This window comes from Arachis ipaensis, chromosome B10 (assembly GCF_000816755.2).
Source record: "Arachis ipaensis cultivar K30076 chromosome B10, Araip1.1, whole genome shotgun sequence".
NCBI lineage: Eukaryota > Viridiplantae > Streptophyta > Magnoliopsida > Fabales > Fabaceae > Arachis > Arachis ipaensis.
The window spans coordinates 98624293-98696381 of NC_029794.2; the positions used below are offsets into that span (position 1 = coordinate 98624293).

Sequence of the window (72089 nt, forward strand, 5' to 3'; positions counted from 1 at the left end):
TGATTTTCCAATTTGAGCAGTAAAATAGGATCTAAGCCAAACGGAGTCACGTAATCATTTACTTCTTTCAAAGCTATAGTAGAAGTCTTTAACTCATCATTTGCCCGACAACATTTCAATAAAGACTCAGATTTTATAGAAATTTCGACAGCACCTCCCCTAAAACTTGGACTTTGCCACCCGGTTCGGGTCCCAACTAAACCGTTTCTCATTCCTTTTTAACAGCCCAAAACCAAAAATCAATTCAAAAGCAAGCTAAATGCCTCAGTGGCATATCTCAAGGAAACCATTTCAAAATCAACTCAATATCAACCGATTTAACTCGTTCCCAAAGTTTAAAAGAACCAGTTCAGCAATAAATCATTTATCAAAACCAAATCAATTAAAGCAACCCAGGCTGAATTTCAAGAGTATTCTATCTTTCACATCATCAAAATAATTGACTCACTTCGAACCAATCCTCAACGGATTAAACTCATATTTCAAATCTTTAAAGAATCAACTTCCAAACATTACATTTCACAAAGCCGCACAACAATTCAGCCAAACAAACATTCATAAGCTTTCGAGACAATCAAATAATACATAAGGCCGATATAATCACCAAATACACATTTTCTCACATTAGTATCCATATGTAATAACTCCAATACATAAAGTATAGTTTTGGAAAGTGCCCCTACCTCAAAAGGCAATTCCATAACCCAAACGCGTCACAGGAACCACCTCTCTTAAACCGAGATCACCAACAACACAACCTTGGCTCCAAGCCACTCCCGCGGTAACCACAGCAACACTAATCGCGACACATAACAATAGAAACTCAGTCTCATAGCAATTGATACCGCAAAACCTTAGCGTGAGATTACAGAACAGTAACCAAAAGGGCTTTCATATCGAAAACGCTTACCAAAACTAAGAAAGAACGGCCAAATCAAGCAACGGTAGTCCCGGCGGTAGTTCTGGCAGCAATCAGAACTCAAACCTATGTTACCAAACCTCAGAGTCTTTAACCAAGCATTACAGAATACTGACTAAAAGGGCTTTCCGAAATAACACGCTTACCGCAACAAGGGAAGAACTACACCGAGTAGCGGCAGCCCCGATGATGGTTCTAGCAACACCCGCGCCACTCCCGGTGAGCGTAACGGTGAAAGAAGCGATACAGCCACTCCGAATGGCAAGCACAGCAACGAACAACACCAGCGGCGGTGAATGGCAGTAGCTCCAATGTGGGTCCGGCGGCGGCAACTCGCGATAACTCCAAACGATACCAGCTTCAGTGGCGGTTTCCAGCCGCCAGGTGCGGCGACGCGGCTCCAGGCGGCAGAGGCGATAGGAAGCACTGGGGTTCAGCGAGCAGTGGCGGTGGCTCCCGATCTTGCCTTCTGTTCGCGTTCCATCTCTCTCAGACCAGATCGGCGACTGACCACGTGGCAAGGGCGACGGCGGCGCAGTGAGGACGACGGCGGCGACGTGACGGCTCTGGTGGCTCCGCAACAGTTCGATAGCGACGCTAGCTCCTCCATCCTCACTTACATCGCGTCCCTCTCCCTCCCTTGGTGATTTGACGACGACGCCTGAAAGTGGCGGCGATGAGCGCGACGGGATGCAGCGTTACCGAAACGGTGGTGGCGCGCAGCTAGCGGTAAGGTGTGGCGGGTTCAGCGGGCTCGTGAGGGCAACGGCAACGGCGAGCTCCCTCCCCTCCTCCACGCCGGCAAACTCTTTCCTCCTTCTCCCTCTGTCTGTTTCCTTTCTCCCCTTTTGTTTCACTGTGTGCGTGTGTTTGTTACTGATGGGGGTTGGGGTGATGGCTGCTGGGTTTGGAGAATTGGGATTTCACTATTTTGAAAATTAGGGTTAAGGGTAATTTGGTAATTTCAAATGAAATTGGAGAAAATATAGTAATTGAAACCCAATTTAAATCCAACACTACTGTATATGGAAAATACTATTTGCTCATCAATCTTACAAATTATTTTCCATAAAATGCCCAAATCAAAATAATTAGAAATAATATAATTAAACCCTTTATTTTCCAAAGTAACAGTATTAATATTTCAAATATTAATTATTTAATCCGAATCATATAAAAATCCTTATTATTTCACAACTACCAACTATATGATTTAAATATAGAAAATAATCCAATAATTGTAAAATTGGATAATAACCATAACTTAGCTCGAATTCAATAAATCAAAACTTGCCTTAATCATCTTTAATAAAATGATTTCCGAAATTAAGGCTATAAATAACTATATGATTTGAGACTTGATCATAATAAGACTTTTCAAAAGTTCTGGGTCTTACATCCTACCCACCTTATAAAAATTTTCGTCCTCGAAAATTGATACAAAATGAAAGAAATTTCATAACAGTTCATCCTTGAACACATTTAAGGAAGAAGCAAACATATCTCAAAATATGAACATATATATGGTTTTCAAATACTTGGATGGTCGTATGCATAAGGATACAAAGGTAGGGGTGTGATTGCAAAGCAAACGTTACAAGATAGGCTCAATGCACAAGGTCATATGATCTCAAAGCTTTACAAAAACTTGAGGTACCAAATAGGATGCAAATCAAGATGGGCGTTCACAAAGCAATGATGACATGGTTCAAACATGTGATAGTAAGGCAAGGCATTGAAGGTTATAAAACATGATGTGATTAAAACGACGTGCTTATCATCCGCACACTAATCTCATATCAACCTCAAGGCTTCAACTTTCTAACCTCATCAGGCACTTTTCAACCTCATAGCCAATCATAAGCCTAAGACCCGCAAGCTCGTTTGCAAGGGACAAAACACCCACAACTCATCATAATGTTACACACCTACCGCTTCACCTTCCATATACACATATCACGTCTTAAAGAACTAACGCATCGCGTTACGTATACGTCTACAAGTCGCACGTGATATCAAAATAATTCTCGAGTCTACTCAGAAGGATACAAGATTTAGAAAGGAGAGTCAAATGTCAAGGATAGCAATAATAGATTTGAGAGAATATATCCAATCCCAGATAACCAAGGATACTCAAGCAATGAAGTTTGCTAGACACAATTCAATTAACAACCTCAAAGATAACCCTTGGATCCAAGAAATTCAATAGGACCAATAAGAAGAAGAATCAGTGCATTAGTTTGAAACAAGTCCAAGCTGAGTTGAAGAAGTATGAAGTTTATAGAGAAGAATCTCTCAAACCCAAGACAAAACTCACAGAACTTAAGAGCATGATTAAAAATACTTCCAAATACATTGTTCATAAAAGAATCGAAAACTTGCGGAAAATCACTTCGCAATTTAGAAGAAAAGCTCAATAGCAAACATTCCTCAAGAGGGCAACAAAAGCAATAACGTGGCTTTGCTCTAATTCAACTTCATGTTGAAGTAGATTATGCAGAGTTTTAAAAACAAAATGCACCCAGATTTGGCTAAGAGCAAAAATATTTTCATCAAATATTTTAGAAAGTTAGTTGGGTGCACAATCTTAACCAAAAGTAGTCACAAAAAACTTGGAAGAGAAATCAAATGCTTGTTTAAAAATTCTCAAAGTTCATATTCAAACAAGCGTGTATAAAAATTATAGCAAAGACGAAAGAGAAAATTAAACTCTTTTTAGAAAGAAAATTCCGAGGTAAAAATTTGCTTACAATCTGGTAAGAAAATAAGTGGTGCGTTACAAACAAACCGGTTTCCACTAAACAAGGAAGCTTTTCAAAACTTCATTTAAAATAGTGCATGACAACTTTAAATTAACTTCGTCAAAATTGAACAATGGTTTCAATCTAAATCAAGCAACAGAAAATAAATTCCGTTTAAAACTTCTTACAAGAGAATTCAAAACTTCTTTAAAAGGTTCAAAACAAGACTCCAAAAGTGTTCTTGAAATCACCATCTCAGAAGAACATTTAAGAAGTTTAAGATGTACTTAAAAAGGAGTCAAGCCATACAAGAAAAGATCTTAAATCAAGATAGCTCAAACAAGATCCACTAGGCATGAGACATCAAACAAGCTTTCAATTGATTCAAAAGAATACAAAAGTCATAGGAAAATACAACCCAATCATTAGTAATTTCCCAAGGATAAATCTTTGACTAAAAACTCTTGTAAAGACAATGAGAGAATAAACGATGCACTATTTTTGAAACGAATCAAACTGAATCATATAAGAATGAGATTCACCAGAGAAAGGAAAGTTGAGATTAATTGTAGTGTTCCCAAAAGGTAGATATATAATTAAAAACAGAATCACATATAACATTCATAGAGATGAAAAGCTTAAGAAGGAGCGAGTCCGTTCTTATGAAAAAAAAAGCTATGAGTCCAACATTTTCAAAAGAATAACAATGGCATAAACCATGTATTATGCTAAATCAAACTCAATTCAAAATGAATTAAGTAAAGTTTATCAAACGAAACTCAACCGGGATAAAAGCAAGAAATCCCCTTTCTTTTCAGAATTTTGAAAAATACCCCAAATACATGATCAATTGAAGATATGTGCATTGGAACTATAGTAAAATTACTAGAAAGTCAATTTACTTTTAAAGTAAGTGCAATTCCGTAAATCAGTAAAAGTACAGGCAAGGCATTAGAAATAAATAGTTGTCAAACTGTATAAGAAATCTCAAGTTTCGTATATAGATAGGTATACATCTATCCAACAGCAATTTTTATAAAAATTTCAAAATTGGCTGTAATCACTGTCAAATAAGAGAAAAATTGAATCAACAATCTCTCTAATAATGGACTCGGAATCAGGAGTTAAAAGGCACAGCGCATCAAGACAAGTTCAAAGCTATGTCAAAGAACACGTGAATCAAGAAGAACTCAAATAGAGGAAGATAGATGTAACAAGGACTGCAAACAAACATATGCAATTAAGATCAACAAGAATGCATATGAATAGAGGAATAGAGTTGCAAAATCAAACTACTTCTCAAGAGGATTAGCAAACAAGAACTTCATGTTAGGATATGGAAGAACAGGTCGACTCGAATAGAATTCAAGACACACAACTGAATAGCCTCGAGAAATAGTTTCCAACGTTCCCAAAACCCGCGATTTGCTTTGCTCAAAACTCGTATATCATCTATGATAACCCATCAGTGCTTTCATATACATATTTTACTAGTATTAAGCCGGCCAAACTTAATACCAAAAATCATGCAATGCAAGACTAACAGCGTTAATCAATAGATCGTCATGTGCATAAAGCTCTAATTCTCGTCATTCGACAAGACCTAAAACATGACAAACGCCAAGAGTATGCAACTGAAGCATAGTTGGTCCATTCCTTAGGCTCTACAGGAAGGACTGCTCTGATACCATAATGTAACAGCCCAGACCACCCGCTAGCACGATATTGTCCGCTTTGGCACACAAGGCCTCACGGTTTTGCTTTTGACGATAGGGATGCTAGCCGAAGCCCCCCACACTCACTCGTCAAAACGCGTCATGCTAGGGAGAGGTATCCACACCCTTATAAGGCATGCTTCGTTCCCCTCTCCAACCGATGTGGGCCTTACAGGCACACCCTGGTAGAGGCGAAAAGCGTACGATCATTTAAAATGGTACTTACGCTTTATTCAATTAAAAATATACATGATCCACTTAACTCTTCTTTTCTCTTAAATTATTTTGAGTATATAGGAAGATAGACATAATGGGAGAAAATAGATCTAGAAAGGACAAGTTGAAAATTTTCGGCACAATGCACCATGGTTGGAACAAGGAGAATTTCTGCAAAATTGTGGGTGTTTATGGGAGTGTCGTTGAAATAGAAGATAGTTTGAAAAAAGGGATTAATTATGATTCGGTCATAATCATGGTGGATACAACATGTATCCACAAATTCATAACTTACTCCTAATGGATATTAATAGAAAAAATTTAAAATTATTGTAAAAGAAACTTACATTGAAAAAGAGTGGTGGATTTCGAAGAAAAAAAGAGAGAAGACCGTAAATATTTTGGTGGCAGTATATGAAGAAAAAAATGAGACAGTAGGGAGGGGAGGAAATTCAAAGAAAGAAGAAGATGACGTAGAACAAAGAAACATGAATTCGAAAAATATTAATGACAACGGAGGCATAGTAAAAGACTTTCAATTATAGATGCATAAGGAGGCAGAGATGCGTGATAAATGAGGAGAGTTCCTAGGCTACACTTACAGAGTATAGAGAGGGGAATAATCAATGAGAATTAAACTTTACAAAAATATATTCTAGATAACAAGATATCTAAGAAAAAAATAGATAAACCCATTTGGACGAGACAACAACTAATAATTAATGTTCAGAAGGAAACCCAAAAAGAGGAGTGTGAATCATTTTTAGGGTTACTATATCCTTCTAGCTTTGAACATGTTATTAAGAACTAGCTAGATAAACTTAGTCTACGAAGAAGAGGGACAAGAGTAAAGGGCCTATGTCATTTGGAGGAAACAAAAAAGAGAAACCAAAATTAGGAATACAAGAAAGCAAAAGAAAATTAAAGAAGGTAAGTGATTTCATACGTTCACATCTTTAGTAGTTTTTCTTATATTATTTTCATATTTTCATATAATTAATTATAGTTTCTTCATGTAAACTAATCGTTTTAAGTATCATTTGCTACTAATATGTTTTCTGAGTATTTTTCAAGGGAATACAGGATAAAGAGAAGAAAACCAAGTAGCAAGAGAAGCATATTCAAAGCGCAAGCAATTGGAATAGCATGCAAGGTCAAGTAATAACACTCAAAACCATCCAACCATGCAAAGACATTAGCATTACACGTCATCCTTCAAGACAACAAGCATTGGCGTGTAACACCAATCATGGCGTGCAACGCGAAGGCAAACTTGGCGTGTAACGCCCAAGAAAGAAAAGAGAGGTGGCGTGCCACTCTACTTAGGACATGCAACGCCCTCAATACCTAGGATTAATGGCGTGTAATGCCAATGATGGGCGTATAACGCCCTGGAGGAAGATTGGGAGTAGCGTGCAACGTCACCTATAGTGTGTCACACCATCAACCCCTGGAGCAAGACAAGGCTTGGCGTGTAACGCCACTAAGTGGGTGTGCCACGCCTTGAAATTCATGAAGCCCCTAGAGAAAACAATGAAGCTAGCGTGTAACGCCATTAAGGGTGTGTGTGGTTGGGAAAATTTTTAGAGTATTCCCAGGAATGTTTAGATAGGAATATCTTATTCCCATGTTTGTTTCAAAGTTTAAAAATATATTCCAAGGTAACTTTTATTCCCTGGAATCAAAATACCACCAATTTCATTCCCATCTTCTCCCTGGTCATCTTTAATACCAATGAAAATGGAATGTGTATATCAGAAGAAAAAGACTAAATTATCCCTATCTAAATAACAAAATCCAACCCTCTTTCAGATCTCTCCCTTCTCATTTCACCAAAAACCAAAACCCTAGCAGAGCTTTTTTCCCAAATTCAAGGAAGCTCCACTGGCGTCGGTGTCGCCTCACCATCAATTTAGGTTTACACGACTACCGCGCACCTCATTCTAGATGTAGGATTCACTTCGATCTCTTTTTCGCATTTGCGTTCATGTTCCTCTGAATCATTCACTCTCTGTTTCATTCGTTTTCAGTGAAGAAGAACGAAGAAGAATGACGATGGCAATGGTGAATTGCCTTGCGAACTGAGAGCCAAACCAAATAGTGAAGGTGTGTTTTCATTTTCGATCGTTCTCTGAATTATTTTTGGATGGAGATTGGGTGTTCTGAAATTTAGGATTTACTGACTTTTCGAGTTTCTACTTCTTGCTTCATTAGGATTTGCTTTCTGATTTTGCATCTTTTTTGTTATTGTTTGTTGATTCTTCATTTTGCTTACTATAGTTGTATAAAATGTGGCTATGCTTTTGTTTACTATTGATTCTGCATTTTTCAAATTACATTCTGCCTTGATTACTATTTTCGTATTTTTATTTGTAACAATTATTGGTGAGTGTCATCATAAATGGTAACCACCATATTTTGTTTCCATTTGGTGATCACATTGCTTTGCAATCAAAGAAGCATTAACCCCTTAGAATTCTTATAAAATCATGTGATTATATGATCATGATGCAATCATAAACATTGATATATACATTGTTACTGTGACTAACTCAAGAAATTCCTATCAAGACCTGTTGTTAATTAAGCAAATTAACTCTTAAAATGAGTTTATGTCCAGTGCTGCCATGATAAAACTATCGACGAGGTGTTTATTCTCAGTGTTCTAGCCCCTCCTATCATTTGAGATTCATCATCCAATCTTTTAAATTTCGCAATATTATTCCTTTGTGTTTCACTTTTGTTTCAAATTAATAATGTACTACTAAGCTTGCATTACTATTGCTCTTCTTCTTTTTCCTGTTGTCTTCATGATTAGATTCATCTATCTTGTTTCCTTATATTAAATGATGAATTTTACATACTAGTAACAATGTAAAGTTGTTTTGGTGGCAATCTAATTTCAACTACTGGATTTGTGGGATCTAGTTTTCTAGTTTTAAAATGTATTTTGGTGTGCATGTTCTGGTGTACTTGTATGTTCTAGTGTTATTTGTTCCAGTTTCGTATGGTAGTGCAAGTTTGTTCAATTATTCGATCTGCATGTTTATAGATTCTGACATAGATCCCGCCACTGCTGGATTGCAGGTTACCTCAGATGGGAAACCCAAAATTCTTGATGCCATTGATTGGTACAAACAAAATCTTTTGTTATTATTATTATTGTTGTTTCTTAGCTTATAACTTTGAGTTTATATTAGTTTTTCAAAAAATTGTATGTTGCTTTTTTGTATCTTTAGTTCTAGAAGTAGAGATGTTGATACCTCAAAGGTGGTGAAGGCTGATGCTGATGGTTGTATTTATGGTGCATCAGTTAGTGGTTTGGAATATTAATATATACAAGTTATGATGGCCCAACATTCTTCATGTGACCCAGAACTTTTGAAAAATCTTATTATGATCAAGTCTCAAATCATATAGTTATTTATAGCCTTAATTTCGGAAATCATTTTATTAAAGATGATTAAGGCAAGTTTTGATTTATTGAATTTGAGCTAAGTTATGGTTATTATCCAATTTTACAATTATTGGATTATTTTCTATATTTAAATCATATAGTTGGTAGTTGTGAAATAATAAGGATTTTTATATGATTCGGATTAAATAATTAATATTTTAAATATTAATACTGTTACTTTGGAAAATAAAGGGTTTAATTATATTATTTCTAATTATTTTGATTTGAGCATTTTATGGAAAATAATTTGTAAGATTGATGAGCAAATAGTATTTTCTATATACAGTAGTGTTGGATTTAAATTGGGTTTCAATTACTATATTTTTCCCAATTTCATTTGAAATTACCAAATTACCCTTAACCCTAATTTTCAAAATAGTGAAATCCCAATTCCCCAAACCCAGCAGCCATCACCCCAACCCCCCATCAGTAACAAACACACGCACACAGTGAGATAAAAGGGGAGAAAGGAAACAGACAAAGGGAGAAGGAGGAAAGAGTTTGCCGGCGTGGAGGAGGGGAGGGAGCTCGCCGTCGCTGTTGCCCTCACGAGCCCGCCGAACCTGCCACGCCTTGCCGCCAGCTGTGCGCCACCGCCGTTTCGGTAACGCTGCATCCCGTCGCGCTCATCGCCGCCACTTTCAGGCGTTGTCGTCAAATCACCAAGGGAGGGAGAGGGACGCGATGTAAGTGAGGATGGAGGAGCTAGCGTCGCTGTCGAACTGTTGCGGAGCCACCAGAGCCGTCGCGTCGCCGCCGTTGTCCTCACTGCGCCGCCGTCGCCCTTGCCACGTGGTCAGTCGCCGATCTGGTCTGAGAGAGAGGGAACGCAAACAGAAGGCAAGATCGGGAGCCACCGCCACTGCTCGCTGAACCCCAGTGCTTCCTATCGCCTCTGCCGCCTGGAGCCGCGTCGCCGCACCTGGCGGCCGGACACCGCCACTGAAGCCGGTGTCGTTTGGAGTTATCGCGAGTTGCTGCCACCGGACCCACATCGTAGCTACTGCCATTCACCGCCGCTGGTGTTGTTCGTCGCTGTGCTTGCCATTCGGAGCGACTGCATCGCTTCTTTCACCGTTACGCTCACCGGGAGTGGTGCGGGTGTTGCTGGAACCACCGTCGGGGCTGCCGCTACTCGGTGTAGTTCTTCCCTTGTTGCGGTAAGCGTGTTATTTCGGAAAGTCCTTTTAGTCAGTATTCTATAATGCTTGGTTAAAGACTCTGAGGTTTGGTAACATAAGTTTGAGTTCTGATTGCTGCCAGAACCACCGCTGGGACTATCGTTGCTTGATTTGGCAGTTCTTTCTTAGTTTTGGTAAGCGTTTTCGATATGAAAGCCCTTTTGGTTACTGTTCTGTAATCTCATGCTAAGGTTTTGCGGTATCAATTGCTATGAGACTGAGTTTCTATTGTTATGTGTCGTGATTAGTGTTGCTGTGGTTACCGCGGGAGTGGCTTGGAGCCAAGGTTGCGTTGTTGGTGATCTCGGTTTAAGAGAGGAGGTTCCTGTGACGCGTTTGGGTTATGAAATTGCCTTTTGAGATAGGGGCGCTTTCCAAAACTATACTTTATGTATTGGAATTATTACATATGGATACTGATGTGAGAAAATGTGTATTTGGTGATTATATCGGCCTTATGTATTATTTGATTGTCTCGAAAGCTTATGAATGTTTGTTTGGCTGAATTGTTGTGCGGCTTTGTGAAATGTAATGTTTGGAAGTTGATTCTTTAAAGATTTGAAATATGAGTTTAATCCGTTAAGGATTGGTTCGAAGTGAGTCAATTATTTTGATGATGTGAAAGATAGAATACTCTTGAAATTCAGCCTGGGTTGCTTTAATTGATTTGGTTTTGATAAATGATTTATTGTTGAACTGATTCTTTTAAACTTTGGGAACGAGTTAAATCGGTTGATATTGAGTTGATTTTGAAATGGTTTCCTTGAGATATGCCACTGAGGCATTTAGCTTGCTTTTGAATTGATTTCTGGTTTTGGGCTGTTAAAAAGGAATGAGAAACGGTTTAGTTGGGACCCAAACCGGGTGGCAAAGTCCAAGTTTTAGGGGAGGTGCTGTCGAAATTTCTATAAAATCTGAGTCTTTATTGAAATGTTGTCGGGCAAATGATGAGTTAAATACTTCTACTATTTTATTTGAATTATCAAGAAAAGGATGATTCATGCTTTCGAAATGAGTTAGTAAAGAGGAAATTGTGATTTAGTCTTGCTTCTTAAGAAAGGCATTGTATCTCTTTCAGGAGAATATTTTGAAACTTGTGTTTTAAAGCTGTTTGAATGTGAAAAGGGTTTATGCCTTTGAATTTGACTTGGGGGTTTCAATTAAAGAAGTTTTAATGATTTTGAAAGGACCTGAGTGTCTATTGACAAGTTTCAATTTGAAATGTTTTGAGAAAGGTTTTAAGTACTCTTTGAATTCTGAATTCTTGCAAGACTAAAACAATTTTGAACAGTTGAAACGTTCTAGAATTTATCATGGGGGGTTGAAGTTGGTTTTTGCCTAAGTAAAGGAAACGGCTTTGAAAGAAGTAAATGATTACGTGACTCGGTTTGGCTTAGATCCTATTTTACTGCTCAAATCGGAAAGTCAAGGTTTTAATGATTTTAAATGAATTTGGCGAAATGAGTTATGTTATTCTCCCGTAAAGACTTGGGACTCTGCCAAGGAACTTTTGTTATAAAATCCCATTGTTGAATGGATGATTTTGAATGTTTCAAAATTAATCTTTAACTTGCCATGGTTATGGAAGTTTGGAAAGAGGATGCCGAGAGTGGCATTGTTTTCAAAGGGGAATTTACCTTGAGTAAAAGTGGCTTATGAGCCTGAGATGATTTGAGAAATGGGATCTTTAAAGCCAAGGCTGAAAAGAGTTGAAACTCGATTTCAAAGTGAAATGAATTGAGAAAAATGATTTATGGCTTAAGTGCCGATTTTATGAATTTAATGATGTTGAATGGTGGAAGTGCTGTTTTATTGTGAGCCGGAATGGCTGTGTATGATTTATGAATATTGGCTGGTTCTGGATTGAACCGTGAGCCGGAATGGCTGTTTATGATATTGATTCATGGCTGATTACCGAATGAGTTATGGGCCGTATGGCTGACTATGAATTATGAATTTAAGCCGGATGGCTGAGATGGATGTTGATCCATGGCTGGGACTGAATGAATATATGCTTGAGATACCTGGGTAGTAGCAAGGGTTGTGGTTCGTCCCACTTGCTCCAGGTCAGAGACTGTGACGCCTGGGTAGTAGTGGTAGTAGTGATGATTCCACTCGCTCCAGGTTGAGCTTTTAAACACCCGCCTGGGTAGTAGCCGCAGTAGTGGTTATTCCACTGGCTCTAGGTTGAGCGAGTAGTAGCAATGGGGTTGTATCTCAAACCTACTTACTCCGCGATGGGTGTTTCTGTCCATGGTTAGCTACTAGGACGTGTCGGGTTGGCTATATAACCGACAGATGATATCATCAGCCACTAGGGACAGGCATGCATCATATGCATCTATGTGACATTGTTTGGATGTGCATATTATACTTGGTTTGCCTATGTGATTAATTACTAATTGTTCTACTTGCAATAACTTTTTGTTTGTGCTTGCATCTTCCTATTTGTGTTTGCTACTGGGACTCTGTTGGACTGTGGTGATTAGTTGATGGCTGGATTGTTTGGGCCTAGGGCCGTGGTTGGAATGAGATGAACCGATGGTTGATTTCGGTTTTGTGTTTCTGCTTTGTTATAAAATATGAAAGGCTATTTTGTTTCAGCATAGATAAACCGTTTTGAAAGACTTTTGAGTTTTTTTGAGAATTGAATGGTTCCTCTTTCAGAAAAGATTTCCGACTTTACTTTTATTATAAACCGTTGTTTTTGAAAAGTGGCATGAGACGGTTATTAATCACTGGTACGGTTTATCTTCATGTATCCTATTACAGTAATTCCCAAAAACTCTCTACTGAGAATCCTTTCGAGGATGATGTTCTCACCCCCCTACATTTTTCCCCCTTTCAGGATATGGGCGCAAAAGTCACGAAGAGTTTATTTAGTTGTTGTTGAGATGCTCTGTCTTGTTTTAGTTATGGTTTATTGAACCCTCGCCATTATTTGATATATTCTGTAAGAGGGATAGGAATTGTATTGGTTAATGCTTGTAATAATATTTACATATATGTATGTATATATATGGATGTACTCTTTATGAGTTTCTGTAAGTTGTATGGTATGTATGGATGTACGTTGTATAGCAAAAGTATTTGTGGGAGCGGTTTTGCGATTTAAAGTTTTAAACAGGCTCATATTTTAGTATTAAATAGTATAAAAGTCGTCGTAATGTCCGAGCTATCAGAGTCGCGCAGTCGGAAGCATTAACTTTGGTAGTTAGGGTGTTACAAATGGTATCAGAGCCAGAACCCGGATCGATGTGCCAGCGAGGGCGCTGGACTCCCTTAGGGGGTGGATTGTAAGGCCCACATCAGTTGGAGAGGGGAACGAAGCATGCCTTATAAGGGTGTTGATACCTCTCCCTAGCATGACGCGTTTTGACGAGTGAGTGTGGGGGGCTTCGGCTAGCATCCCTTTCGTCAAAAGCAAAACCGTGAGACCTTGTGTGCCAAAACGGACAATATCGTGCTAGCGGGTGGTCTGGGCTGTTACAGTGCCAATCCTTGAACAGGTTTTATGTTGTTTCCTCCATAATCAACATAATGACTGCTTCACCAATTGTACTCCACTCTAGTTTCTCCCGCATTTTCTGGTCAACCTTCTCTATAATCTCTCCAAGCATCACTAAATACACTTAATATTTAATCATTTTAAGATAAATCATTAAAGTTGTTATTTTTAGTCATTTTTCTGCTAATATTAGTCATGTTTGAGAAGGAAAAAAATGATTATATATCATCCAAAAATAAGTCACATGTATGGATATTTGTTTTCCAATCCACACTTTAAAATCTTCCTTCTAAATATTCATTTCAATTTTTTTTTCAAAAACAACACCATTAACCCTCTACTTTTTAGCATAATAGTATAAAAATAGCGCTGCTCTTATGTTGTGCTAATTTATTTTTTAAGGAAAAATAGATTTTTTGTCTTTAAAATTTTAATTTATTTTAATTTTGTCTCTAAAATTTTAAATATGTTTCAATTATATCATTTTCTATTAACACCGTCAACGGAAATGATTTTATGACAATTAGATGATGACGTATTACTAACATGTGACAATTACGGTTGACATATTAGTGACACATTAGCGTAAAATTGTTACAGTATATATTGTGTCACTCAAGAGTAGAATTAAAATATGTTAAAATATTAGGAGTAGAATTGAAACCAAAAATGTTAAAGATAAAAACGAAATAAAATGTAAACATTGAGACTTTTGTTCCATAATTTTTGCTATTAAAAATCATATTGATAACATTTTTAAAATGTCACTTTTATTGAGACTCACTTTAATATAAGAATATTTTGTATTAAAAATAAAAATTATGATGAATATTTTAAAATATATTTAAATATTAAAAATAAAATTAAAATAAATTAAATATTTTAAAAATTTTAAGAATAAAAAGTATATTTTATTTTTATTTTGTGTGTGTTAATGAGTTTTTATTTTATTTTATTTTATTTTATTTTATTTTATTTGGTGAACAAAGGGGTCAAGGGACCAAACTACACTGAAACTATATTACAGGGATGAGCCACCCCAGAAACATCACCTAATAACAAAAATTCTATCCCAGCTGGAGGAGAGTTCCAGTATTGAGTGGAACAATTTTGCTCAAGACTAAAGTTAGCTAGCCAATCTGCACAAGCATTTGTTTCTCTGTAAGTGTGAACCATGTTAATTGTCCAATTCCTTTCCATAAGCTCTTGAATCCTACAGTATAGCATTGATCCATCATCTAGAAACTTCCTATTTTGAGTAACGCTGTTAATAACTGCTTGAGAGTCAATTTCTATTTTCACCTTCCTGAATCCCAGTGTCCAAGCCATCTCAAGCCCCAAATAAAGACCCCATAGCTCTGCCATATACGCTGAGCAAACTCCCAAATTTCTAGTAAAATCCATTACCCAACTTCCGTCACTATTCCTAATGAGGCCACCACATCCTGCTTTACCTGGGTTGTTCTTAGCTGCACCATCAGTGTTCACCTTAATCCACCCTTCAGGAGCTGGATACCATTTAATAATGGTTTCTCGACGAACTCTAGAATCATGCCTAGGAACCTGCTTGTTGATGGCTTTTCCAACCTCACAAGCATATTCTTGTATACTAATGTGTCCAGCAATAGGTCTCTTAAAGGGGTATTGAAAGATCTCTTGATTTCTCCAATTCCAAAACTTCCAGCATGCTATGAAAAATATGTTTATCCAGTTTTCTTGGTTGGAGAAGCCCAAATTATTACCAAGACTATTTTCCACCCAATCCATCAGTTCCATCCGAAAGAAAGTTACAATACCATTTTGTTTAATGAATTTCTTCCAGACGGGTTTAACAACATCACAGTCCCCTCAGAACATGCAAAGTGTCTTCTATTGTGTTTTCATAATGATGGAACATAGGCGAGCTACCATACCATTGGCTTCTTTTCTTGTTAGTGAGGATCCTGTCATGAGTAGCTTGCCAAATAAATAATTTCATTCGCTGCGGTCTTTTCCAGGCCCAAATGCATTTCCAAACTTCCCTTCTTTGAGATTGGATTCTATTGCTATAACAGTAAGCAGATTTAACAGAGAATCTTCCATCCATGGAGTGCTTCCAGGCTAATTTATCAGGTGGGTCAGAAGCTCTCGGAGGGGGATTAGCACAAATGCGTTGAATGCATTCATCCGGCAGGAGCTGTTTAAGATGTTCTATCTTCCATTCCCCTTCATTATTCACGAAATCGCATACATAGTTATCCTCATCTCCACTGGTAGCGCTTGGGAGTTTATGCTTTAAGAGATGATCCCCTATATTTAACCAGTCATCCTTCCAAAACTTGGTTGAACAACCATTGCCTACCCTATGCACCAAACTTTCTTGGATGATAGGCCACAATTGTGATAAACTTTTCCAAAGGGCACTACATCCTGATGTCGCTCTCACCGAAGGGGTTGAGTTAGAGATACCATACTTGCTATTGAGAGCTCTTACCCACAGCGCATTAGAATGATTGATCATCTCCCAACAAACTTTCAGGAGAAATGCCGTATTCATATGTTCAAGATTCTTGAATCCAAGTCCTCCTATCTCCTTGGGTAAACATAAAGTTCTCCAATTAATTAAGTGAGCTCTTCTGTGCTGCTCATTCGATCCCCATACAAAGGCTCTTTGTGCTTGTGCTATTTGATGACAAACCGCTTTTGGAATTCAACCATGTTGCATTTGGTAGTATGGCACCGGGGGTGATGGCTGATTGAGCTAGAACTACTCTTCCAGCCATTGAGAGACATTTCTGTTTCCAGCCCTTTAGCTTATTTTTTATTTTATCAAGGCTTTGCGCATGAGCTTGCCTTTTGTTTCTTCCTTCAAGGATATAGGCACCCAAGTACCTACCAATCTCTGCTGTCTCCATAAACCCAGAGCAGGCTGTGATGTCTCCATGAGTTGTAGTGTCTACATTCTTGGAGAAGTAAATATGGGTCTTCCGCGTGTTGACAATCTGATCTGAAGCCTCACAAAACCTTTGAAGACAGCCCATGATCTTCATCATTTGAGTTGATGATGCTTCTGCAAACAACATAAGGTCGTCCGCGAACATAAGATGGGATATGATAGGACCTCGTATTCGAAATAAGAAAGGTCTCCAGTCTCCCACCTCAACCATATCCTCAATAAGATGCGAAAGACGGTCCATACAGATAAAAAAAATATAGGGTGAAAGGAGGTCACCTTGTCGAATGCCACATGAAGGAATGAATTTGTCAGTTGCTTCTCCATTCCATAGAACTTGGAAACTGACCGAACAAACACACATCATGATGGCATCTATCAATTCTGGTGGGAGGGAGAAATCCCTTAAAGACTGCTCAATAAAATCCCAACTCAGATGGTCATAAGCTTTTTCTAAATCGATCTTAATGCCCATGTATCCCTTCCCTGATCTGATCCTTCTCGTTGAATGAATAATCTCATTAGCCACTATGATATTTTCCTATATTCGATGCCCTGGGATGAAACTGGTTTGGGCAGGAGAGATGCGCTCATTAAGAATAGGCTTAACTCTGTTTACAATAATCTTGGTAATAACTTTGTATGTGACATTGCGTAAAGTAATGGGGCAGAATTGGTTGATGAACTCTGGGTGTTCTATTTTCGGCACTAAAGCTAGAAGTGTGTTGTTAATAGTTCTAATCTCATCCGGCTTTGCCCAACATTTTGCAATAAACTCCTTTAGTTTATGCCCCACAATAGACCAATTATCCTTATAGAATCCCACAGGGAGCCCATCCTCCCCTGGAGCCTTAAGGGATCCCATAGCAAAAATAGAAGTCTCAACTTCTTCACTTGACACAAAGTTCCTTAACTGTTGAATCACTGCTCTATTCAACTTAGGATACCAAGTATTAGTATTGATATGGTAGTCCCGGTTAGTAATGTTTTGCTTAAAAAGACTCTTGTAATAGTTACAGATGTGGTCTCTTAGGTACCCCTGTTCCTCAATCCAATCCCCATTTTCTTGTCTGAGTTTGAGGATTTTATTACGCCACCTTTTGATAATTGTCTCAGTGTGGAAGTATTTTGTGTTTCGATCTCCCTCCACTATCCAGTTTTCTCTAGATTTCTGCAACCACAACACTTGTTCTTTATCCAGAATCTGTTCTAGTTCATTGCTCAAGTCAGCTTCAATATTATCTAAAAAGTCGTTCCTTCCATACCTTGGAGAATTTTGTAAGCCCCTTAGTCTGTTTAATAGAATTCTTTTTTGTCTGAAGATGATGCCGAAAACGAGTTGATTCCACTCCTTGATCTTCTCCATAAAGTTCTGAATATTTTTAGGGAGTGAGTAATCCATCTGCCAATTTTCCTTTAGAAAATCATGAAACTCCCTGTGTTGCATCCACATGTATTCGAATCTGAACGGTCTAGTCCCCTGATTCCTATTTTTGCCCTCACATCTTATTAACAGGGGATGGTGATCTGAGCAAACTCTGGGTAAAATCTTTACTACTGTGTCCTGAAAGCGCTGATTCCAATCAACATTACACAACGCCCTTCCAAGTGCTTGAAGATTCTACAACCATCTTCCCAGATAGGGCCTCTCCAGGTGAATCTGGTGCCACTGAATCCCAGGTCTATGAGATTACAAGCTTCCATCCATTCTTTGAACCTTCGAATTTGTACCATGTTAGGGGGGTGCCCCCTCTTTCTTTTCTGAAACATCCCCAATTTCATTAAAGTCTCCACAGAGAATCCAAGGGTGTTGCATAGAAGCAGCAACCTCTCCAAGAAATCTCTTCCCTTCCCTCCGAGTAGCTTCCTGCGGGCTTGCATAGACGATCATAAGCTCCCAGTGGCCAGCATTGTCTGAGATTTGAACATGAAGTGCTTGCTCATGTCGTCGAATCTCATTAATCTACAGACTAGCATCATTCCAAAGAAGCCAAATCCCCCCTGAATATCCTTGCGCGTCAACAATAATATGATAATTAAACACAACTCTTTTGATTGAGTTTAGAGCAGTGATTCCACTACAACGAGTTTCTTGAATAGCCACTAAATTAGGTTTATATTGAAGAACATATTCCTTTAGAGTTTTGGAGAAATTGGGGCCTGCTGCCCCTCTAGCATTACAGTAAAAAATAATCATAATCACAATATAAGGAGAAAATCCTGAGCCCCACAAAAAAACTCAAACGTATAAAAAAACAGGCCCAATTAGGCCATCTCCACATCTTTTCCTAACGGGGCAAATCTATTTTCCCAATTTATCACAGCTGCTATTCCTTCAGCCATAGCTTCATCCAAGTCTGACCCTGAGCAGTGCATACCTTTCGGATCTGGAGACTTTGGGTTAGGAGCTGGCCCCATAAGGGTCTCCATTACTATGGTGTCTCCCGAGCCCATCCTCTCTTCAACAAAAGGTAGGCTATTAAAGTCGGGACTTGAAGTGTTGGCTTCTGAAGCGTGAGCATCTTTCTTACCTTTTTCTAGTGAATTTGCATTTAATTTGTTAAGTTTTATCAAGAATTAATTTTCTTTTAGCCACTATGGATGCTACTTTGAGTCTTGTACAATTCTGTTTATTTTAGGTAGCATTTGGTTAGATTTGATGGAGTATCTGCAGAGAAAGAGAAGAAACCAAGGAGCTGACCAGCGAGGAGTGACGCGTACGCGTACCTGACGCGTGCGCGTGATTTGGAGTTTTCCATGGCGACGCGTGTGCGTACCTGATGCATACGCGTGAAAAGCGAAGTTGCTCAGCAACGCGTGCGCGTACCTGACGCGTACACGTGACACGCGAAGAAGACCATCGACGTGTACGCGTGACTGACGCGTAAGCGTGACATGCGCGACATGCAGAATTCGCAGAAAATGCTGGGGCGATTTCAGCCCAAGTTTCGACCTAGTTTTCAGCCCATAAAGCACAGATCAGAGGCTGCAGAGTGAAGGAATCAAGTGGTCCCCATCCATCAATTGAAGACTTGCTTATTACCATAATTAATTCTGATTTAAATTTAAATATTATTTTAAAATAGGAAAAGATATTATTTAGTTTTAAAAATTAGATTTTAAATTAATGAGGATTAGATATAAAAGGGGATTGGAATTATTCCACAAGGGGGAGGCCATTCCATTCCAAACTACCAAAATACATTTTATCAGAATCCTTATTTTCTCTCTGAACCATAAGCAACTAAACCTCCACTGTTAAGGTTAGGAGCTCTGTCTATTGTATGGATTGATTTTATTATTTTTTCTATTTTAATTCATGTCCTAATTTATATTTCAAGAATTATTTTCGTTCTTTATTTTATGAATTTGGGTGGAATGGAAGTATGACCCTCTTTCTAATTGAGTTCTTGTATAACTTGGAAAAGCTCTTTACGTGAACAACAACTTGAAAACAAATTCTCCTAAATTTTAATTATCTGGATTTAACGGGATACGTGACATATAATCCTTTTATATTTGGGTAATTAGAGTATCTGTGGCATATAAACTAGAATTGAACTTCATCCTCTAATTGGAATTAAGTGACCAAGGAATTGGCGGTTGATGAATTTTAGAGGAGACTAGAAAGGTCTAAGGAATTAGGGTCTAGTCATATATAGTTTTCCATGAATTGAATCTTACAAGATTAAAATAAATTAATAAGAAAAGTTAATCCGGAAAATAGATAACTCTGAAGCCTTAACTGTTTCTCCATATATTATTCCCAACTTATTTGCTTGCTTTTCTTTAATATTCTTGCTATTGTTTAATGTCTTTGAACTCTCAACCACTACTTTCTGTTTGCCTAACTAAGTAAATCAATTAACCATTGTTGCTTAGTGATAGATGATGGTTGCTCGATGGTTTAGAATTTCTCTAGTAGAAATAATAACTTCGTTGTAAGTGTAGCTCCAAACCAACAAACAATTCTCACATAAAAAATTTGAGTTGTCACAAGTAACAAACCCCTAATAAGAATTAACCGAAGTATTTGGACTCCGGGTCGTCTCCCTAGGAAACAATATAATGCTCAATTATTGGCTATGAAGGGTTAAGGGGGGTTTTGGTTTATAAGAGGCAAGAAAAGTAACTTAAGCAAGTAATTAAAGAAAGTAAGATAGAGGACTCTTGGCTAAGACTTAGGTAATTGGGATCACTATCCTTGTCAACAAACCAAATATTGATAATTGTGAGAGGCCAACCCATTAAGTCTACTCCCCAAAAGCTTTAAGTACGTAATATTTACTCCTAAGCTTGAAGTACGTCAAATAGGTTTGATCACATCCACCCTTAAGTTCCAACCTACCTACTAATTAACTTAGTAGTGGGTTAGCATCAATGGGTATCAAATTGATCACCAAGGGTTCTCAAATCACCAAATCCATTATATTCAATGACTCAAATTTACCCAATTCCCTTGGCTTAGACCAAGAGTTGAGAGAACTACTCAAAAACTAAAGAGAACATTTCGTCAAACACATAGAGTGCAATAAAAGTAAACGTCATAAATTGCAAGAATAATAAAATCTACCAACTACTAATTGCAAGAAAAGTAAGATCACAATTCAATTCATCAATAAAAGAAACATCAACATCAAATTGCATTAAATGTAAATCAAATCCAACATGTGTTCATCATCACAAAAAAGAGCAAAATGAGAAATTAACATTACAACTAAGAGAATCTAGATGTAGATATGAGATATTACTAAAGAAACAAGATGAGATCAAGCAATTAAACATGGATCTATGATAATCTAACATAATCCTAACCTAATTCTAGAGAGAAGAGGGAGCTTCTCTCTCTAGAAAACTAACTAAAGCCTCATGTTGGCTAAACTAATTGCTCCCCCTTTGCTTGGACTTCAATTCTGCATGAAATACACTCAGAAACGAGTTGGATTTGGGCCTGGGCAGCTCAGAAATTGCCCATAGCATTTTGCCTTTAAGTGGGCCACGTGAGAGTATCGGCGCGTGCGCGCCATGTGCGCATGCGCGTTGTTTGGCAAATTCTTCATCCGCGCGAATGCGGCATGTACGCGTGCGCGTCTCTAGGCGAGACCACTTTTGCGCGTGCGCGCCTTGTACACGTGCGCGTCGATTGATGCATTCCCAATCTTTGTTTTTTCATGCATTCTCTACTTTGCATGCTTTTCTCCTCACTTCTTCCATCCAATACTTGCCTTATGAACCTGAAATCACTCAACAAACATGTCAAGGCATCGAATGGAATTAAAGTGAATCAAAATCACCAATTTAAGGTCTAAAAGCATATTTTTACACTCAAGCACAATTCAAGGGAGAATTACAAAACCATGCTATTTCATTGAATAAATGTGGGAAAAGGTGGTAAAATCCCCTAAAATAAGCACAAGATAAATCACGAAATCGGGGTTTATCACTTAGTCCATCAATCCTAGTGGGATCGACCCTCACTCACCTGAGGTATTACTTGGTACGACCCGGTGCACTTGCCGGTTAGTTTGTGGGTTATAAATCCACGTACCAAGTTTTTGGCGCCGTTGCCGGGGATTGATAGTGATTAACAACTATTAGTTGTTTGATTGCTTAGATTACGCATTTTAGTTTTAATTTTATTTAAATTTTGCTTAGTATTTTCGAAAAATATTTTTTTATAGGATTATTATTTTTCCTTAATTTTTTGAAATTAAGTTTGGTGTCCTCTATTTATTTTTGTTTTAATTTTTCCTGTTTATTTTTTTATTTTATTATTTTTATTTGGTTAATTTTGAATTTCTCTTCTTACTTATATCTATAATTTTTGAAACTTGTTTATTTATTTTATTTAGTATTTTTATTTTATTATTTTACACAGTACACCTTACTAGGACTTCTCTGCACTCTAACGTAGAGAATCCCATCTTTTCTTGTCTTCTGTTTATTTATGCGCAGGAACAGGGACAAGAAACCTCTGTTAGACTTTGATCCAGAACCTGAAAGGACTTGTAGGTGACATTTACAACAAGCAAAACTTTGCAAGGCTGTAGAATCCACTATGGATCACAATAATGCTGTTAATGCCAATGTGGCAAATCCGAATGGGAATGAAGAACAAAGGAGAGTGCTTGGCTCTTACTCTGCTCCTAATGCATATTTTTATGAAAAAAACATTGTGGTGCCTCCTATAGCTGCGAACAACTTTGAGTTGAAGCCACAATTGGTCACCCTGGTGCAACAAAACTGCCAGTATCATGGTCTTCCCCATGAAGACCCAAATCAATTTATTTCTAACTTTCTGCAGATTTGTGATACTGTGAAGACAAATAGAGTGAACCCAGAGGTGTACAAATTCATGCTCTTCTCATTTGCTCTGAGAGATGGAGCAAAGCTATGGCTGGATTCCTAACCCAAGGAGAGTTTGGATACTTGGGACAAGGTTGTTACTGAGTTTCTTACTAAATTTTTCCCACCAAAGAAACTGACTAAGCTTAGGGTGGAGGTTCAGACCTTTAGGCAGAGGGATGGTGAAACTCTTTATGAACCTTGGGAGAGGTACAAGCTACTGACTAGGCAATGCCCTCCAGACATATTCTTTAAATGGACCCAACTAGACATCTTTTATGAAGGCTAGGGTGAAATATCCAAGATGTGCTTAGATAATTCTGCAGGTGGTTCATTGCACAAGAAGAAGACACCAGAGGAGACTATTGAGCTGATTGAATTGGTTGCTAGCAACCAATATTTATACTCATCTAACAGGAATCCTGTGAACTCTAAGACTCCTCAGAAGAAGGGTGTTATGGAAGTAGAAGCTCTTAATGCTCTTCTTGCCCAGAATAAGCTTATGTCTCAGCAAATAAGTCTACTTACTCAACAGATGGGTGGCATGCAAGTCTCAGCTATCAACATCCAAAACCCACCTCAAGAGTTCTCTTATGACATGACAGGTAATTTTGTGCAAAATGATAATTATGACTATGCTCAATACTCTTCTGAACAGGTCAATTACATGGGGAGTGGCCCTAGAAATTCCAACAATGATCCATATTCTAAGACATACAATCAGGGGTGGAGAAATCACCCAAATTTTGGGTGGAGGGACCAACCTCAGAGAGCCCAAAATTTCAACAATAACTCTTAGGGCGGCTTCCAACAAAACAATCATAATAACCGCCAATTTCAGTCTCAGCAGTAACAACCACCTCAGCAGGCAAACTCTAAATCCCAAGAAGATTCTAATTGGGAGATGATGAGAAGTTTTATGCAGGAAACCAGAGCCTCCATTAGAAATTTAGAGGTACAAATGGGCCAACTGAGTAAGCAAATACCTGAGAGGTCTACAAGTACATTTCCAGGTGATACAGTGGTGAACCCAAGAGAAGATTGCAAGGTTATTCAATTGAAAAATGGTAAAATAGCTGGCTCTGAGACAAGGGCCAATGAAGAGCAAGTTGAAAAGAAAGCTCCAGAGGCGAAGAAGGAAGAAGTGGAGGACGCCCCTCCAAAGCGTGCAGACAACCCGTTCTCTGACTCTCTTGACACGTATCCTACATTGCCAAAGGCTTCTGAATACAAGCCAAAAATGCCATATCCTCAGAGACTTCAGAAGGCTTCCAAAGAAAAGCAGTTCTCTAAATTTTTAGATGTCTTCAAGAAGCTACAAATCAACATTCCTTTTGCAGATGCTCTTGAGCAAATGCCCCTTTATGCTAAATTTATGAAAGAATTGTTGACTAACAAGAGGAATTGGAAGGAGCAAGAAACCGTGGTATTAACCAAGGAATGCAGTGCTATTATTCAACATAAACTTCCTAAGAAAATACAAGATCCAGGGAGTTTTGTGATTCCTTGCACCATTGAAGATGTCACCATTCAGAGAGCTTTATGTGATCTTGGAGCTAACATCAATCTCATGCCACTTTTAGTGATGAAAAAGCTTCAAATTGAGGAGGTAAAACCTACTCGTATTTCTCTTTAACTTGTTGATCTTTCTATTAAATTACCTGTGGGTGTTGATGATTTACTTGTGAAAGTATGACCCTTTATTTTTCCTGTTGATTTTGTTATATTAGACATGGAAGAGGATGTAAAATCCTCTATTATTCTTGGTAGACCCTTTTTAGCTACAGGTAGAGTTCTGATTGATGTGCAAAAGGGTGAATTAACCCTGAGGGCCAATGAAGAATAGGTGATCCTTAATGTTTTTGAAGCTCTCAAGCACCCTAATGATTCTAAAGGGTGTATGAGAATTTTGTTGAACCACTTGTTCAAGAAGTACTGGAAGCTGAGGTACTTGATGACATTCTAGATCCTATCTCTAAATATGAGTTAGTGGAAGTTGATGATTCACCACCCCAGAAGGCTATGGTTCACACGCCTAAGGCAGAGGAGGAAGCCCCCAAGCTTGAGCTAAAACCTTTACCTCATTCTCTGAAATATATGTTCTTGGGTGAAAATGATTCCTATCCAGTGATTATTAGCTCTTCCCTGAAGCCTGAAGAGGAGAGGCGCTTATTTCAGTGCTCAGGAGCCATAAAACAGCTCTTGGGTGGACCATTAGTGACTTAAAGGGGATTAGTCCAACCAAGTGTATGTATAAGATCCTCCTTGAGGATGATGCTAAACCAGTTGTGCAACCACAAAGGAGACTCAATCCAACAATGAAAGAGGTGGTCCAAAAAGAGGTAATAAAATTATGGGAAGCAGGTATTATTTACCCTATCTCTGACAGTCCTTGGGTAAGTCTTGTGCAGGTAGTTCCCAAGAAAGGAGGGATGACAGTGATCAAGAATGAAGAGAATGAGCTTATTCCTACAAGAACACTCACAGTATGGAGAATGTGTATAGACTACAGGAGGCTCAACACTGCTACAAGAAAGGATCATTTCCCCTGCCTTTCATTGATCATATGCTTGAGAGGTTAGCTGGTCATGCCTTTTACTGCTTTCTAGATGGACACTCTGGATATAATCAAATTGTAGTGGACCCTCAAGATCAAGAGAAGATAGCATTCACATGCCCCTTTGGAGTATTTGCCTATAGGAGAATGCCTTTTGGACTTTACAATGCTCCAGCAACCTTTCAGAGGTGTATGCTTTCAATTTTTTCTGATATGGTTGAAAAGTTCATTGAGGTATTTATGGATGACTTTTCTGTTTTTGGTAATTCTTTTGAATCTTGCCTTAAGCATTTATCTCTTGTCTCGAAACGGTGTCAAGTATCAAACCTTGTTTTAAATTGGGAGAAATATCATTTTATGATTACAGAAGGTATTGTTCTTGGACACCAAATTTCAAGTAAAGGGATTGAGGTTGACAAAGCAAAGGTGGAGGTAATTGAAAAATTACCACCACCAACTAATGTTAAGGCAGTTAGGAGTTTCTTGGATCATGCAGGATTTTATAGAAGATTTATAGAGGATTTTTCTAAAATTGCTAAACCATTAAGCAACCTATTGGTTGCTGATATTCCTTTTGTCTTTGATTCTGATTGCCTGCATGCTTTTGAAACTCTGAAAGCAAACCTTACCTCTGCTCCCATTATAGCTCCCCCTGACTGGGATTTACCATTTGAATTGATGTGTGATGCCAGTGACTTTGCTATAAGAGCTGTTTCAGGACAGAGGCATGGTAAGCTTGTACATGTCATTTACTATGCTAGTCGTGTGTTAAATGATGCCCAAAAGAATTACACAACTACAAAAAAGGAATTATTAGCTGTTGTGTATTCTGTTGATAAGTTTAGGTCCTATTTACTTGGTTCTAAGGTTATTATTTACACTGACCATGCTGCTTTGAAGTACCTTCTCACCAAACAGGATTCTAAACTAAAATTAATCAGATGGGTGTTGCTCCTTCAGGAGTTTGATATTGAGATAAAAGACAGGAAATGGTCAGAAAATTAAGTAGCTGACCATCTCTCCAGAATTGAGCCTAAAGCAGGAGTACAACCACCCACAACTGTGACTGAGACGTTTTTGGATGAGCAATTATTCCTCATTCAGCAGGCTCCATGGTTTGCAGACATTGCAAATTATAAGGCCATGAATTTTATTCTAAGGGAGTACAGTAGGCAACAAGTGAAGAAGCTATTGACTGATGCAAAGTACTACATTTGGGAGGAACCATACCTTTTTAAAAGGTGTTCAGATGGTATCATCTGGAGATGTGTCCCAAATGAAGAGAAACAGCAAATTCTTTGGCGTTGTCATGGTTCTGAGTATGGAGGCCACTTTGGTGGTGAAAGGACAGCTACAAAGGTCCTTCAGAGCGGGTTTTACTGGCCAACTCTCTTCAGAGACTCAAGAGCATTTGTGAAGCACTGTGACAGATGTGAAAAAGCCACAAATCTCCCTGCCAACCATGAAATGCCACAGCAGGGGATTCTTGAGATTGAGTTGTTTGATGTGTGGGGTATTGATTTCATGGGACCTTTTCCACCCTCACATTCAAACAACTACATTCTAGTGGCAGTTGACTATGTGTCCAAATGGGTGGAAGCTGTGGCTCTGCCCACCAATGATGCCAAGGTGGTGATGAGTTTTCTTCAGAGATATATCTTTAGCCGGTTTGGTGTCCCAAGGACACTCAGTAGTGATGGAGGAAGTCACTTCTGTAACAGACAGCTGGACTCTCTTCTGCAAAGATATGGAGTCCGTCAAAAAGTGGCAACCCCCTGTCACCCTCAGACAAGTGGACAGGTTGAAGTTTCCAACCGGAAACTTAAGAGGATTTTAGAGAAGACCGTCAGTGTTTCAAGGAAGGACTGGTCTAGGAAGCTTGATGATGCTCTCTGGGCATACCGGACAGCGTACAAGACTCCTATTGGCATGTCCCCTTATCAGTTGGTCTATGGCAAAAAGCCTGTCACTTGCCAGTTGAGCTAGAGCATAAAGCTTACTGGGCAATCCGATATCTGAATCTTGATTCAGAAGCTGCAGGTATCAAGCGAATGCTTCAGTTGAATGAGCTTGATGAATTCAGATATTCAGCTTATGAGAATGCAAAGCTCTATAAGGAGAGAACCAAGTTATTGCATGACAAGAAGATTGCCATCAGAGTCTTTGAGCTAGGACAGAGAGTGCTTCTGTATAATTCAAGGCTCAAACTCTTTCTCGGAAAGCTGAAATCCCGGTGGTCAGGACCGTTTGTGGTTACCAGAGCTTCACCATATGGTCATGTGGAAATACAGGAAGAGAATTCTGACAGGAGATTTACAGTGAATGGCCAGAGGTTGAAGCACTATCTTGGAGGCGAGATCGATCGCCAGAGGTCCACTCATCTGCTGAATTAGCAGAACTGACCATCAAGCTAGTGACGTTAAAAAAGCGCTTGTCGGGAGGCAACCCGATAATTTTGTATCCTTAGTTATTTTTTGTAGTAGTAGTTTTCTCACTTATTTGATTTTTATTGAGTTTTTACTGTTTTTCTGATCATGCAGCTATTTTATAACAGGAACAGAACACTTAAGGCGACAAAAAAAAGCACATGATGTGCAAGCATCGCTAACGCGTACGCGTCATATGTGTGTGCATGAAAAATAAAAGTGATAGAGAGTCAAGCAGAAGTGGGGCTGGAACCGTGTTGGGCACATAAGCCGCATCACGCGTACGCGTCTCTGACACGTACGCGTGACCCTGAAAAATGGCGTCAATGAGTGTTTGGGCCGAGAGTTGTGATGGCTTGGGGCTGGAAGTGTGCTAGAGGCACCAACTTGTTCACGCGTACGCGTCCCTGACGCGTACGCGTCCTTTCCCCAAATGGCTATCCACGTGTGCGCGTGCATGACGCGCACGCATCATCTGAAAATTTTGGTTCCCAGGCCACGCCAACAGAGTGTTGTGCATGCGCGCGGCCGCCTTCACGCGATTCGCACAAACCAAAGGCACGCGTCCGCATGCCAGACGCGTACACGTCACTTGAAAAATGCGCGATCCACGCGTACGCGTGTCGTACGCGTACGCGTCGCATGCGACACCCAAATTAAACCCCTCAGTGCCTGATTTCAATTTATCTACCCCCCAATCCTAATTCTCTCTTATTCTTTTATCCTTTTATTATTCTTTCATCATAATAGTTGTTTTTCTTTATTTTCAGTTCTTCTTTGCTTGAGGACAAGCAAACCTTCAAGTTTGGTATTGTTGTCGCTTCGCTTATGGCTTTTCTGCTTATTTTAATAGCACCAAGGGGAGATGAATGTTCTTCATGGAGGAATGAGATGGCCACTAGAATAACTAAGGTGGTTGAGTTCCTTTCACTCTATTTATCTTCAGTTCTTAATTTGTTGTTTTCTATTTTCTGTTGCTTTGATTTCCTGCATGGTCTTTAGTACTTTCAGTTCTTAAAATTAGTTCCATTCTGTTAATTGTCTCATGTATCGCTCACTGAACTTGAATCTAAAAAGAAAAAGAAAAAGAAGTGATACATTGCATGAGAAATTGAGTTTATATTGAAGAGTAGTCTTATTCACTGAAATGTGGTGGTGTTTTCTGTGACTCTGAATGCATGACATGAACAGTGCATATTTAAATTTGAATCAAAGAATGTTGATGTACAAGGAATAGGAATTTAGAGAATTATTATGGAGTCTCTGCAATAAGTAAAAGTTTAATCCTTGAAGCAAAAGAAACAGCTAAAAAAAAAGGATATAAAAGCAAGGTTCAAGGCCCTGAGCATCAATGACTAGGGAGGTCAGACATAATTAAAAGCTCAGAGAGTTGTTTCCCTAGTCACATGCTTGTGGTGTTCTTTGTCAAGTAATCCTTGAGACAAAACATTTAGAGTCGAGATCAATTGCAATTAGAAGAGTATGCCAAAGGCTTTAAGCACCACTGTTTGGGAGTAGCTGAAAGAAAAATCAGAACTTCAAAAGAGTTCCCCAATTAAGTGCTTGTGGTGTTTCTGTGTCAAGTGAAGCTTGAGACAAAACATTTAAAGTCACGGCTAGGCTCAAGGTGCAAAGTACCAAAGAAAAGAAAAATTGATGTGTTCAATGGTTAAATTGAGTTACAAAAGATCAGAGAATTCATAATATTATCCGGATTCTAATTCCGAATGACAATGACATCCTTCTGATTCAAAGGAGAGTGAGATGCCAAAACTATTCAAGAATTGCAGCTGTAAACCCTACTATAAGAAGAGACATGAGCTTAATCGAACTCTCCTCCTCATGCAAATTCACATTCTAAGCTTATATTAATTTGGTTGCTTGAGGACAAGCAACAATTCAAGTTTGGTGTTGTGATGCGTGAGCATCTTTCTTACCTTTTCCTAGTGAATTTGCATTTAATTTGTTAAGTTTTATCAAGAATTAATTATCTTTTAGCCACTATGGATGCTACTTTGAGTCTTGTGCAATTCTATTTATTTTAGGTAGTATTTGGTGAGATTTGATGGAGTTTCTGCAGAGAAAGAGAAGAAACCAAGGAGCTGACCAGCGACGAGCGACGCGTACGCGTGCCTGACGCGTACGCGTGACACGCGAAGAAGACCATCGACGCGTACGCATGACTGACGCGTACGCGTGACATGTGCGACATGCAGAATTCGCAGAAAACGCTGGGGGCTATTTCAGGCTAAGTTTCGACCCAATTTTCAGCCCAGAAAGCACAGATCAGAAGCTGCAGAGTGAAGGAATCAAGTGGTCTCATCCATCAATTGAAGACTTGCTGATTACCATAATTAATTCTGATTTAAATTTAAATAATATTTTAAAATAGAAAAAGATATTATTTAGTTTTAAAAATTAGATTTTAAATTAATGAGGATTAGATATAAAAGGAGATTGGAATTATTCCACAAGGGGGAGGCCATTCCATTCCAAACTACCAAAATATATTTTATCAGAATCCTTTTTTTCTCTCTGAACCATGAGTAACTAAACCTCCACTGTTAAGGTTAGGAGCTCTGTCTATTGTATGGATTGATTTTATTATTTCTTCTATTTTAATTCATGTCCTAATTTATATTTCAAGAATTGTTTTCGTTCTTTATTTTATGAATTTGGGTGGAATAGAAGTATGACCCTCTTTCTAATTGAGTTCTTGTATAACATGGAAAAGTTCTTTACGTGAACAACAGCTTGAAAACAAATTCTCCTAAATTTTACTTATCTGGATTTAACGGGATACGTGACATATAATCCTTTTATATTTGGGTAATTAGAGTTTTTGTGGCATATAAACTAGAATTGAACTTCACCCTCTAATTGGAATTAAGTGACCAAGGAATTGGCGGTTGATAAATTTTAGAGGAGACTAGAAAGGTCTAAGAAATTAGGGTCTAGTCATATATAGTTTTCCATAAATTGAATCTTGCATAATTAAAATAAATTAATAAGAAAAGTCAATCCGAAAAATAGATAACTCTGAAGCCTTAACTATTTCTCCATATATTTTTTCCAACTTATTTACTTGCCTTTCTTTAATATTCTTGCTATTGTTTAATGTCTTTGAACTCTCAACCACTACTTTCTGTTTGCCTAACTAAGTAAATCAATTAACCATTGTTGCTTAGTCCATCAATCATCGGGGGATCGACCCTCACTCACCTGAGATATTACTTGGTATGACCCGGTGCACTTGCCGGTTTGTTTGTGAGTTATAAATCCACACACCAGCTTCATGAGTATATTGAGGGTTGTCTATTCCTATTCCAGAAGGGTTCATAATATTATTACTTGGGCCATGGGGAGGCTTTTTCTGGTTGGAGATTTTGTTTTTAGTGGGTTGGGTATTTTCATTTTGGGCTACCTGGGGTTGCTCCTGGTTTGGGCCTAGTTGTGTTTGCTCTTTGCTTTGTGATGTGTCTAATGCTTTTGCCCTTCGTATTTGGCTTCCTGACAAGAACTCTTTGGGGGAACCCCCCACTTGTCCATTCATAGGATTCTGTGTATGACCATTGTTTTTGGCCAAATTGTTGTTGCTTTCATCGTGTACGTCCTCTACAGCAAGAACCTCATACCTTGATTTTATTTCCCCCACGTCCTGTTGTCCTTTTTGTCCTTCTTAGTGTGCGCTTCCAGCCACGTTCCTTCCCTCATCATTTGCTTGTCTCCTTGTCCTCTTCTGCTTTTTCACTACCATCCATGGTCCAAACATTGGTATCCATTGAATTACCATTTTGTCTTTGTCCTTGTCATTCCCTTCTCCTTTGTCTCCGATGCCACTATGGCCACCCTCCATTTGTGCGTCCTTCTGGCCTACCATTGTGTTCTCTCCGCATGCTCCTCCGTTTACATTATGAACCTTCTCTACACATCCCTCGGTATGGCCAAATTTACCACAAGTGAAACATATCATATGCAGACCTTCATATTCAATATGGTAGTTCCTCCCATTAACAAGGTACTTCGAATGCAGGGGCTTGCTTAGATCCAGTTCTACATAGAGTTGGGCAAATTTACCTCTGGTCTAGTTCGCAGTGTTCATATCGACCTTCAAAGTTTTTCCAATTTGATTCCCAACCGTACCCAAAAATCTCTTGTCATAGTATTCAAATGGGGATATCTGGAAGCCATACCCAAGCAGCGATCTTGTTGATGGCTGCTCCAAATGGATGGAAATCAGGTGTCCAACGCCGAATGGTGAGATAGTGATCAAACAAAAGCCATGGCCCTCCTTCCATGACATGCCAATTGTAACACCCTAACTACCAAAGCTCACGCTTCCGGCTGCGCAACTCTGATAGCTCGGGCATTACGACGACAATTATACTATTTAATACTAAAATATGAGCCCATTTGAAACTTTAAACCGCAATACCGCTCCCAAAAATACTTTTGTTCGATAACGTACATCTATAAATACCATACAACTTACAACAACTCATAAAGAGTACATCCATATATATACATAAATATATATAAATAATATTACAAGCAATAACCAATACAATTCCTATCCCTCTTACAGAATATATCAAGATAAAGGCGAGGGTTCAATAAACCATAACTAAAACAACACAGAGCATCTCAACAACTAAATAAACTCTTTGTGACTTCTGCGCCCATATCCTGAAAGGGGAAAAATGTAGGGGGGGTGAGAACATCATCCTCGAAAGGGTTCTCAGTAGAGGGTTTTTGGGAATTATTGTAATAGGATATGTGAAGATAAACTGTACCAGTGATTACTACCCGTCTTATGCCTCTTTTCAAAAACAACAGTTTACATTAAAAGTAAAGTCGGAAATCTTTTCTAAAAGAGGAACCGTTCAATTCTCAAAAACTCAAAAGCCTTTCAAAAAGGTTTAACCATGCTGAACCAAATTAGCATTTCACACTTTTCCGAATCAGAAACACAAAACGGAAACCAACCATCGGTCCATCTCAATTCAACCATGGCCCTAGGCCCAAACAATCCAACTAACAACCAATCACCACAATCCAACAGAGTCCCAGATGCAAACACAGATAGAAAGTTCAAGCACAAACAAACAGTTATTACATGTAGAACAGTTAGCAATTAATCACATAGGCAAACCAAGTATAATATTCACACCCAACCAATGTCACATAAATGCATATGATGCATGCCTGTCCCTAGTGGCTGATGATATCATCTGTCGGTTATAGAGCCAACCCGACAAGTCCTGGTAGCTAACCATTGGAATGTCCCTATGTCGTGTCTCCCCAACTCGAGTTATACTCAATATAAGTTTGATCATAGTCATGATCCATATCCATCACCCTCACTGGTGAATATTTATGGGGGTGAGCTCATCGGGGCTTTCACAATGCCCGGCCACCATGACGACATAGGGTAAAAAGAGCTTCGAGTCTCAACCTGGAGCACGTGGTGGCTAGCCACTGCTTCCTCCCAGGGAAACTCTTATCTCCGATAGTGGAAGTGCAACATCACAACTTATCAATATCTCAGCATAAATGCTTTCATTCTCAATCAAGGATCAACATCCATCTCAGCCATCCGGCTCACGGTTCAATCCAGAACCAGCCAATATTCATAATCATACACAGCCATTCCGGCTCACAACAAAACAACACTTCCACATTCAAAATCATCAAATTCATGAAATTGGCATTTAAGCCATAAATCATTTTCTCAATTCATTTCACTTTGAAATCAAATTTCAACTCTTTTCAGCCTTGGCGTTAAAGATCTAATTCCTCAAATCATCTCAGGCTCATAAGCCAATTTTACTCAAAGTGAGTTCCCTTTTTAAAACAAAGTCGCTCTCAGCATTCTCTTTCCAAAACTTCCAAAACCATGGAAAGTTAAAGATTCATTTTGAAACATTCAAAATCATCCATCCAACAATGGGATTTTATAACAAAGTTTCTCGGCAGAGTCCCAAGTCTTTAGGGAAGGTCAACCTATATCAATTCCTTAAAATTCATTGAAACCTTTAAAATCATGGATTCTCGGTTCAAGTAAATAAAACTGAATTTATTATGAAACCGACCATACAAAATCACAAGTTCAAACCCGGTCCAAAAATCAACTCATTTGAAAAGGAACCGGTTCATTTGAATCAAACCACTTTAAGGTTTCTTTTTGGAACCCATTTTTCTAACTCTTCTAAAATGCCTCAAACTTAATTACTCAATCAAAAGTCTAGATTCCTTTGAAATCACTAAAAGCTCCTTTTTATATTGAAATCAATATTAGAGTATCATTCTTTCCTTCAGTGATTCAAACGGTAAAAATAGTTCATTTCTAAATAAGTCAAACTCGAGGCATAAAGTTCACTAAATAAATTAAGCTTGAAAATATAATTATTCTCTTAATAAATCAGATAATACAACTTCTCAAATCCAATCCTTTTTAAATAACTTTTCAAACAAGACTAGGATTTTGTAGAAATTTCGGCAGCACCTCCCCTAAAACTTGGACTTTTGCCGCCCGGTTCGGGTCCCAACTAAACCGTTTCTCATTCCTTTTCAACAGCTCAAAACCAGAAATCAATTCAAAGCAAGCTAAATCCAACAGTCACCTCAGTGGCTTATCTGAAGAAAACCATTTCAAAATCAACCCAATATCAACCGATTTAACTCGTTTCTAAAGCTTTAAAGAAACGGTTCGGTAACAAATCATTTGTCCAAGATCAAGTCAATTAAAGTAAACCAGGCTAAATTCAAAAGTGCATTCGACTTTTCACATCATCAAATGATTGACTCAAATCAAATCAATCCTCAACGGATTAAACTCAGATTTCAAATCTTTAAAGAATCACTTCAAAACATTACATTTCACAAAGCCGCACAACAATTCAACCAAACCAACATCCATAATCACTCGAGTCAATCAAATAACACATAAGGCAGATACAATCACCAAATACACAATATCTCACAACAGTATCCATATGTAATAATTTCAATACTTAAAACATAGTTTTTGGAAAGTGCCCCTACCTCGGCAAGCAAAACTTAACCCAAGCGTGTCAACTGCACTTTTTTTGCTCTGCCCGAAATCACCGGCAATCAGAACCCGGCTCGGCTTGCTCTCTCGAAAGCAGAAACAGCTACAAGCGGCATAAGCAAACCGGATTCTAACTCCTAAAACCATTAACATCGCAAATACCTTATTACACGGAACAGAGCACTAACGCAGGTCTTTCGAAAATCGAAATACTCACTGAAATAACAAAACGAAGCAGCCGCAGCTCCCTATCAACCCGGCAGTGGTTCCGTCAGTAACCTCAAGTGACAATCGCGAGCAAAAACAACGGTGACGGTAACTGTAACAACCACGCGGTGTTAACCTTTCCAGAATTCCAACAGAACAGAAACCAAACTCAAAAATCTTACCAGCGGTGGAACACGGTGGCAGCAGGGTCTCAAGTGGCAGAAGCTCAGCCCGGAGCTCCGGTGGTGATCCCAAAAGTCACATAATCACTCCCGGCAGCCCAAATTACGGTGACTCAGCCTGCTCCTCTTCCTGTAGTGATTCCTGCAACATCACAAGCCAAAGAGTAGAGAGTGACAGAGCTCAACCATGGTGAAGCAGGGCGGTACAACGGCGGCCAAGCACATCCCCTCAAACGGGACTGACGCGGACACAGCTCCTCTTCTCCGTGCTCGTTGGCGACGCATGAAGTACAAAGGTAGCATCTTCCCTTTCTCAGCGGACCAGAACAATGGAGACAGAAGGATTCATCTTGCTCCTCTCTCGCTGTTGGAAAGGATGAGGACCACACAACTTTAGTGGCGGTTCTCAGCGACCCATCATCTGCGGCGGCGCTGGGCAGAGACAGTGACGACGCGACTGGCGATAACGGGCTTAGATGACGACCCAGGCGGTGATGGTCTCCCCTGTCGCGCTCTGCCTCTCTCTGCTGTGCAAACTCCCACCTCCCTCTCTCTTCGTAATCACCGACAGAGGCAAGATGGCGGCGACTCAGCAAGGATGAACTCCTCTGGTTCGGTGACAGAGGCGCGGCTCAGGCTCCAAGGACCAGTTGGCAATGGCAGCGACGATACAGCTCAGCAACCACGTGGTGACGGCACGAACAGATCCTTCTTCTCCCTTCGGCTAGCAACGGCGGCGACGGTAGGACGCATTGGCGCGGCGGCGAGGCGACGGCAACGCGGTGAGCTTCCTTCCGCCTCTCCTCAGCCGCAACTCAATCTCCCTCTCCTTCTCTGCCTCAGTTCCTTTCTTTCGTGGAAATGGGAAGCCGGGTGTGCTGCGATCTGTTGGGGGAAGGGGGAAGATTTGCTGTTGTTGCTGAGTGTATTGGTTTGAGGAAAGGGGAAGTATTGCTGCTGCTGTTAGAAGAGAGGGGCTGCAGCAGTTGGGGGAAACCGGGTTGGGTTAGGGTTTCCAAGGTTAGGGTTTCATTTTCAAAAATTAGGGTTAGGGGCATTTTAGTAATTTCAGATGAAATTGGGAATAATGTAGTAATTGAAACCCAAATTAAATTCAGCACTAATTGTATATAGAAAAATACTATTTGCTCATCAATCTTACAAATTATTTTCCATAAAATGCCCAAATCAAAATAATTAGAAATAATATAATTAAACCCTTTATTTTCCAAAGTAACAGTATTAATATTTAAAATATTAATTATTTAATCCGAATCATATAAAAATCCTTATTATTTCACAACTACCAACTTTATAATATAATTGACTAAATCCCCGTTTCGGTCCTTGAGATTCACGCGATTATTCAATTTGGTCCCTGAAATTCAAAATTACCTATACTGATTCTCCAGATTCAAGTCTGGACACCAATGTGGTCCCTCGACTTTTTTCAGCTATGATTAGACAAACGGAGTGCTAAGATGGCACCCTCCCTGCCACGCTGGATGATGAGGAAACGATGTCGTTTACCCTTGACGCCCAAACAAGTCAGAAATATCATTTACTCATCATCCAGCGTGGCATGTAGGGTGCCATCTTAGCACTCCGTTTGTCTAATCATAACCGGAAAGAGTCGAGGGACCACATTGGTGTCCAGACTTAAATCTGGAGAACCAGTATAGGTAATTTTGAATTTCAGGGACCAAATTGAATAATCGCATGAATCTTAGGGACCAAAATGGAGATTTAGTCAATATAATTATAGAAAATAATCCAATAATTATCAAATTGGATAATAAATCATAACTTGTCTCAAATTCAATAAATCACAACTTGCCTTAATTATCATTAATAAAAATGATTTTCGAAATTAAGGCTATAAATAACTATATGATTTGAGACTTGATCATAATAAGACTTTTCAAAAGTTCTGGGTCTTACATCCTACCCACTTTATAAAAATTTTTGCCCTCGAAAATTGATACAAAATGAAAGAAATTCCATAACAGTTCACCCTTCAACACATTTAAGGAAGAAGCAAAAATATCTCATCATATAAACATATATACGATTTTCAAATACTTTGATTGTCATATGCATAAGGATGCAAAGGTAGAAGTGTGAGTGCAAAGAAAACACTACAAGGTAGGCTCAATGCAAAAGGTGACATGGGTCAAACATGTGATAGTAAGGTAAGGCATTGAAGGTTATAAAACAGGATGAGGTTATAACGACGTGATCAACATCCGTACACTAATCTCATCTCAACCTCAAAGCTTCAACCTTCCAACTCCATCAAGCACTTTACAATTCTCATATCCGATCATAAGCCTAACGATCGCAAGCTCGTTTGCAAGGGACAAAACACCCACAACTCATCATAACGTCACACACCTACCGCTTCACCTTCCATATACACATATCACATCTTAAAGAACTAACGCATCGCGTTACTACGTCTACAAGTCGCACGTGATATCAAAATAATTCTTGAGTCTACTCAGAAGGATACAAGACTTTAGAAAGGAGAGGCAAATGTCAAAGATAATACTCGTAGATTTGAGAGAATGTATCCAATTCCAGATAAACAAGGATGCTCAAGCAATGAAGTTTGCTAGACATAATTTCATTGACAACTTCAAAAATAACCCTTGGATCAAGAAAAATCCAACAGGACAAATAAGAAGAAAGTCAACGCATTGGTTTGAAACAAATTCAAGATGAGTCGAAGAAGTATGAGGTTTACAGAAGAGAATATCTCAAACCCAAGACAAGACTCACAGAACTCAAGAGCACGATTAAAATACTTCCGAATACTCTGTTCGTTAAAAGAGTCGAAAATTTGCGGAAAAATCACTTCGCATGCTAACAGAAAAGTTAAGCAATAACCATTCTTCAAGAGAGTAACAAAAGCATAAACGTGGCTTTGCTTTAATACAAGTTCATGTTGAAGTATATTATATAGAGTTTTAAAACAACATGTACACAGGTTTGGTTAAGCGCTAAAATATTTCCTCAAATATTTTAGAAAGATAGTTAGGTGCATAGGTTAACCAAAAGCAGTTCATGAAAACTTGGAAGTAATCAAATGCTTATTCAAAAATTCCAAAAATTCATATTCAAACAAGCATGTATATCATTTATAGCAAGGACGAAAGAGGAAGTTAAACTCCTTTTAGAAGAGAAATTCCGAAGTAAAAATTTGCTTACAATTTGGTAAGGGGAAATAAGTGGTGCGTTACAAACGAACCAATTTCCACTAAACAAGGAAGCTTTCCAAAACTTCATTTAAAATAGCGTATGACAACTTTAAATTAACTCCGTCAAAATTGAACAATGGCTTCAATCTCAATCAAACAACAAAAAATAAATTCCGTTTAGTATTCTTCCAAAGAGAATTCAAAACTTCTTTAAAAAGTTCAAAACAAGACTCCAAAAGTGTTCTTGAAATCACCATCTCAGAAGAACATTCAAGAAGTTTAAGATGTACTAAAAAGGAGTCAAGCCATACTAGAAAGGATCTTAAATCAGGATAGTTCAAACAAGATCCACTAGGCATGAGGCATCAAACCAGCTTTCAATTGATTCAAAAGAATACAAAAGTCATAGGAAAATACAACCCAATCATTAGTAATTTCCCAAGGATAAATCTTTGACTAAAAAATCTTGTAAAGACAATGAGAGAATAAACGATGCACTATTTTTAAAACGAATCAAAATGACTCATATAAGAATGAGATTCACCATAGAAGAAAAACCAAGATCAATGGAAATGTTCACAAAATGCAAAAGATTAGTTAAAAACAGAATCACGTATGACATTCATAGAGGTGAAAAGCTTAAGAAGGAACGAGTCCGTTCATAAGAAGAAAGCTATGAGTCCAACATTTTCAAAAGAACAACAATGGCATAAATCATGTAGTATGCTAAATCAGACTCAAATCAACATGAATTAAGTAAAGTTTATCAAACGAAACTCAACCGGGATAAAAGCGAGAAATCCCCTTTCTTTCCAGAATTTTGAAAAATACCCCAAATACAGAATCGAATAAAGATGTCTGTTGGAACCATAGTAATATTACTAGAAAGTCAATTTACTTTTAAAGTAAGTGCAGTTCCATAAACCAGTAAAAGTACAAGCAAGGTATTAGAAATAAATGGTTGTTAAACTGTATAAGAAATCTTCAAAGCTTCATATATAGATAAGTATATATCTAATCAACAGCAACTTTGATAAAAATCTCAAAATTGGCTGTAATCACTGTCAAATAAGAGAAAAACTGAATCAACAATTTCTCAAAGAATGGACTCAGAACCCGGAGTTAAAAAGCACAGCGTATTAAGACAAGTTTAAAGCTATATCAAAGAACACCTGAATCAAGAAGAACTCAAACAATGGAAGATAGACGCAACAAGGATTCCAAACAAACATATGCAATTAAGATCAAAACAACAATGCATATGAATGGAGGGATAGAGTTGAAAAATCAAACTACTTTTCAAAAGGATTAGCAAACAAGAACTTCAAATTAGGATATGAAAGAACAGGTCGACTTGAACAGAAATCAAGACACACAACTGAATAGCCTCGAAAAATAGTTTCCAATGTTCCCAAAACCCGCGATTTGCTTTACTCGAAACTCGTATATCGCCTATGATAACCCATCAGTGGTCTCATGTACATAATTCACTAGTATTAAGCCGGCCAAACTTAATACCAAGAATTATGCAATGCAAGACTAACGGCGTCAATCAATAGATCGTCATGTGCATAAAGCTCTAATTCTCGTCATTCGACAAGGCCTAATACATGACAAGCACTCAGAGTATGCAACTGAAGCATAGTCGGTCCATTCCTCAGGCTCTACAGGAAGGACTGCTATGATACCATAATGTAACACCCTAACTACTAAAGCTCACACTTCCGGCTGCGCAACTCTGATAGCTCGGGCATTACGACGACACTTATACTATTTAATACTAAAATATGAGCCTATTTGAAACTTTAAACCGCAATACCGCTCCCAAAAATACTTTCGTTCGATAACGTACATCCATAAATACCATACAACTTACAACAACTCATAAAGAGTACATCCATATATATACATAAATATATATAAATAATATTACAAGCAATAACCAATACAATTCCTATCCCTCTTATAGAATATATCAAGATAAAGGCGAGGGTTCAATAAACCATAACTAAAACAATACAGAGCATCTCAACAACTAAATAAACTCTTCGTGACTTCTGCGCCCATATCCTGAAAGGGGAAAAATGTAGGGGGGTGAGAACATCATCCTCGAAAGGGTTCTCAGTAGAGGGTTTTTGGGAATTACTGTAATAGGATACGTGAAGATAAACTATACCAGTGATTACTACCTGTCTTATGCCTCTTTTCAAAAACAACAGTTTACATTAAAAGTAAAGTCGGAAATCTTTTCTAAAAGAGGAATCGTTCAATTCTCAAAAACTCAAAAGCCTTTCAAAAAGGTTTAACCATGCTGAACCAAATTAGCATTTCACACTTTTCCAAATCAGAAACACAAAACCGAAACCAACCATCGGTCCATCTCAATTCAACCACGGCCCTAGGCCCAAACAATCCAACCAACAACCAATCACCACAATCCAACAGAGTCCCAGACGCAAACACAGATAGGAAGTTCAAGCACAAACAAACAGTTATTACAAGTAGAACAGTTAGCAATTAATCACATAGGCAAACCAAGTATAATATGCACACCCAACCAATGTCACATAAATGCATATGATGCATGCCTGTCCCTAGTGGCTGATGATATCATCTGTCGGTTATAGAGCCAACCCGACAAGTCCTGGTAGCTAACCATTGGACTGTCCCTATGTCGTGTCTCCCCAACTCGAGTTATACTCAATATAAGTTTGATCATAGTCATGATCCATATCCATCACCCTCACTGGTGAATATTTATAGGGGTGAGCTCATCCGAGGCTTTCACAGTGCCCGGCCACCCTGACGACATAGGGTAAAAAGAGCTTCGAGTCTCAACCTGGAGCACGTGGTGGCTAGCCACTGCTTCCTCCCAGGGAAACTCTTATCTCCGATAGTGGAAGTGCAACATCACAACTTATCAATATCTCAGCATAAATGCTTTCATTCTCAATCAGGGATCAATATCCATCTCAGCCATCCGGCTCACGATTCAATCCAGAACCAGCCAATATTCATAATCATACACAGCCATTCCGGCTCACAACAAAACAGCACTTCCACATTCAAAATCATCAAATTCATGAAATCGGCATTTAAGCCATAAATCATTTTCTCAATTCATTTCACTTTGAAATCAAATTTCAACTCTTTTCAGCCTTGGCTTTAAAGATCTAATTCCTCAAATCATCTCAGGCTCATAAGCCAATTTTACTCAAAGTGAGTTCCCTTTTTAAAACAAAGTCGCTCTCGACATTCTCTTTCCAAAACTTCCAAAACCATGGAAAGTTAAAAATTCATTTTGAAACATTCAAAATTATCCATCCAACAATGGGATTTTATAACAAAGTTTCTCGGCAGAGTCCCAAGTCTTTAGGGAAGGTCAACCTATATCAATTCCTTAAAATTCATTGAAACCCTTAAAATCATGGATTCTCGGTTCAAGTAAATAAAACTAAATTTATTATGAAACCAATCATACAAAATCACAAGTTCAAACCCGGTCCAAAAATCAACTCATTTGAAAAGGAACCGGTTCATTTGAATCAAACCACTTTCAGGTTTCTTTTTGGAACCCATTTTTCTAACTCTTCTAAAATGCCTCAAACTTAATTACTCAATCAAAAGTCTAGATTCCTTTGAAATCACTAAAAGCTCCTTTTTATATTGAAATCAATATTAGAGTATCATTCTTTCCTTCAGTGATTCAAACGGTAAAAATAGTTCATTTCTAAATAAGTCAAACTCGAGGCATAAAGTTCACTAAATAAATTAAGCTTGAAAATATAATTATTCTCTTAATAAATCAGATAATACAACTTCTCAAATCCAATCCTTTTTAAATAACTTTTCAAACAAGACTAGGATTTTGTAGAAATTTCGGCAGCACCTCTCCTAAAACTTGGACTTTTGCCACCCGGTTCGGGTTCCAACTAAACCGTTTCTCATTCCTTTTCAATAGCTCAAAACCAGAAATCAATTCAAAGCAAGCTAAATCCAACAGTCGCCTCAGTGGCTTATCTCAAGAAAACCATTTCAAAATCAACCCAATATCAACCGATTTAACTCGTTTCCAAAGCTTTAAAGAAACGGTTCAGTAACAAATCATTTGTCCAAGATCAAGTCAATTAAAGTAAACCAGGCTAAATTCAAAAGTGCATTCGACTTTTCACATCATCAAATGATTGACTCAAATCAAATCAATCCTCAACGGATTAAACTCAGATTTCAAATCTTTAAAGAATCACTTCAAAACATTACATTTCACAAAGCCGCACAACAATTCAACCAAACCAACATCCATAATCAGTCGAGTTAATCAAATAACACATAAGGCAGATACAATCACCAAATACACGATATCTCACAACAGTATCCATATGTAATAATTCCAATACTTAAAACATAGTTTTTGGAAAGCGCCCCTACCTCGGCAAGCAAAACTTAACCCAAGCGTGTCAACTGCACTCTTTTTGCTCTGCCCGAAATCACCGGCAATCAGAACCCGACTCGGCTTGCTCTCTCGAAAGCAGAAACAGCTACAAGCGGCATAAGCAAATCGGATTCTAACTCCTAAAACCATTAACATCGCAAATACCTTATTACACGGAATAGAGCACTAACGCTGGGCTTTCGAAAATTGAAATACTCACTAAAATAACAAAACGAAGCATCCGCAGCTCCCTATCAACCCGACAGTGGCTCCGTCAGTAACCCCAAGTGACAATTGCGAGCAAAAACACCGGTGACAGTAACTGTAACAACCACGTGGCGTTAACCTTTCCGGAATTCCAACAGAACAGAAACCAAACTCAAAAATCTTACCGGCGGTGGAACACGGTGGCAGCAGGGTCTCAAGTAGCAGAAGCTCAGCCCGGAGCTCTGGTGGTGATCCTGAAAGTCACATAATCACTCCTGGTAGCCTAAATCACGGTGACTCAGCCTGCTCCTCTTCCTGTAGTGATTCCCGCAACATCACAAGCCCAAAGAGCAGGGAGTGACAGAGCTCAACCATGGTGAAGTAGGGCGGTACAACGGCGGCCAAGCACAGCCCCTCAAACGGCACTGACGCGGACACAGCTCCTCTTCTCCGTGCTCGTTGGCGACGTGTGAAGTACAAAGGCAGCATCTTCCCTTTCTCAGCGGACCAGAACAACGGAGACAGAAGGATTCATCTTGCTCCTCTCTCGCTGTTGGCAAGGATGACGACCACACGACTTCAGTGGCGGTTCCCGGCGACCCATCATCTGCGGCGGCGCTGGGCAGAGACAGCAACGACGCGACTGGCGATGACGGGCTTAGACGACGACCCAGGCGGTGATGGTCTCCCCTGTCGCGCTCTGCCTCTCTCTGCTGTGCAAACTCCCACCTCCCTCTCTCTTCGTACTCGCCGGCAGAGGCAAGATGGCGGCGACTCAGCAAGGATGAGATCCTCTGGTTCGGTGACAGAGGCGCGACTCAGGCTCCAAGGACCAGTTGGCAATGGCAGCGATGATACGGCTCAGCAACCACGTGGTGACGGCGCGAACAGATCCTTCTTCTCCCTTCGGCTAGCAACGGCGGCGACGGTAGGACGCGTAGGCGCGACGGCGAGGCGACAGCAACGCGGTGAGCTTCCTTCCGCCTCTCCTCAGCCGCAACTCAATCTCCCTCTCCTTCTCTGCCTCAGTTCCTTTCTTTCGTGGAAATGGGAAGCCGTGTGTGCTGCGATCTGTTGGGGGAAGGGGGGAAGATTTGCTGTTGTTGCTGAGTGTATTGGTTTGAGGAAAGGGGAAGTGTTGCTGCTGCTGTTAGAAGAGAGGGGCTGCAGCAGTTGGGGGAAACCGGGTCGGGTTAGGATTTCCAAGGTTAGGGTTTCATTTTCAAAAATTAGGGTTAGGGGCATTTTAGTAATTTCAGATGAAATTGGAAATAATGTAGTAATTGAAACCCAAATTAAATTCAGCACTAATTGTATATAGAAAAATACTATTTGCTCATCAATCTTACAAATTATTTTCCATAAAATTCCCAAATCAAAATAATTAGAAATAATATAATTAAACCCTTTATTTTCCAAAGTAACAGTATTAATATTTAAAATATTAATTATTTAATCCGAATCATATAAAAATCCTTATTATTTCACAACTACCAACTTTATAATATAATTATAGAAAATAATCCAATAATTATCAAATTGGATAATAAATCATAACTTGTCTCAAATTCAATAAATCACAACTTGCCTTAATTATCTTTAATAAAAATGATTTTCGAAATTAAGGCTATAAATAACTATATGATTTGAGACTTGATCATAATAAGACTTTTCAAAAGTTTTGGGTCTTACACCAATAGTCATCTTCACTATACAACCTAACTATAAAATATTCATTCTCGAGGTTTATGAGATCCATACCACCTGTTTTAGCCCACATAGTATCAAGTCTTCGCTTAAGAACTCTATAGCTAATCCTTCTCCCTAGAAGTTTGATTATAAGTGCATGCCCCCATGATTTCTCTAACCTTTTCTTCTCAGCTTTGTTGACATGAATGCTAAAGGTACCATTCTGTAATCTTCTAACCGAGATGGAAGGGTTGTTACGCTCCTCTTTCTTCATTTGACGGATGGCCTCTCTCTGGTCTTGACTCATCTCCAACTCCTCCATATTTGTCTCAATGTCGCTCTCGGATGAGTCTTCCGACATCAAGCCCTCCTCTTCCGAATCATCGACTTGTGGTTCAAGACTACCATGGATAACTAGAGCAGCATATGTTCTTCTTCTGCCATTTTTCCCTGTGAAGGCAGTTTTGTCAAACATCCACAACTCCTCTCTAGGAACTTTGGACGTTTCTCCTCCAAAGCCTCCTTCGTCATTACGTATCTTCTTCTTACTTCGTTGAAGCTGATCAGCTTCTTCAATGGAAGGTTCTGGTTGCGTCATTTTCATCGTTCAACTGACCATTCTAATACTACTAATTTTTGTAAGTCAAAACCTCAAAAAAATAATAATCATGGTTTTCGGTCAGAAAATACTGAGTAAGCCCAGAAAATACTCAGATACGAGGTTATGTTATTAGGTTGGGCCTAAGAGAATCAACTAAACCCAGTGATATGCTTTTGCACAATTTCGTGGTAGTTTAGTTAAGACCTAGCTCAACTGGTTAAACGATATGCCTCTTAATATGCTGCACCCGGGTTCAAATCTTGATGAGTGCACCAAGTGTTGAATATGAACCCTTAAGTGTTGTGTGGGTTAGTGTGTAGTTTGGGTGTGTTGTGATACCTAGAATTAGGGGTTGTTCAATCTACTTGACAAAAAAAAAAAAGTTTGTTGTTTCTAGGCCATAAAAATTTGCAGAACCAATAACTTCGAAGAACTTTACCAAAAACAAAGAACCTTCGTTCTTCGTAATGGAATTGATCATTTCATCATTGCTGGGTTCATATCAAGTTTAAGGATGAGTGATTAACACTTAACAGTTCAAGCGCCAAAACTAATTAAAAAAAAAACTTTATTATTTACTTTTAACAGAAACAAAATACACATTCACTTATAAATACACAACAATTGCGTCTCCTCATTATATAATATATAACAAATATTTAGGAAATTAATTAACTGTAAATATAATATAATTAACAGTAAAGAACATATACATGTAACAACTCCCACATATATATTTATATCAAAATCCTTTGCCGGCATCATCTCTGACATAATATATATATGACCAGTAATAAGTACAAAGTAAGCTGGTCCCGGGAATAATCACAACCTCACCTACAATAAAGACCAAATTTAGTAGCTTAAACAGCATCACTAAAAAAACCAATTAGATATATAACCAAAAATGAAAAGGAAAATTAACATACCATATATATATATACATATATGTATGTATATTACTCACTTAGCTTGATGATGATGATCAATGACCAGCACCAGGGCTTGGGATATCTCCATGTTTTCTGTAGAAATCATAATCATAATCATCAGCTGGTGGAGATTCATAGCTACTTGGAGTACCATAATCTTCCATCTCCATAGACATATGTAACCTTGATGATAATAATGATGCTTTCACATTAAAACCCTCCTTTTTCATGCTTCTTAATCTGCTTGTAGCTTCTGCTGTAGTCCCTTGGCACATCATGATACACATAACAATAGCTAGTATCACAACAATCGCCTCAATTTTATGCTTCTTGTTGAATAATAATAATCCCTTCCTCATACCCATCTGATCTTGATTTTTAGAAAAGTGCAGAAGAATCAAGATAATGAAACTAAACAGAGTATTAAATTAAAGTTGGTAAAGCCATTGCATGCCCATTTCAATTATTTATAGACCACTATGATCATATATCATAGCATGCTCACTCTTTTTTCAAAAAAGTAGGGTACGTAGTATTATTACTTTCTCTTAAAGCAACGCTTAATTAAGGGCCACATAGAGAACTATACCTATATTATTGCTTTGTTTGTCTCTATTATATTAAAATGATGCTTTTTATTAATTAATAATATGAAAAAAGGGATCATTACTCTCCTCTTCATGTCTATCGTTTTAATTTGTGTGTGCAAGAGCTATGTATGTTTTAATTTTAAAGAAACAAATAAAGTTTGGTAAAAATTAATATTGAACCCATGCATATATGGTTAATAATGTCCTCTCTTTTGACCACATAAAAGATTAGACACCATCCTCTATATGCTTCCAATGTGGCAAAATATAATAATGACCATAAGTATATTTAATTTGTTCCCTTAAGCTAAATCGGCTATCTACATATAGATCCAAATCTTTTCACCTACTTATTATCATTTTTCCAATTTCCCGATCTTTGGCAAAATTATTCATGTTCTGTTTATTAGTTTTAGTTTAATGTATAATTTTATAAATTTAGCGATTATAAACGTAATATATATAGAGGGTAAACTATAGTAACAAGTTGGATACACATAATTGTTGGGAAAATTAACCCACCAACAATAATAAACAAGAAAATTATTGCACATATTTAATTTTTGAATTGATTATCTAGGTGAATTTTTATAAGTTTCTCTGGCTGAGACCGAATCCTAAAGGGTAATGTTAGGTAGACAAAAAAAAAAAAAAACAGGCAGAACTTGCCTTATTTAGTATTAATTAATTATCGCAACAATTAATGAATACTAAATAAGATAAGTTATGGCTGTTTTTGGCTGATTTTCTTTAGTTGCCAAACATTCCGAATCCTAAATTGATCGCATTTCTGATAGCATTGTTCACTGTATATTCATGTTAACAAATTTGGGAATGCGATGGTATGTAATTAGCTAGGATGCCTTACGTTATAAACTTTACCAAATAATTAAAGTTGAGGTCCTTTTTAATTTAATGAGTTTACAGCTCGCAACATACGCCGACAATGCATGGTCATCAAAATTAATATATCTTCCTGCTTCTTCGGCTCCTTGCTACATTTAAATTTTTATTGTCACATTTTTTGTGACTGAAAAACAATTTATTCAATTACAACAACATAACATTCATCTCTAAAATAGATCGAAAATGATAACTCTCTTTAATAAATAAAAACTAATATAGGTAACAAAACAAATCAACCAACATCAGCTTTAAAAGGTATCAGTAGCTTAGTTGTGAAGAAAAGAAGAAGAAATCAGAGTGTAGAGGAAGAGAAGGAATGAAAGAGAAAAGAAAGAGAAAAAACTACTGCATTATGATTATTGTGAAAGTTAGTTACAGGTGGTTATAATGTTGATATTTATAGCAGCTGAGGAATATATAGAGAATGTGGTGATACAAGTTGGTTGAGGATGTAATTAATTAAGGCTGAGCTGGTATAACTATACTAACGTACCCCTTCAAAGCAAGGACCTCTTACGATTCTACATCAAAGACTCTTAACAAGCTTCTGAATTTAAGAAAAGCTGCAGCTGTGAGAGGTTTAATTAATGTGTCAGCTAATTGATCCTGAGTTGGGATATGTTGAACAAAAATCTTTTTTCTAGTTATATAGTCTCGAACAAAAGATTGGTTAAGGACAAAATGTTTAGACTTGTTATGCAAAATTGGGTTAACATAGAGAAGAACTGCTCTTTGATTGTCACAGTACAACACAGGCATGGTGGTGCATGAAATTCTGATTTCAATGAGTACGTTTGTAGTCAGACGATTCCAGTAACAGCTTCTGTACTACTCTTTAACACTGCTGTTTGCTTTCTGCTTACCCAGAAAATCAAATTAGAGCCAAGATAAACTCCATACCCGTTGGTTGATTTGCCATAATCAATGTCACTGGCCTAATCAGAATCACAAAAGTCATAGATTCTGAAATTTGTGAACTTAATGAACCTCAAATAATATTGTGTAGTGCCTGCCAAATACTTAAGATTTCTTTTGACTGTCTTCTAATGGGACTTAAGAGGGTTGTAAAAGAATTGTGCTACTTTATTGGCGGAAAAAGAGATCTCAAGCCTTGTAATTGTGGCATATTGCAGACCACCTACTATTAATCCGTACAAAGTGGAATTGCTAAATGAACTATCTCCAAAGATAGACAACTTCAGTGAGAAAGTCATAGGGGTAATCACAGGCTTTGCACTGCTCATTTCACCTCTTTTTAAAAGATTTTTAATGTACTTTGTTTGCTTGAGGGTCATTGTTCCATGGGGGTTTTCACTCCTTCAATGCCAGAAAAGTAGTTCATTTCATCTAGCTCTTTTAAGGGAAAAGTGTAAGAGCCAGATTTTTGTAAATTAAATAAAAAAGTTATTTATAATTGATTACATTTGTTGATAATTTTATTTAAAAAAAATTATCTTAAAGTTAATTATATTGGATTAAATTTGATTTTAAATTAATACTCTATCTAAACCCTAATTCCCAAATTAAAACCTACAAACCTTAACCCTAATCTAACCGCCTCACCGCCACTCACCCACCGCCATCCCCTTTTTCCAAATGCACACACACAACACACAACACACAACACACAACCCACACACACGTGAAACCAAAAAAGAGAAAGAGAGTGAGGGAGAAGAGAAGAGGGAGGAGCTGCGCCACCACCGCCGGCCTGGAGCTCGCCGTTCGTGTCCTGTCGCGTCGCAGCCCATCCGCATCCAACTCACCGCCAGTCACTGCCGTCGTCGCCAACGATGGAGGAAAGAGAAAGAGGAAAACACGAGGAGAGAGAGGGAATCCATTCGTGTTGTGTTGCCGCCGCTGGATGGGAGGGTCTTCGCTGAAGCCTTCACCGTGCCATCGCTGGAGGATGTCACCGAGGAGATGATCCACCGTAGGGGGAAGCTCGCGGAGACAAGGAGGAGAGCGATGAAAAGGTACTCTGGGGATGCTTCTATCACCGTCTGTGGAGCTGGGAAGGACTAGCGCCGCCATTGTCGAGCTGCTCTACCGCTGTTCTGGTCACCGGGTACCACGCGGGTATTGCCAAAACCACTACCGGAGCTGCCGCTACTTAGCTCAGTCAATTATTCTTAGTTACGGTAAGCATTTTCGTTTTGAAAAGCCCTTTAATCACTATTCTGTTACCCTACGCTGAGGTTTTGCGACGTGAATTGCTATGAGATTGAGTTTCAGTTATTATACGTTGCTTTTAGAATTGCTGTGGTTGCTACAAAAGTGGTTTGGGGCTATGGTTGCGGCTGCCGCTGATTGCGGGCCGAGAGAAAAGGGTTTCTTTGATGCGTTTGATTATGGGTTCGATGATTCGAGGTAGGGTTTTCTTAAAAACTTATTTTATATTGCAGGATTGTTATGAATAGATATTGACGTGAAAAGAAATATATTTTTATAATTTCGTGAGTCTTATGGATTGATTTGAGTTACCCTGGATGATTATATTGTGTGTCTGGTTGAATATCTGGTTATTTGAGAAGATTGAATATTTTGGGTTAGTTGATTGATTTTGTTAGATCGAAGGTTGCCGAATTGGTTTTCTTGAGATTTGAAAATATTTTGAGATTGGAAATGACCTGAGATATTGAATTTGGTTTTGTTGATTTATCGAAAATGATTCTTAGAATTGGCAATGATTTGAGATATGAAGATGACTTGATTTTGGAAGCAGTTTGATTTTATAAATGATTTGATATTGGAATTGGTCTGAGTTTGGAAAAGATTTGAGAAGAGTTTGAGAAATGGTTTGGTTGGGATCTTTGAAGGGTGGCATAGTCCGAATTTTAGAGGAGATGCTGCTAAAATTTTTATAAAAATTAGAGGTTTCATTTGAAATGGTTATTTAGAAAGATATGGATTTAAGGGTCATAAGATTTGATTTTGAGTTATTAAGGAAATGATTACATTTTGAGTTTAATTTATTAAGAAAAGAATTAACTATGTTTTGAGTTTGAATTATTGATGAACGGAATAGGAAGGATGATAAGGATTGATTTCAAAGTAAGATTTTTAAATGAATTGAATGATATTGAGAATGAATTTGAAAATAAAATTTAATTTGATTGAGGTACTTAGGAAATAGCAAGGATTGTGGTTCGTCTCACTTGCTCCGGGTCAATGTTTGAGATACTTGGGTAGTAGCAAATATTTTGGTTTGTTCCACTTGCTTTAGGTCAGTGATTTGTGACGCCTGAGTAGTAGCAGTAGTAGTATATTATTTCACTTGCTCTAAGTTGAGTCTTTAAACACCCGCCTGGGTAGTAGCAGTAGTAGTGATTATTCCACTTTCTCTGGGTTAAGCGGGTAGTAGCAAGGGGGTGTGGCTCAAGCCCACTTGCTTTGCAATGGGTGTTTCTGTCCAAGGTTAGCTACTAGGACATGTCGAGTTGGCTATATAACCGACAAATGATATCATCAACTGTAAGACAGACATGCATCATATGCATTTACATGTTTTGTTTGAGTTTGAATTTGTTTTGATTTGCCTAATTGCTTATCTATTATTAACTGCTATCTGAGCTACTTGCTGTAACTGCTATCTACTTGTTTGAATTTGAATTTGTTTGAGTTTGAATTTGTTTTAGTTCTGAATTGATGACAGTGTTGATTGATTGCGTGATTGGTTTCTGATAAAAATTTAGCAAAGTCACTTTTACATACACACACTCATGCATCAAATGCAATTCCATCACATATGCATTGATTATTATTGAATTTCACATTGAGGTAATTTTGTCCCCTTTTTCATTATTTCTTTTTTTTCTTTTTTTCTTTTTTTTAATTTTTTTTCAAGAACATTATATATACCAACACATCAATGCGTATGGTTTCTATACTATTACATGAGTATGCACTCCAAATTTCCAAGATTTTTCAACAAGAATAAAATACCTATTTATCAATCAAAGTTCCCACAATTTTCCCACACTTAAATATCACACACTCTCACTAACTTAAGCTACTCAAAGATTCAAATAAAGGACATTTCATTATTTTTTTGCTTAAGGTTAATGATGTGGAAAAATAAAGAACAAAAAGGGGACATTCATAGGCTCAAAGTGGCAAACAAAAGTGAATGAAATAGTAGGCTATTTAGGTTAAGTGAGCTATAAAGAAATAATGGCCTCAATCACATAATTGCATAAATATACATTAAACAATAGATATATAGAATTAAACAAACCAAAGATTGCAATCATAAAGAAGAGCAACACACAAGAATGAAATAAGTAGTCCAATGATGTCACCACACAATAAGACTAAAAAACTCACAAGTTGTATGTTCCTTAACTCAAAAATCATATTCCACAATATATAAATCATGCAAGTTTCAAAGAATTTCAACTCAATTCAATTTGAATTTTCAATGCCCTATATACAAAAGATAAGCTTTTTGGAAATTTCATTAATTGACTAACACATTTTCTATATATGTATATAGTGTGATTGGATGAAAAAGGTCAAAAAATCCTATGTTAAATTCCTAATTTCAATCAAACCAAAATAGCAAGTATATAGGAAATCAAACTTAGGTGCACTCATCAAATCATCCCAAATCACAATCAAGACAAAGAAAAAAAGAAAACATATTTACAAGCCAAAATTAAGAGCAAAAATGTCAAAATATGCATAACTACTATATAATACAAAGTTATGTACAAGAAAAATTAAAAAGTGCAATAAACTAAGTAAAAAGTTTCTCAAAAGGATAAAATATATACATAGTACCAAAAAAACATAAAAAGAAACTACACTAAAAGTGTTCGGAAATGAAGATTGTCACCCAAAATGCGCTGCTGAAGTTGGACAACTTCCCCAGACTTAAAATGTAGCACCGTCCTCGATGCTCACGATCATACGGAGTGGAAGGAGTCGTCACTATGTCACCATACAAAAGTGGCTGCAAGAGTGATGGTGGTGCTGAAAAGGAAAGAGCTAAGTCACAAAACAGCATATGAAGTGAACAGATAATAAAAATTTGAATGGAAGCATACATGAGAATCAAATTAAATCAAACACAAACAACTTCCAATCAAATTCAGGACATCGAGAAAGCTAACTTGCTTGTTTATAAAAGAATAAAAGAAGGAAGGAGCAATGTTACTGATGAGCGGATATTTTATACGCTTTTTGGGGTTAATTTCATATAGGTTTTAGTATGTTTTAGTTAGTTTTTAGTTTATTTTCATTAGTTTTTAGGAAAAATTCATATTTCTGGACTTTACTATGAGTTGTGTGTTTTTCTGTAATTTCAGGTATTTTTCTGGCTGAAATTGAGGGAGCTGAGCAAAAATCTGATTCAGGCTGAAAAAGGACTGCTGATGCTGTTGGATTCTGACCTCCCTACACTCAAAGTGGATTTTCTGGAGCTACAGAACTCGAAATGGCGTGCTTCCAAATGCTTTGGAAAGTAGACATCCAGGGCTTTCCAGAAATATATAATAGTCCATACTTTTCTCAAGGATAGACTACGTAAACTGGAGTTCAACGCCAGTTCTCTGCCCAATTCTGGCGTCCAGCGCCAGAAAATGATTAAAAGTTGGAGTTCAACGCCAGAAATGGAACCAAACCTGGCGTTGAACGCCCAAAATGGCCTTATGCACGTGAATCGCTTAAGTCTCAGCCCCAGCACACACCAAGTGGGCCCCAGAAGTGGATCTCTGCACCATCCGTCATAGTCTACTCACTTTTTGTAAACCTAGGCTACTAGTTTAGTATTTAAACAACTTTTAGAGACTTATTTTGTATCTCATGACATTTTAGATCTGAACTTTGTATTTTTTGACGGCATGAGTCTCTAAACTCCATTGTTGGGGGTGAGGAGCTCTGCTGTGTCTCGATGAATTAATGCAAGTGTTTCTGTTTTCTATTCAAACATGCGTGTTCCTTTCTAAGATATCCATTCGCGCCTAACTGTGGAGAAGGTGATGATCAGTGACACTCATCACCTTCCTCAAACCATGAACGTGTGCCTGACAACCACCTCCGTTCTACATCAGATTGAATGAATGTCTCTTAGATTTCTTAATCGGAATCTTCATGGTATAAGCTAGAATGATGGCGGCATTCAAGAGAATCCGGAAAGTCTAAACCTTGTCTGTGGTATTTCGAGTAGGATTCAGTGATTGAATGACTGTGACGAGCTTCAAACTCGCGATTGCTGGGCGTAGTGACAGACGCAAAAGGAGGGTGAATCCTATTCCAGCATGATCGAGAACCGACAGATGAATAGCCGTGCGGTGACAGGGTGCGTTGACCATTTTCACTGAGAGGAGGGGATGTAGCCACTGACAATGGTGATGCCCCTGCATAAAGCCAGCCATAGGAGAACGTGCATGCATGAATCAGAAGACAGAGGAAAGCAGATATTCAGAACACAAAGCATCTCCAAAACTCCAACATATTCTCCATTACTGCATAACAAGTAACCTTTAATTCATGCTCTCTCGTTTATTCGCAATTCAACTGATAAACATAATTGACTTCCTGACTAAGATTTACAAGATAACCATAAATTGCTTCAAACCAACAATCTCCGTGGGATTCGACCCTTACTCACGTAAGGTATTACTTGGACGACCCAGTGCACTTGCTGGTTAGTGGTACGAGTTGTGAAAAGTGTGATTCACATTTCGTGCACCAAGTTTTTGGCGCCGTTGCCGGGGATTGTTCGTGTTTGAACAACTGACGGTTTATTTTGTTGCCTAGATTAGGAAAATTTTTCTTTTTGGTTTAGAGTCTCTTATTATTGTTCTTGGTTAAAAATATCCTTCTTCAAAACAAGTGTTACATTTACTACCCAATTGGCTAGAGCATTGGTCTAAGTCCGTGGCAGTTTGGTTCATTCTTTTTAAAATCTTTTTCAAAAATAATATTTTCTCTATTAAATTTTGTGCCAAACTTTAAGTTTTGTGTTTTCCTGTTGATTTCCCTTGATTTTCGAAAATTTTGGTTTGGTTTTCTAAAAATTTTAAGTTTGGTGTTCCTTGGTGTTTTCTCTCCAAATTTTTCGAAAACAAGGAGCATTAGATCTATAAATTTTAAATCTTGTGCTATTTTATTGTTTTTCTCTTTCCTCACTAAATTCAAAAATATCTTTTCTCTCTAATTTTAAAACAAATTTTCGAAAATTATTTAAAAAAAAAATTCAGATTTTTTTTTCTCAAAATTTAAAATCTTTTCCAAATTATATCTTTTTCAAAACTTCCTTACCACTTTCTCTCCCCTCATTTTTTCGAAAATCTTCACCTATTTTTATTTATTTTATTAATTTATTTTATTTTCGAAATAAATAATTTCCATTTGCTGTAAAAGATCAAGCTAAGAGGTGGTTGAATAACCAACCTAAGGCCAGCATAAGGACATGAAAACAGCTAACAGAAAAATTCCTGAATCAATACTTTCCTCCAAAATGGATGACACAGCTAAGGCTGCACATCCAAGGCTTTAAACAAGGAGATAATGAATCTCTTTATGATGCTTGGGAGAGATACAGAGAGATGCTACGAAAATGCCCCTCTGAAATGTTTTCAGAGTGGGTTCAATTAGACATCTTCTATTACGGGCTTACAGAAAGAGCTCAGATCTCTTTAGATTGCTCAGCTGGTGGATCTATCCACATGAGAAAGACAATTGAAGAGGCTCAAGAGCTCATTGATACAGTTGCCAGGAATCAGCATCTGTACCTAAGCAGTGACCCTTCCATGAAAGAAGAGGTTAAAACAGTAACTGCTGAACTCAGTCCTGTAAAACAAGCTGCTGAATTCAATCAGCAATTGGATTTTCTAACTAAGCAGCTAGCCGAGTTTAAAGATAGGCTACAAGAGACAAGAATGGCTAATATGCATATGGAAGAACAGTTTAGGCAAACAAAGCAGCAGCTGTCAAGACAAATAACAGAAGAATGCCAAGCAGTTCAATTAAGAAGTGGAAAAACATTAAATACCCCACCTCAAGGCAGCAAAAAGCCAAGAAATGAGCAAACCACCCAAAATTCACCTGAGGACAGTAAGAGCCCAGGGAAAAATAACTCTGGCACTAAAACGCCAGAAATTTGGTGGAAGGCTGGCGCTGAACGCCTAGACCATGCCCAAGACTGGCGTTCAACGCCAGAAACAAGCAAGAACTGGCGTTCAACGCCAAAAATAGGCAAGGATCTGGCGTTGAACCTGATGGTTCTACTAAATACCCATTAGGCGTGATTGAAGACATGATTGTCAGAGTTGGGCCATTCGCCTTTCCCACTGACTTTGTTGTGTTGGAAATGGAGGAGCACAAGAGTGCTACTCTCATTCTAGGAAGACCCTTCCTAGCAACTGGACGATCCCTCATTGACGTCCAACAAGGGGAAACAACCCTGAGAGTCAATGATGATGAGTTTAAGTTGAACGCTGTCAAAGCCATGCAGCATCCAGACACATCAAAAGACTGCATGAAAGTTGATCTTATTGACTCTTTGGTAGAAGAGATCAACATGGCTGAGAGTCTTGAATCAGAGTTGGAAAACATCTTTAAAGATGTTCAGCCTGATTTAGAGGATTCAGAGGACATGAAAGAGCCTCTGAAATTTCTTCTGGAAGAGGAAAAACCTCCTAAACCCGAGCTCAAGCCATTACCACCATCCTTGAAATATGCGTTTCTGGGAGAAGGTGACACTCTTCCAGTGATCATAAGCTCTGCTTTAAATTCACAGGAAGAGGAGGCACTTATTCAAGTGCTAAGGACACACAAGACAGCTCTTGGGTGGTCCATAGGTGACCTTAAGGGCATAAGCCCAGCTAGATGCATGCACAAAATCTTATTGGAGGATAATGCCAAACCATTGGCTCAACCACAGAGGCGGCTAAATCCAGCCATGAAAGAACCTATAGGGACCTCTCCATACCAACTCGTGTATGGTAAGGCATGTCACCTGCCTGTGGAACTGGAACATAAGGCCTACTGGACAACCAGATTCCTAAACTTTGATGCCAAATTAGCAAGAGAAAAACGATTGCTCCAGCTAAATGAGCTGGAGGAATTCAGATTCACAGCTTTCGAAAATGCCAAGCTTTATAAAGAGAAATAAAAAAAGTGGCATGACAGAAAGCTGTCATCTAGAATTTTTGAACCAGGACAGAAGGTTCTGTTGTTTAACTCTAGACTCAGGCTATTCCCCGGGAAACTGAAATCCCGGTGGAGGGGACCATACGTGATTACAAGTGTATCACCATATGGTTATGTGGAGCTTCAAGATATTGATTCTAATAAGAAGTTCATTGTCAATGGACAGAGAATCAAGCACTATCTTGAAGGCAACATTGAGCAAGAATGCTCAAGGCTGAAGCTAGATTAAAAGCTCAGCAAAGTCCAGCTAAAGACAATAAAGAAGCGCTTGCTGGGAGGCAACCCAGCCATGGGGCAACAATCCTCTAAGTATTTTGCCCTATTTTTATTTTTATTTTTATTTATTTATATAAAGTTCACTGACACTAAGGTGGGGAATCATTTGTATAAGTCCACAGAGTTACAGAAGGACTCGGCACACAAAATAGAGAAAAAGAGCTCACTGGCAAGAAAACGCCAGTAAAAGTGTATTTTGGGTGTTCAACGTCCAAAATGGGCATCCACTGGGCGTTGAACGCCAGTAATGGTAGCAATCTGGGAGTTCAACGCCAGAAATGGGCACCCACTGGGCGTTGAACGCCAGTAATGGCAGCAGCTGGGCGTTGAATGCCCAGGAGAGCAGCATTTGGGCGTTGAACGCCCAAAACAGGCAGTGTTTGGGCGTTCAAACGCCAAGATGGCAGGGAGGAGACAAAACTCATTTTTATTCAAATTTTTTTCATTCTAAATCTTGATTTTCATACTTTAATACATGATTTCTTACATAAACATGTTAAGAACCCTGATTTTTAAAATCCCTAATTTCTAAAAACCCTACCTTAAAAATATCAAATGTATTTTAATCCATAAGCACCAGGCCTCTTTGCAAATTCAATCCAACTCTTTTTAAAACTTTTTTTTTACAAATCTATCTTTTCAACTCATCAATATCTTTTTCAAAACCTCCACTTTATCTTTTTCAAAATCTAAATCTATCTTTTTCAAAAATCTTTCATATCCTCTCAATTTTAAACTATATCTTCTCTTATCATATCTTCTATCTTATCTTTTCCAAATAAATCTTTTTATCATATCTTTATCTCTTTTTTCGAAAACCCACCCTCCCTCCCTATAAATTTGAGTTCGGCCTCCCTCCCATCCCATCAACAATTGCACCTAGCTCTCCTTCTATCCCTCTCCTTTCTTTTCTTTTGCTTGAGGACAAGCAAACTTCTAAGTTTGGTGTGTTTATCCGCGATCACTAAGATCATGGCTCCCAAAGGAAAACAACCCACTCCAAGAGGCAAGAAAGAGAGCGTTCCAAAACCACTTTGGAATCAAGGGAAGTTCTTATCTAAAGAACATTCGGACCATTATAACAAAATAATGGGTCTGAGATCAGTGATCCCGGAAGTTAGATTCGATCTAAAAGAAGATGAATATCCGGAGATCCAGGAGCAAATTCGAATCAGGAACTGGGAAGTCCTAGCTAATCCTGAAACGAAAGTGGGAAGGAATATGGTCCAGGAGTTCTATGCTAATATGTGACAGACTGACAAGCAAAAACTATCTGGAACTGCTTTATTTGAATATCGGACCATGGTCAGAGGAAAGATTGTTCATACCATCCCTGATAAGATCAGAGAGATCTTAAAGCTACCTCAACTGAAAGACGATCCAGACTCCTTCAACAGGAGAATGATGAGAACAGACAAGGGCCTGGATAAGATTCTAGAGGACATATGTATCCCTGGAGCCAGGTGGACCACCAACACAAAGGGTGTCCCAAATCAACTCAAGAGAGAGGATCTCAAACCAGTCGCCAGAGGATGGCTGGACTTCATTGGGCATTCTCTGTTGCCTACTAGCAACCGTTCTAAAGTCACAGTTAAAAGAGCAGTGATGATCCATTGCATCATGATGGGAAAGGAAGTGGAGGTTCATCAGCTGATCTCAGCTGAATTCTACAAAATTGCTAACAAAAATTCTAAAGAGGCCAGGTTGGCTTATCCAAGCGTGATTTCTCTGCTCTGCAAGGACGCCGGAGTAAGAATGGGAATAACTGAGTATATCTCAGTTGAGAAACCAATCACCAAAGCATCAATGGAGAAACAACAAGCGCAGGAGGATCCCACCAAGAAGAAAGCACAGGAATTTCTCCCAGAAATCCCTCAATCTAAATATTGGGAGTATCTTGAGACGTCTGTCACCAAGATCCAGGAGGCTATGGAGCAAATAATAAAAGAACAGAAGGAACACAGTCAAATGCTGACCTATATGTTTAAAGAACAAGAGGATCAAGGGCGTGACTTAAGGGAATTGAAGCGCCAAAAGTTTTCTCTTGAAGAATCAAGCACCCCACGGATCAGAGGAACACCCATTTCCCAGAATAAAGGTTGTTAAATTCTAATTTCTGCTTTAACTCTGTGATAGTGTCGTTATAGAAGTTCACCTTAGGAGTCATATAGTAGTAATTAGTATCTATTTTGATTTTATCTCCAATTAAGTCATAGTTTATTTTTCTCATCATCAGCAAACATGAATAAAATAGTAGATCTTTTGAATAAGAGGCAATAAAATTTCGAGTTTTAATAAGAGAAATTCTCATTAGTTACATGTGGTGGCAATACTTTCTGTCTTCTGAATGAATGCTTGAACAGTGCATATATCTTTTGAATTTGTTGTTTAAGATTGTTAAATATGTTGGCTCTTGAAAGAATGGTGAACATGAGACATGTTATTGATAATCTGAAAAATCATAAAAATGATTCTTAAAGCAAGAAAAAGTAGCAAAAAAAAAAGAGAGAGAGAAAAGCAGAAAAAGCCAATAGCCCTTAAAATCAAAAGGCAAGGGTAATAAAAAGGATCCCAAGGCTTTGATCATCAGTGGATAGGAGGGCCTAATGGAATAAAATCCTGGCCTAAGCGGCTAAATCAAGCTGTCCCTAACCATGTGCTTGTGGCGTGAAGGTGTCAAGTGAAAACTTGAGACTGAGCGGTTAAAGTCAAGGTCCAAAGCAGAAAGAAGAGTGTGCTTAAGAACTCTGGACACCTCTAATTGGGGACTTTAGCAAAGCTGAGTCACAATCCAAAGGGTTCACCCAATTATGTGTCTGTGGCATTTATGTATCCGGTGGTAATACTGGAAAACAAAGTGCTTAGGGCCACGACCAAGACTCATGAAATAGCTGTGTTCAAGAATCATCATACTAAAATAGGAGAATCAATAACACTATCTGAATTCTAAGTTCTTATAGATGCCAATCACTCTGAGCTTCAATGGATAAAGTGAGATGCCAAAACTGTTCGGAAGCAAAACGCTACTAGTCCCGCTCATCTAATTAGAATCTGAGCTTCACTCAAAAACTCTGAGATATTATTGCTTCTCAACCCATTAGTCTTCTATTTTATTTTTCTAGTTGCTTGAGGACAAGCAACAGTTTAAGTTTGGTGTTGTGATGAGCGGATATTTTATACGCTTTTTGGGGTTAATTTCATATAGTTTTTAGTATGAACTAGTTTAGTATTTAAACAACTTTTAGAGACTTATTTTGTATCTCATGACATTTTAGATCTGAACTTTGTATTCTTTGACGGCATGAGTCTCTAAACTCCATTGTTGGGGGTGAGGAGCTCTGCTGTGTCTCGATGAATTAATGCAAGTGTTTCTGTTTTCTATTCAAACATGCGTGTTCCTCTCTAAGATATCCATTCGCGCCTAACTGTGGAGAAGGTGATGATCAGTGACACTCATCACCTTCCTCAAACCATGAACGTGTGCCTGACAACCACCTCTGTTCTACATTAGATTGAATGAATGTCTCTTAGATTTCTTAATCGGAATCTTCGTGGTATAAGCTAGAATGATGGCGGCATTCAAGAGAATCCGGAAAGTCTAAACCTTGTCTGTGGTATTCCGAGTAGGATTCAGTGATTGAATGACTGTGACGAGCTTCAAACTCGCGAGTGCTGGGCGTAGTGACAGACGCAAAAGGAGGGTGAATCCTATTCCAGCATGATCGAGAACCGACAGATGAATAGCCGTGCCGTGACAGGGTGCGTTGACCATTTTCACTGAGAGGAGGGGATGTAGCCACTGACAACGGTGATGCCCCTGCATAAAGCCAGCCATAGGAGAACGTGCATGCATGAATCAGAAGACAGAGGAAAGCAGATATTCAGAACACAAAGCATCTCCAAAACTCCAACATATTCTCCATTACTGCATAACAAGTAACCTTTAATTCATGCTCTCTTGTTTATTCGCAATTCAACTGATAAACATAATTGACTTCCTGACTAAGATTTACAAGATAACCATAAATTGCTTCAAACCAACAATCTCCGTGGGATTCGACCCTTACTCACGTAAGGTATTACTTGGACGACCCAGTGCACTTGCTGGTTAGTGGTACGAGTTGTGAAAAGTGTGATTCACATTTTGTGCACCAGTTACTATGTACAAAGAGAAAGAAAATAGTTAAAAGTTAAAAGTTAATATTAGTTGAAAAGTAAAAAGAAAGTTAAAAGTTAAAAGTTATGTTAGTAAAAAGGAAAATGGTTAATTGAAAGTTAAAAGAAAAGTTAGATAAAAAAGACAAACAAAGTTAAAAGTTAGGCAAAGAAAAAGAAAAATTAGTTGAAAAGGAAGCAAAGGTAGAAAATCAAGTGAAAAGGAGGAAAAAAAATTAGTTAAAGAAATGAAAACAAGCAAAAATTCAAAAGTTACGTGCATAGTCAAAAGTTCCGTAATTCGAAAAAGTTTCTAAAGTTTCAAAATAAGCAAGTTTGTATTCACTTCTCAACAATTCAAAATGCCAAAACAAGTGATGCACATGTATGTGTAGAGCACATAACCAAGTAAATATCAATCACAAGTAATTGGCATAAATTAAAACAATTTGTTGTTGACTAAGTTAGAAACAGAAAGAAACAAGTAAGCCAAAGAACATTCGAACACTAAATTCAATGAGGCATGAAGGTCACAAGGTTGAGACAAGAATTGAAAAGTTTATGCTCTATGTGACTTAAGGTAATTTAGGCAAAGAGAAAAGGAATCAACTTAGTCACATAGGTAGAAGGAAATCTTCAACCTTGTGAGAGCATACAAAAGAGGCTTTTTCTTTAAAAGAATTTCAAGTTTGTGGTCAATTTGAAACTCAATTAAGGCATATTCAATGCTCAAGAAGAACACACAATTTAAAAGAAGCAAAGAAGTTAAAGAATTGGCTAAAACTTGTAAGGAAGCCCTTGAGAAATTTTCCAAAACCAATTAGCAAACAAGATTCTTTTGACATAGAATTTTGTCAAACAGAATCTTGTTGCACCAAGTAACACAATGTCACTTAATGAAACAAGGTTAGGGAAAATTCGGCAACATTTCAACAGTAAATTGGCCTATTTAGCAAATTCAAACAATCAAATCAAATTTCCTATGACACTTAAATTCACAAAAATCATATATGGCTTTATAGGAAATCAGAAAGTGAGCTAAAATACAGCAAAAACAAAAAATATAGCACTAAAACAATGAACCATTTAACAAGCAGGCAAGTTGAATTCAAACACTCAAGTGCAAAATTGAAAGAAAACTTCAGCAGCAATCAAAGTAAGAACAAAATGGAAAATTAAAATGGAGCAATTGACAATTGAATTCAAATTCAATACAACTAGCATCATTCCAGCAGAAGCCTTCAACAAGAATAAGGCAGTAATACAACTATGCAGCAGCATCAAACAATCCAGTTTAGCACAAAAGTAAATCAATAAAACAACAATATAACATCAATAACAATTTAAACCAAACCAACAGCATCAAGCAGCATTCTTTTCATTGAGTTCAATAACCATTCCAGAAGCAGCATGAGTTCAAACAATTAAGCATAATTGAATCCAACAAATAAGTGCAAATTTAACCAGGAACTCAGCTAACAGGACTCAGCAAAAACAGATAACTAGGCAGCAGCATTCTTTTTGTTGGACAAATAACAGAAAAATAATGGCCTAAAAAAATAGCACCAAAACAGCACAAGGAACAACAGTAATTGATTCAGTCTGCATTCCTTTCATTGAATTCAATAATCAATCACAAGTAGGCAGCATGAGTTTAAACGATTAAGCATCGCTGAATTAAACACTGAAGTTCAAATTGAAACAGGAACTTAGCAGCAATAAGATCTTAAATTCAGAATTTGGTCAAGACTATCACTGCATAAGCAATTCAGCACTTGTGCCTTCCAATTAACAGCCATCAACAAGGATAAAGCAGTAATAAGACTATGCAACAGCATCAACAGATCAATTCAGCACAGGCAAATCAATGAAAGAGCAACATTCCAAACAACATTATTAATCAAAACAAACCTAAATCCACTATCCACGCCAGATTCTCTAACAACCTAAGCAACTAACATGCATTTCTAACGAAATTAAGCTAAACAAAATTAACTAGCAATAAACAAATGACTGAAATAGAACTCAATTAAAGAAAAATGTGAACCTGGGAAGCAGAATTGGAACAAAGGAAGGGAAGGGAAGAAGAAGGTTGATGATGGTGAGTGAACGGCCGGAGCAACTCAGCTGGCCTGGTGGTGGAGCTGCTCCAATGACAGCAGCAAAGGAGGGGCGCGGCAAAGAAACAGGGGTCTTGCCCTATTCTGTTGTTTTAGCCAGTGATGAGAAACAGGGGGAAGGAGCTTGTGTGTGGGAGGAAAGAGAGTTGGGTCACCGTGGCTCGTCGATGGTGGAGGCTACGGTGGTTTGCGGTGGTGGTTCGGCCAGTAAGAGGAGGGAAGAGGGTAATGTCACGATGACTGGAGGCTGGTTCAGGGTGAAGCAGGGGTTGGCACGAAGAGAACTGGGTTTCGATGGAGAAAAGAGAAGAGGGAAAGAAGAAAAGAAAGGGGTGCGGCGGTGTGGGTTGTGGTCGGCAGCTAAAACGGAAGGCGACAGTGGTGCTGGGCTCGCGGAGCTGCTGGCAGAGAAAAGTGAACGGGAAATGGGACAGGGAAGGGGAAGAGAAGAAGAGGGGAGGGTGAGAGAGGGAGAGAGGAAAAAGAGAGGGGAAAGGACGCGGCGGCTGCGGCTATCTCCGGTAGTTGTATTGGTGGGTGGTTCGACGCTGGTGATTCTGGTGGTTGGAGAAGTTGAAACGGAGAAGAGGAGGGCTTATGGTGGCTCAGAGAATAGGAAAAGAGAAGGGAAGGAAGAGTAGGGGGATGCGGACACACCAACTGTGCGGGTGCTCCCAGCGGAAAGGGGGTGAATTGGGAGTGCTACAGAAAGAAAAATGGGCAAAAGTGCGTTTGCATATGCTGTGCGAACGCTGTGAGCAGAGGGCGTGTATGAGAGTGTGCGTACGCACCAGGTAAGTGCGTACGCACAAAGTGATTTTTTCTTCAAAACAGAATTTTACCCAATATTCTAATATGCATATAAACAAGAAATCAATAAAAATATGCAACTATTTACATTAAACTTTAAAATAATCCAAAATTTTATTTTCCAAAACAGAATCATGGACTATTCAGAGCACTTGTAATATGTACAAATAAAAATCTATCCAAATTCAACCATTCAAAAACTAATTAAAAATTTTAAACATGCAATTCAAGTCAAAAAGACAATTTAAACAAGATTACTAACTATTCACATATGCACTTTCAAACAAAAATCTATTAAGGCAAGCAAACAACCAAGAGACATATTTACAAGAAAAAATAAGCAACTAATCAAAAGAAACTATTCACATATTTATATATTAACATATTCACAATAGCAAAAAATAAGCAAACAACATATATACAATCAACCAAAAATAGGCTATTCACAATATTCACAATATGCACAATAGCAAAAAATACAACACCATTGCAACTCCCCAGCAACGGCGCCAAATTTGATGAGCGACCAAAAGCATAGATTTGGATTTTTCACACCAAAAATACAATTGACGTTGCATGTATAGTCCACTATAGCAAATTATATATCATTTTGAAACCCCGGACGTTAGCTTTCCAATGCCGCTGGAACCGCCTCATTTGGACCTCTGTAGCTCAAGTTATGATCAATTTAGTACCGAGAGGTTGGGGTTGACAGTTTTGCAAATCCTTCATTTCTTGAATTCTTCCACTTTGTATGCTTTTCTTCCACTTTCTCAATCTATTCTTGCCATCAAAACCTTAAATCACTCAAACAAATATATTAAGGCATCGAATGGGAGAAAAGTGAATTAAAGTTGGCAATTTAAGCATAAAAAGCATGTTTTTCATAATTAAGCACAATTAGGAAAGAATTCACAAAAGCATGCTATTTCAATGAATAAATGCAAGAAAAGTCAATAAAATCCACCTAATTAAAGCAAATAAATGCCATGAACGCTTACCACATTTTGAAGAAAAGCATCCGCAACCTTAGGAGCAGTAAAATCTGCTGGCAAGGGGATAAAATGAGCAAACTTTGACAAGCGATCCACCACCATCAATATAACTGTGCATCCATGGGATAGTGGTAGCCCAGTAATGAAGTCCATGGAGATGTCCTGCCAAATATGAGATGGGATGGGAAGTGGTTCCAATAACCTGGATGGTGGTTGAGTACTATATTTGACTCACTGACAAGTTGAACAAGTGGCTACATATTCCTTAATTGTTTTGGCCATATGTTTCCAATAAAATTGTGCAGAGATCCTTGTTAAAGTTCTATGGAACCCAGCATGTCCACCCAGCAAAGACTCATGATACTCTCGCAAAATGGTTTTGGTCAGTGGAGAGGTAGCCAAAATCACCAACCTATCACCCCAGTACCACATGCCCTGTCGAGCTGGAGTTTTCTTGATTGAATTTTAGCTTCAGTAAACTTCTCAGATGGTGTGTAGGCCTCGAGTTCTTGTCGTAATTGGGGCAACAAGACACTACTTATCATGGTGAGGCTGAGGAAGGATCTTGACAAAGCATTCGCCCCCTTGTTCTCACTCCTTTTCGTATATTCTATAGTAAATTTGTAGCTCAACAACTTTGAAAGCCATAGTTGTTGTTCCGGTGTTTGTATGGTTTGAGCTTGCATCTCCTTGAGGCTCTTGTGATTGGTGCAAATCACAAATTTATGGCCCAACAAGTAGTGGCGAAACTTAGCCACCGCTGTCAGGATCGCTTGCATTTCCCGAACATATGTGGATGACTGCCCCTAAGAACAAGAAAGAAGATAACTCAACAGTTGTTTTCAAACTTGTTTGATTCCTTACCAAGAAACATGAAGAACATTATCACAAGATAATGAGTAAAAGGCTAGTAATCCATGAGGTGGGATTCGAATTAGGAGAAGAAGAATACCCAGAGATCCAAGAGCAAATTTGAAGGAGAGGCTGGGAGATTCTAGCTGATCCTCAGTCTAAATTCGGATACACCATGATCCGTGAATTCTATGCAAATCTATGGATGACAAATAAGCAAAAGAAAGATGGAATAGCCTTCCTTACATTTCGCACTATGGTCAGGGGGAAGATCATGTACTTTCATCTGAATAGGGTGAGAGAGATCTTCAAATTACCTTTGCAAAAGGATGACCCTGAATCTTACAACAGAAAGGTTGTAGCCAACTAAAAGCTGGATCAAGTCCTAGAGGACATATGCTTGCCTAGAACTCAATGGATTGAGAATACAAAAGGGCAGCCATGCCAGCTAAAAAAGGTGAACCTCAAGCCAGTTGCTAGAGGATGGCTAGACTTTATTGGGCATTCTATACTCCCCATAAGTAACCGCTCTGAAGTCACTATTCCAAGAGCTGTGATGATTCACTACATCATGATGGGAAATGAGCTGGAAGTCCACCAAATAATCCCCCATGAGATTTACAAGCTGACAAACAGGGTGTCCACTAATGCAATGCTAGCTTATCCAAATCGCATCCTTTGCCTATGCCAAGAGGCTAAGGTTATGATCCCATCAGACAACTTTATTCCAGTGGAAAAACCAATCACCAAGAAAGTGATGGAGAGTTCCAAGATAGAAGAGGATCAACCCAAAAGGAAAGCACATGAGCCTCACCAGGAGATCCCTCTAATGGAGTATTAGGACCAGCTAAAGGCGTCTGTAATACACGTACAGAGCACTTTAAATCAGCTCAAAGAGGAGTAGAAAGATCACACTAGCATGATTTGCAAACTGATCAAGGAGCAAGAGAAGCAAGGGCGTGAGCTGGAGGAGCTGAAGCGCTAGAAGCTCTCCCCTGAAGAGCCCAGTGCCCCTCAAGTTGAAGAACCATGCATCCCTTAACCTGAAGAGCCCAGCATCCCTCAAGCTGACGGTTGTTGAGTTTCAACTCTGTGGCTATTCTAATTCCTATTTCTTATATTTCTATTATTCTAATTCCTATGTCTCATATTTAGGTTCACATGATCACTAGTAGTATTTAAGTCTTTAATTTTATTTTATGTCTTTTAATTTTTAGGATAACATAAGCATTAGTAGTAATTAATTAATTTTTTTTATTTTCCAATTAGCTATAATTTATTCCTCTTATCATCATTAAACATGAATAAAATAGTAGATTTTTTTATAAGAATTAAGATGCATAAATTTTTGAGTTTTCCAATAAGGAATAGTTAATTATTTTGATGTGGTGTCATTGCTTTAGTTTTCTGAATGTATGAATAAACAGCGCATATTTGAAGTTGGACTTTTAGGATGCTGGCTCTTGAAAGAATGAAGAAAAAGAAAAAATATTATTGATGATCTGAAAAATCTAAAATTTGATTATTAAAGCAAGAAAAGGCAGCAAAAAAAAAAGCCATTAGGTCTTTAAACCAAAAGGCAAGAGCAAAAAAGCCAGTAACCATTTAAACCAAAAGGAAAGAGTAAAAGGATCCAAGACTTTGAGCATTAATGGATAGGAGGGCCTGTAAGGAATAAAATCCTGACCTAAGCGGCTCAACCAAGCTGTCCTTACCATGTGCCTGTGGCGTGAAGGTGTCAAGTAAAAACTTGAGACTTAGCGGTTAAAGTCGTGATCCAAAGGAAAAATAGTGTGGTTAAGAACTCTGAACACCTCTATCTGGGGATTCTAGCAAAGCTGAATCACAATCCGCAAGGGTTCACCCAGGTAAAGTGTCTGTGGCATTTATGTATCCAGTGGTAATACTGGAAAACAAAGTGCTTAGGGTCACGGTCAAGACTCTAAAAAGCTGTGTTCAAGAATAAAAAAGGGCTGAACTAGGAGAATCAATAATATCATCTAGACTCTAAGTTTCTAAAGATGCCAGTCATTCTGATTTTCAATGGATAGTGAGATGCCAAGACTATTCAGAAGCAAAAAGCTACTAAGTCCCGCTCATCTAATTGAAACTGAGCTTCATTGGAAACTCAGAGATTTATTGCATCCTAATCTTCTTTTCATCCTATTTTATTTTTAATTGCTTGGGGACAAGCAACAGTTTAAGTTTGGTGTTGTGATGAGCGGATATTTTATATGCTTTTTTGGCATAGTTTTCATATAGTTTTTAGTATGTTTTGTTTAGTTCTTGTTTAGTTTTTATAGGTTTTAGTGTTAAATTTACATTTTTAGATTCCACTTTGAGTTTGTGTGTTTTTATGGAATTTTAGGCACTTTCTGGCTGAAATCGAGGAGTTGGAGCAGAAGTCTGATTCAGAGACAGAGAAAGCACTGCAGATGCTGTCCAGATCTGACCTCCTTGCACTTGAAAGAGCTTTTCTGGAGCTACAGAAGTCCAAATGGAGCGTTCTCAATGGATATGGAAGCTGAATTTCAGAGATTTCCAGCAATGTATAATAGTCCATATTTTGCTTCGGATTAGAAGGTCCAAAACTGGCGTCCAATGCCAGCTTCCTGCCCCCTTCCAGGCATCCAGCGCCCAAAGAGCAAAGCTCAGCGTCCAAACTCCTAGAGAGGACCCCGTAGCCAGCGTTCAACACCCTAGAGGTCTCCTAGCACGTGGATCTCATCAAAGCTCAGCCCAATTACTCACCAAGTGGACCCCAGAAGTGAATTTTAACACTAAAAAGTCTGTTTTACCCTTACTAGTCATTAGTTTAGTATTTAAGAGTTATTTTACATAATCATTCGAATATTACATACTATATTCGAGTTTTACATTGTATTTTCCTTTCAGTATGAGTTTCTAAACCTGCTAGGTTGAGGGGAGGAGCCCTGTTGAGTCCTATGAATTAATAAAAGTATTACTGTTCTTTTAAGATCTGTGTTTGATTAATTCTAAGATGTATATTCGTTCTTCATCAATATGAATGCGTTAAACTGGCATAAGGTTATCACATTCTATATGGGTTCAGAGTGCGTCTTTCATCGGACAATGATGAACTACCAACTTGACTATACATCTCTTAGACGGCTAATCCACGACTTCGTTGGGAACTTCGTGAGACATTAGTTTAGCCGATTTACGGGGAGATTAGGGTCTCTGTGGTAGAGGCTAGAACCAAAGGTGCAACATTCCTCTAATTCGGAAGATTCGACCTTGTCTGTGGCGCTTTGAGTAGGATCATTAAGGAGAATAGACTGTGCAAGCTTCACCCTCAAGAAGAGATAGATCCACACTAACCCTGGGGTTCAGATCTGGAGGAGTATTGGCGGCTGCTCAAACCAGCGTCAATTACATACAACCTGCCATTGAAGAAATCATTCACAAGAAAAGGAAACAATACTACTAGAGTTAATTCAGAAAGACAAAGCAACTCTAATCCTCAACTATATTCCTATTATTATTCCATTTAATATGAAAAGTAATTTATACAATATTAATTGCCTTTGCATCAATCCAACTGAATTCTGAATCTGCCTGACTAAGACCTGCAGGATAACCATAGCTTGCTTCAAACCACAATCCTCGTGGGATCGACCCTGACTCGCTCAGATATTACTTGGATGACCCAGTGCACTTGCTAGTACAGCTGTATGAAAGTATGGGGATTCGTGCACCAGAGATCGGGGGTGAGATAGTAATTGACAAGAATTTAAATAACAAGAAATCAAATAACAATTAGCTAATAAAAGAAAGGAAATTCAAATGCTAAAGGACATCTTGGCAAGGGTTAAGAGTCAAGGTTTTCTATCCTAGTCATAGATCACAAACACGGCAATTATAAAGAGTTAATCCCACTTAGTTAAACCCTAACATCGGAGGTAAGTCAAGTAGGCATAATTGATCTCAATCCACAAATTCTAACCAACTCACTAATTAGGCTTAGTGAAAGGATAGCGTTAGTAGAAACCAATCAATTAACAATCCTAAATTATCAATCAATATCAGACATCAATAACTCAATTAATACAAAAGTTAGCATCTTAAGCAATCCATCATCTCAAACTATACTTAATGAATTATGCCAAAAAAAAAAAATTAACATTCTAAATCAAATGGTAGCTACAACATGCAATTTAAAATTCAAAATAGTCATAGAGGCATATTCAAGCAAAGTAAGAGGAACAAGTTCAATACCAATATACTTCCTATAATCAATAGCACAATATTAATTCCAAGAATTGAAAATCGTTCCTAATATAACCTAAAACCAAACAAGATATGCAAGGTTGACACGATTAGATTAAATAGGACTAATTTCATTAATCTTGTATTATTAGTCAAAGGGCCTCAATCATTCAAAATTCAAATTTTTGGTCAATTAGAAGCATATCACATTCACATCAATACAAATAGTCATAACAGGAGAAAAATAATAATTGATTTTCAAGGATTTGACCAAAATTCTATCAAAATCTTTTTGAGGCATTTTGACAAACACTTAGCATGCACAAATATCAAACATGCAAAATCAATTCAACCAAGTAACAATTGATAACCTAAATTCAAATTAACGCCATTCAACATAATTTTCAGTATCCTTTCAACAAAACAAGCATTCTTTTAACACCAATTCATAAAACTTCACCAAGAATGACACAAAAATCAGCAACATTTAGCAGAAATTCACTAGACAGCAGTCTAATTAATTCAAAACAGCAAAACAGCAATTAACTCAATGAATGAGCACAATCAAACAATTAACTAAATAAACTCAGCAGCAATTGCTCCATTAATTCAATAGAAAATCAATTAAACTAGTTCAAACAAATTTAGCAGCACATTCCATTAATTCAATCAGCAAACACAGAATAGTTTCAAACACTTTCAGCAGCAATTTTTCAACAAAACAGTTAGAAAACTCAGAATATTTCCAATTTTTCAACAAAACCGTCAGCAGTTTATCAACACAATCACACAATTAACCCAATAGTTCTAGCAACATATTCATCAAAACGGACAGTAAAACAGTGAATCTCCATATAATCAGACAATTTTTACACAATCTCAACAGCAAATTCTCCATTAATTCAGCAGCAAAATTATGAATCATAAATACAGTCAATTAACACAATTAGACAATTTTAAACACTTCTAGCAGTCCCAAAACCTAATAACCTATTCTAGCCTATCTTAATAACATAAATCCACTAAAATAACAAATTAAAATATAACTAAACTAAACCAATTAACTAAAAAATAACTTAGTGAAGCTAATACAAACGAACAGAACTTCAAAAGAGTTTGATAAAAGAGAAAAACCTGTAGTAATGAGAAAGAACAAATAAAATAGATAAGAGGGAGATGGGTATTGAGGAACTTCACTGAGAAAGAAGAATAGGGGTTGCTTTACTATTGCTCTGATTCTGTGAGAGGCAAGAAAGAGCTTGTTCTATTTCAGCTCTGTTTCGGTGAGAGAGACGCTAGCTATGGTAGTTGATCTGAAGGTTTGGTGACTGAGAAGCTGATGATGATGGTGACATTGCCGGCAGCTCTTTGGAGTAGAAGAGAGAGTGAAACAGGGGCTGAGTTAGGGTTCAGTGGCGGAGGTGCAAGACTGGTGAGTGGCTCATTGGCGGGGGTCCTCTAGTTCGGCGAGGAAGGGTGCAGAAGAGCAAGGCAGCGG

The 72089-nt window shown here is 38.1% G+C and overlaps 1 protein-coding gene and 1 long non-coding RNA gene across 2 annotated transcripts; both read right to left on the reverse strand.

Moving 5' to 3' along the window:
* Positions 14743-17144, reverse strand: LOC107620837. The gene is made up of 3 exons (XM_016322944.1): positions 16415-17144; positions 15755-16248; positions 14743-15369 (listed from the first exon to the last, which is right to left on the reverse strand). Exons 1-3 carry the CDS (start codon positions 17142-17144, stop codon positions 14743-14745), a joined length of 1851 nt encoding a protein of 616 aa, XP_016178430.1.
* LOC110267771 lies at positions 46121-47019 on the reverse strand. The gene is made up of 2 exons (XR_002355680.1): positions 46496-47019; positions 46121-46403 (listed from the first exon to the last, which is right to left on the reverse strand). It is a non-coding gene; the product is annotated as an uncharacterized LOC110267771 (long non-coding RNA).

What these genes read in the sequence shown, in the direction of transcription:
- LOC107620837 (XM_016322944.1), bottom strand. Translation starts at nt 17,144, where the DNA reads ATGGGCATTAAGATCGATTTAGAAAAAGCTTATGACCATCTGAGTTGG. An exon ending in ATGGTTGAATTCCAAAAGCG is followed by an intron (nt 16,249 to 16,414) that starts GTTTGTCATCAA and finishes TTCTCCTGAAAG; the next exon opens with TTTGTTGGGAGATGATCAAT. An exon ending in TCCAATCTCAAAGAAGGGAA is followed by an intron (nt 15,370 to 15,754) that starts GTTTGGAAATGC and finishes TACCCCTTTAAG; the next exon opens with AGACCTATTGCTGGACACAT.